We start from the raw sequence: 61927 nt of genomic DNA, 5'->3' as shown, positions 1-61927 counted from the left end.
AAGTAAAAAGGTATTCTAAAGGCAATATACCAAAAACATATAAACAGAGAACTTATGTACAATTTGAAGTAAGTATCAACTACACTTTTTACTTTGAAGCTTTAACGCAGATACCATCTGAAGATTAAAGCATCCAACGAATTGTTTAGAAAGAGGCAAAATGAAATTAAAATTATGGCAAAAATGCAAAATTGACCCTCTAACTTTCACTGTTTTTCATTTCAGTCCTCTAACTTTCAATTTTTGTCAATTCAAGGATCCGTTACTACTCAGTTAGTGTTGCCATTAGTTATGCTTGAAACGATGCCATTTTGCTCTTTATTTTATTTTATAAATTTAGAATTAAAAGAATATAAGAAGTCTCCTAAAAGAGATTTCTCTCTAAATATTGTATTTTCCTTTTAGTCCCTAGGCTCCTAAGGCGTTTATGCAAGTAAGTAGGTTGCTTGTAAGTTGTAATTGTTGCTCTATCATGTTTATAAAGTTCTATTAGCTTCATAGAAAGTCTTTAGTTGTTAGTTCAGTAGATTTTTAAAGCATCCTCGTCATTTTCAATTTGTCTCATTGATGTGCCCTGATAACATCATAGTTTGATCATGAATCAATTAACTATCCTACAAATTTGTAGTCCTATTAATCCTTTAGACTATAGCCTTTTATACTTCATCGTTAATTGTTACTTAGTGACGTCCTAGATAATCGACATAGCATGGTTCAGTAGTCTTAGGATTGATAACTCTGAAAATTAAAAGTCCTCTTAATTGAGGCACCAAACAACATTTTGAACGCATGGTCAAATTACAAAACCAATATCTTAGAAATGGTCGTTAACGCTTGAGAAAGTTCATAGATACATTTGCAATCGCATCAATCTGTTATAAAGTAAAAATCATCTCAAAAAATTATTATTATTATTATTTTAATTCTGCATTAAGTTTTTGGAGATCTAAAATTGGATTTTTTTTCAAAGAGCACTAAAGATTACAACAAAATGTCATATGAAATTGCTCAGAGCGCAGGTTCTGAAATTTGTATCTGAATATGGAGCTCTCAATTTTGTATCATGCATATTTTAAATCCTCATGCTTTCTAATTGTCTTTGGTTCAAAGGTGTTAAATATATATGCGGGTAAATATACCATTTACTCAAAGAGGTCTCAAAATGGTGTCTTTAGGCATCCCCTTTTCTAGTAGACTTGTTTGGTGCTGTTGCATTTGTTTTACCACTGGACAGATTTTCTGGAAAGCAAACCTAGAATCTTTTCTGATTGAAATTGTATATTTACAAGCAATGTTTATAAATTTGCTATGAGAATCAAAAGTTTCAACTAGAACTTCCTCTTTCAACAATAGATCTAACAAATTGCCTTAAATTGGACTTGACAATACAAAAATGTCTGACATGCAAAAGCATACATTATTACAGGATTATTGTCAATCCATTAAGCAACTCCATTGAATATTATTAGACTTGGAGAAATTCAAATCATTTCGCAAAAAGGGGAACAAAAATGTTGAATATAAGACTCTCCAAAAATTTTAAAGCTGTGTTTCTCATGTGTGTAGCTAATTATCCATTCATCTCAACTGACATTGTGGAATGAATCAATGATGGCATCCGCAAGGTACTCGCATTTGGCCAAAGATAATCCAGCCAATGATATCCTTCCATCTTTTGTCATGTACACATGCCACTTATTTGTCATATTGTCACTCTGATCAGGCAAGAAGATATAACATTAGAAATCCAAGAAACAGTTCTATGCATCATTGAAGTGCAATTTCAGATTACAAACACAGCCACCAATATACAGTTTCAAGGCATTGGATATTGTAGCTTATTTGAGATTGTGCAGACCAGTCTTAAACTCAAAAATAATGACTTGAAGCAATAATTTGGTCTTGGATTAGGAAAATATTCATGATTAACATGGAAGCAGAAGTGTTGAAAGGAAAATTTTGAAAAAGAGAAAACAATACGTTCATATGAAGGGAGAGGCAATGCATGTAAAAATGAAGCTGAAGAGGTACATCCCATAATTTGGGAAATATTCACAAATATTATTATATTTGACTAGCTTTCTACAAGTCCCTACGTACACAAGATAAGCTATCAATGTGTCAAATTGGGACAGATGAATCGCTATAATTCAAAAGTGAGATCTGGAAAAGAAGAAATTTTATGCATATGAAGTTTATAGGTTTTGATAGAAGTTGAGAAGACACAATTACCTGAGCTTTGTTCAAGCCTGTGAATGAGAACATGCCAATCTGCTTAAGTATAAACGACCAATCCTTTCCACTCTTATCTTTTGCAGTGAGGCTATCATATAGTTTCTGTCTCACGTTCTTTATCCTTCCAGCCATCATTTCCATTTCTGCTTTCCATTCGTTGAAGAGAGTTGGGTCCCCAACAACATTGGCAACAATTTTGGCCCCATGAATAGGAGGATTGGAGTACATCGGTCGAGCAAGCCTTTTCAGTTGGCTCTTTACCCTGAAAATATAAAAATATAACCATTAGGTGGTTCTTAACCAAAATTTGCCACTTGAAAGTAAGAAATCAACTGGAGCCATGCACCATGATATTTGGGCATGATTCATCTAAAGGAGCCAAGAGCAGATGTATTATTGAGGCAGTGAATCACAAAAGGGTTAACTTGATGATGTGAAAGACACAACTCCGTATCAGCTATTGGAGTGTCAAACAATTCTCAATAGGACAACTGCAACCACTTGATATTTAATTCTATGTTTGACATGATCCTACCTGAGTAATACTCAAGTGATGTGAAAGAGATGAGTGTATTATGATTTTCAATGAGAAACTTCCATTAATTACTCCATTACTTTTCTCTTTCTTCTTTGAAATGCAAGCACAATCTCAGGGAACTGTGCTCAACATGGTATGTTCATAAATTGTGCATGTCCCTATGCCTACACCTATTGATTCCTGGAGAGTTTTCAAGCTCGTCAATTCATGTCCATGTCAAAAGCAACATTCAACTTAATTTTCCGCAGCCAAGAGCCTTGTAGCTCAATGGCATTGCCAGCTCTCTCCTCCATGAGGAGAACCAGGCTTCAAATCCCCTCTCCCCCTTTGTTGTAACTATCAAATTATCCAAAAAGAAAAAAACGTTGTTTCCCAAAGAATATGGAGAAAACTTGAATAAATAAGACATCAATACGGACACAGATACTTTTGAGGGTGGGGTGGGCTGGGGGGGATTCAAGATTTTTAACACAGATATGTTATCCAAAAGGGGATCAAAATATAAACTACGCAGTTTTTAACCAGAAATATATCCAGCAGGCCGTGCAGTGATGTGGCAAAGATATAGAATATAAGCAGCCTAGAAGAGCTAGTTGTGCACTTGTTCATCTGATCATGCAAGCACTTTTTTTTGTGGGAGTGCTAATTTGCCATAGACCAGAAAATGAACAAAACATAGGACATTTTGTTCACAGCACCTTGCTGCTGCATCTGCTGATGTGCAGACAACATTGATTGCTCCAATCCTTTCTGCATAAAGACCCAAATTTTTACTGTATGACTGGGCAACCAGGAGTTCCATCCCACGCGCAGCAAACAATCTCACAGATCCTGCATCAGTATCAAGGCTTCCACTAGCAAATCCCTAAAGTACATTGATAAGTTAGATAAAAACATGATTATACAGAAATCTATCTTTCAAAGAATCTCAACGTTATGCTGTGGATATCAAACTATTTGAAATGCCAATGGAATTTTGAAAATTTTCATGCCAAAAATATCCATATCAAAATTCCCATTTTAGTGGGATGTAAGCCAATCATGGAATCATACCTGGTATGCAACATCAAAAAATGGTATATGGTTCTTCTCCTGAATGACATCAGCAATTTTCTCCCACTGTTCAGGTGTTGGATCAATGCCAGTTGGATTGTGAGCACAGCCATGAAGTAACACAAAAGATCCTTCTGGGGCAGCCTGATAATAGAACAAACAAATTATGGGTAAATTGGTCAAGGAAAGTAAATTTACACTGGCATTGAGACTGTATGGAAGATTAAACATAAGTAAAAAGTTTATTAGTTCAACATGTCCGAATTACTAAAGAATTATGCATGCAATACTTGTGTATCATTCTCGAATACTTTGAAAAACTATAAAATACCAGCTATTTCAGCCGGAAGTGCAAAGAGCCACCATTTATTAAGGTGAAAGCTGTCTAACAGTTTAACTGATAAAAGAAAAACGAGCATAACTAAGCCAGGGAGGAACCTTTATGTCAGCTATCATCCCATCAAAGTCCAAACCAACTGTTTTTGGATCATAGTATCGATATTCAGACCATGGAACTCTAGCATCATTGAAAATATTCTTGTGATTACCTGCAAGACAATTTTGTTTGCCATGAAAAGTGAGTACCCTTGAGACAAATCTCAAATACAAGTTCAAGTGAATGACAATACACACCCCAAGTTGGAGATGATATTAGAACCTTTGCTCCAGGAAAATATCGTTCAATCAGAGCTGCAGCTAGTCGAAGAGAACCAGTTCCTGAAAGACCTTGAACAGTAGCCACCTGAAAAACAGAAATATAAGTTCAATTTTTTGTTAATAAGAATCAAGAGAAAATACAATATTCTTTGAAAAAATTCAGGACCATTTACATTTCACGTACTCTTTGTTCCTTTATTACAGGGTTGCTGGCTCCAAATAACAACTCCGCAGTCACCTTATTAAATGCAGCCAAGCCTTCGATTGGGAGATACTAGACATTATCATCAGATTATTGTAAGTAATCATAATTGAGAATAATGACACCCATACATTTGAGTAAATAAAGATACCTCTTTGTTTTCTCCCCTTTCCACCATAAGATTCTCCGCCTAGAAAAAAACATTTTTCTAATATGATTAATTTAAACTGAATTTGATTGTCAAAGAAACCAGCACTCAGTTTTATCATTAAGAAGTGAAATTGAAAAGTATCTAACATAGACAACACAAAGAATTTCACTAATGAAACATTTACCATTTGATTGATAAAAAAAGTCTTACCTTCTTAACAACATTCAGCACATAAGGTTGTAGCTCCTCTGTTCGATAGGCCCCAACTCCAAGGTTGAGCTTCTTTTCATCGTTGTCTGCTTTAAAAGCTTCAGAAACTCCAAGAATTGGATCGGGAGGAGCCATCGTTACTCCTTCAAAACGAGAAACCTTAACTGCTGCAACCATAGATATCCGACTGAAAGACTGCATATCAGGAACGACCGATTCTCAGACCAACAACCAAACATATCAGATAAATTCCTGCCTAAGTGATAGTCAAGTTATACCAAACACAAAGCGAATGCCTTGATTAAAAAAAAAACGAAGACTAAATCCAATTTAAACACATAAAAGAAAGAAAAAACCTATGCTTAACAGGCTTCAATGGTTCAACCACCTAGTGAATTATTTAACTGTGGGCATGGATGATGGGACATGATACAAAAGTTGGAATCAATGTGATGCATTAGCATGACTAACAAAGCAGGACACACGCACAGAGCAACAATTTGAAATAAAGGGCTTAATTAATCCACAGCACACATCTAAAGAAGAGCCCTTTAAACTCGCATCTAGCTAGTAAAACCTACGGGCAACTGACCCCATCGGCCAGAATCAGTTGCCAAGTGATCTAAGGGCATTCACCCCTGAGGGGCTAACAAGTAGTTTATGCTCATGCCCAGGAGCATCCACAGCATATTCATAATCATATTGATATAGATATAGATATAGATATACCTTTGTGTTAATAAAGGGATTGGCTTTCTCCTTGTTGAAGCTCAAGCTACCACCTCCAAGCTTCAATCTTCCCTGCTCAAATCCACAACAAGGTATTGCATTTGATAAAATTTTGGTCCTTTAAAACTTTAATATAACTTGTAATAAATTTTGGGTGTTTCCAGAAAATTAAGGAGGAAGTATAAAAAAGAGAAATGGAAAATTAGATTATAAGTAGTACCTTCAGGTTTTCATGAACTGAAAGTGAGGCAGTTGGAGGGGCCGAAGCTAGAGAGAGCATCGTCGAAGTCGAAGTCATCTGAATCAACATTGATAAGATGATTAGATTAGACAATATATAGGAGAAGTCACTTCAAGATCCAAGCACTTTAACTGCGTAATCTATGAGAAAATTTTGAGATTAAAATGAAAGACGAAGAAGAAGAAGATGAAAATACGTGGATTTAATTAGAGAAATTTTGAGCGTGTGAATTCGAAGTTTGATGTGGAAGTGGAAGTGGAACTCACTCTCGGAGTTTAGAAGGATCGTTTCGTTTGTTTATAAAATTGCTGAATGCTGATGTAGTATTAGTTGGTTGAGATTTTTTAATATTTATAAAAGGGTACGATGGTCATTCTCTATCGTAAAGCTGTGGTCGCGTCGACTGTCCGTGCTGATTAGGGGGGAAGGGCTGCAATTTCAGTGGGGATGATGAGGCTGTAAAATCTGTACTTATCCTAAATAGATCAAAATCAGTTAGAGAATCCGCACATAGAATTGTAAATGCCATATCTAAGCTTGATTTAGCATTTTTTCTTCAAAAACCTTCCACATCCGGAATGCTATATACCAAGTACTGCAAAAAAATTTGCAATACTGCTACAGTGCAATTTTAAAGGTAGAATTGCACTATAGCAGTATTGTAAAAAAAAATAATAATAAAAAATTATTCTCACCTAATGCGAAATTTCTCTCTCCTTTCTCTTATTATTTCTGTTCTCTTCCTTCTCTCTTTCTCATCTGCTCTCTCCTCTCTTCAGACCCAAACACCATCCTCCTCCCAACATCAACATCACACATCACACATCACACGGCGTGGGTGATGGTGTGGGTGACAGCTGGGTTTCTAATGGCATCTGTTGTGAGGCTGTTTGTGGGTTGATGGTGGGTTTCTGTTGGCGAGGCTGTTGTGAGGCTGTTTGTGGGTTGATGGTTGGGTTTCTGTTGGTGAGTCCAGCGTTGGTTGTGGGTTGATGGTGGTGGTTTTGGTTGTCTTGATGGTGGTGGCTGGATGAGAGTTTTAATTTTGGTTGGGTTGATGTTGATGGTGGTGGTGGTGGTGGTGGGTTGGGTTGGGTTTGGCTTGGTGGTGGTGGCGACGGCTTGGTGGTGGTGGCAGTGGGCTATGTGGGTAATTTATTGGGTAGTATAAATTATATTATTTTATTGTGTAGAAATATTATTTTAATGAGTAGAATATGAAAATAAAAGTTGAGATATTGAGAGTGATGTAAAATGGTATGGTATAAATGATAAAGTAGGTTTTGAGATGGTAAAATAGAATAGTTTGAAGAAACCTGATGTGAATGCTCTTAGGACTTTGGACAGCGGATTCAAATTATTAATGTGTGAGTATATATACATGTGTGTATAATATTCAAATAATATTATTATTCTTACCAAAAAAATAATAATATCATTATTAAGAGGGGGAGGCTCAGCCTAAAGAGGGCAAAAATAACAAGGCACCGGAATTAAGGGTCTGTTTGGTAAGAGTGTCATAGTTTTGGTTTTCAAAATAATGTGAAAATTGTGATTTAAAACGTGTATTAAAATGTGTCTTTTGAGTACTTATAGTGCAAAAAAATGTGTTTGGTAAAATATTTTTGTAACATTCTTTTAAAATTGAAAACACAAAATTGGATGTTTGGTATGGGTATTTTTTTTTTCTATAGAAAAAGTGTGCAATGCACTGAAATGAGTGGTGTAAAATAATTTATTTTATTGAAGAGAGAGAAAACCCCCTCTTGAATACCAACTGCTACTGTAACTTTGTTCGTTCTCTCCTTCCTAGTTCCTACTTCCTCTCATCCCATTTTCCTTCCATCTCCTCACTATGTTCTCTCTTCATTACCGATATATAATATCTTAGGTACAGTGTCTTAGGTGTTGTTCCTTAATATCTTAGGTACAGTGTCTTAGGCAAATTTCAAAATCCAATGAATCTTGAGAGAGAGCTTTGAATTTAATTGATGAAGATGAGTCCAAGAAGGGGGAAAAAAAGCCGTTCTATGTGAGAGAGAGAGAGAGAGAGAGAGAGAGAGAGAGAGAGAGAGAGAGAGAGAGAAATCTTGTCTAACGCATGAAGAGAGAGAGAGAAATCTTGTCTAATGCATGAAGAGAGAGAGAGAGAAATCTTGTCTAACACATGAAGAGAGAGAGAAAAAAAGCAATTGTGTTTTGTCAAATCAATTGAATGTGTGTCAATCCCACAGTTTTCACAATATTTACGATTATATCATTCAAAACTGTAACTTAAGTATTCAATACACCTTTTTATGGGGTCTCTAAATACATGCTTTAAGCTACCTATATTGAGTATTGTAATCTATATACCCTTGTAAGAGTTCCCCTACCAAAGAACTCGCTCCAAAGTAAGCCCCACGATTTTAGCATTTAAATCACACAAGTCTTCAAATGACATTATCAAACGGGCCCTAACCCGTCAACTTTCTTAGAGCATCCGCACCTGGAATTGTAAATGCCATATGTAAGTTTTATTTAGCATTTTTCCCTCAAAAACCTCTCACATCCGGAATGCTATATACCAAGTATTGCAAAAAAATTTGCAATACTGCTATAGTGCAATTCTAAAGGTAGAATTGCACTGTAGCAGTATTGTAAAATACATATATATATATATATATATATTATGGAGGGTAAAAGACTAGGAGGTCCATGTCAATGTCTACATGGGGTCAAGGGCCCAGTCCAAGGAAAAACCCCTCCTCGGCCATGAGAAGAACCCTCATCGGCATGGATGTAGCCGAGGATAAAGGTGGCAACCTGCTACTGGTAGTGACACTCCAGATCATTCCACGGAACAGGAAAAGTATTAGAGCAGAAAAGGATAACGGAGAAAATGGAAATGTCTGAGGGAAATGCTGTCATTATTGCATTCAGTGCCTTATGCCTGACATAGCCATGTTTTTCTACCTTTACAACCACTTCCAACAACTAGAGGGAAGGGCTGATGGGACAAATACCTACCCTAGGAACCTCACTTAGGAGAAAGGAAACTACTATAAAAAGGGAGTGGAGGGAGACAGAAAGGGGGGCTGAGACCCCCCTCCAACACACCAGAGGCACCAGGAAAAACTCCTCAGACCGTGTCGAGGACCAATCCTCTTTGGTAAACTCAGTCCATCTCAGCTTGATCGTGAAGAACACCGTGTTAACCGTTGTCCATACACTAAAGCCTAACTCTTTGACACACTCTCTACAAATTCATTGTACTGGACTCGCTGGTCTAAGGTCCCATGCATCTTGGGCCTGGGCTAAAAAATGTGACCCTACAATTGGCGCCGTCTGTGGGAAGAACTTGTGCATTAGCGAATGCAACGGTTAATCACGGCGGGATCAAGCTCCTATCAGTAGGAGTCCCTCAAGGAGACCATTCTGGCGGTGGTACAAGTTACACGAAAGCCTCCTCATTGTTTCCAAGAACACACCGTCTTTGTCGCAACTTAGCTTCCACTTAGGTCTACGCTTCGAAACGTTGATTACGCGGGAAGGAGTGCTAAACGGAGTGCGGTTCTAGGGGCTTTTGGCATTAGATGTGTGCCCCGTGCACTTGTCAAGGGGCTAATTCTCACAGGCCTAGTAGCCCAGCTTGCTGAATTCCCTTCGGAGAAAGAAGCCGAGGGCTAAACCAGAATCTTTTGAAGCGGTTAAATAGAACCTTAGTTATGTCGGGTCCTCGGACCTCTGGCTTCGGGGAAATTAATGTGCACTGACAACTTTCTAAATGACCAAGTATTAGACAGAACCAAGGTCTTGCATGGTCCTCGGACTCAAACCTATCGGGAAACTAACTACTCCAAGAAAATCTAAGTACTAGACAGAACAAAGGTCTTATATGGTCCTCAGACTTAAACCTATGGGGAAACTAGTTACTTCAAAGAAGAATCTAAGTGCTAGACAGAACCAAAGTCTTGCATGGTCCTTGAACTTAAACCTATGGGGAAACTAGTTACTTCCAAGAAGAATCTAAGTGCTAGACAGAACCAAGGTCTTGCATGGTCTTCAGACTCAAACCTATGGGGAAACTAGTTACTTCCAAGAAGAATCTAAGTGCTAGACAGAACCAAGGTCTTGCATGGTCCTCAGACTCAAACCTATGAGGAAACTAGTTACTTCAAAGAAGAATCTAAGTGCTAGACAAAACCAAGGTCTTGCATGGTCCTCAGACTCAAATTTATGGGGAAACTAGTTACTTCCAAGAAAAATCTAAGTGCTAGACAGAATCAAGGTCTTGCATGGTCCTCAGACTCAAACTTATGGGAAAACTAGTTACTTCCAAGAAGAATCTAAGTGCTAGACAAAACCAAGGTCTTGCATGGTCCTCAGACTCAAACCTATAAGGAAACTAGTTACTTCCAAGAAGAACCTAAGTGCTAGACAGAATTAAGGTCTTGTATGGTCCTCGGACTCAAATCTATAGGGAAACTAGTTACTTCAAAGAAGACCCTAAGTGCTAGACAGAACGAAGGTCTTGCATGGTCCTCGGACTCAAACCTATAGGGAAATTAGTTACTTCAAAGAAGAATCTAAGTGCTAGACAGAACTAAGGTCTTGCATGACCCTTGGACTCAAACTTATGGAGAAACTAGTTACTTCTAAGAAGAATCTAAGTACTAGATAGAACCAAGGTCTTGCATGGTTCTCGGACTCAAACCTATGGGAAAACTAGTTACTCCAAGAAAATTCAAGTGCTAGACAGAATCAAGGTCTTGCATGGTCCTCGGACTCAAACCTATGGGGAAACTAACTACTTCAAAGAAGAATCTAAGTGCTAGACAGAATTAAGATCTTGCATGGTCCTCAGACTCAAACCTATGGGGAAACTAGTTACTTCAAAGAAAAATATAAGTGCTAGACAGAACCAAGGTCTTGTATGGTCCTCGGACTCAAACCTATGGGGAAACTAGTTATTAGACAGAACCAAGGTCTTGCATGGTTCTCGGACTCAAACTTATGGAGAAACTAGTTACTTCAAAGAAGAACCTAAGTGCTAGACAGAATCAAGGTCTTGCATGGTCCTTAAACTCAAACCTATGGGGAAACTAGTTATTTCAAAGAAAAACCTAAGTGCTAGACAGAACCAAGGTCTTGCATGGTTCTCAGACTCAAACCTATGGGGAAACTAGTTACTTCAAAGAAGAACCTAAGTGCTAGACAGAACCAAGGTCTTGCATGGTCCTCGGACTCAAACCTATGGGGAAACTAGTTACTTCAAAGAAAAACCTAAATGCTAGACAGAACCAAGGTCTTGCATGGTCCTCAGACTCAAACATATGGGGAAACTAGTTACTTCAAAGAAGAAACTAAGTGCTAGACAGAACCAAGGTCTTGCATAGTCCTCAGACTCAAACCTATGGGGAAACTAGCTACTTCAAAGAAAAACCTAAGTCCTAGACGGAATAAAGGTATTGCGTGGTCCTTAGACCTCCGGCTTTGTGGAAACTAACACGTGATGGTACCTTTATAAGCGTTTAAGCTAAGTTCAATCATGCCTTGGTCCTCGGACTAGATGCCTAAGGCAAGTTAAAGCTATAAATATCATCGGAAACGTGGAAAAGAATCCTAGTACCCAGCGATCCCCTTGGACAGTTTACTTTAGGTTACACGTCCTTAGGCGGTCACCCTGTTCGCAATGCAGAACATGCGGTTGTTTTCCTGGTTAGTCTTATATGGTTAACTTACTTAAAATCAGCATTGTTGTGCCCGTCAGTTTTGATAAGTTCAAGATGACAACTCTCTACCATCAATGACATCAGTTCTAAGTACTATTCAAAAGAAAAGATACCAGCACACCCATTCATAAAATAATCATCGCAGAAAAGAAAAGGTACGCAAAATGAAGTAAAATCGTCTTTTTATTAGATAAAGAAGAAGTACAATGTACATAAAAGGGCTTATACAAACCTATATCAGAAGCTAACTATAAAAAGCAGTACACGGGAACAATAAATCCTCAATCTTGCTCTAGCAACAATTGAGCAAGTATGGATGGCACCGGCGGTGGAAGAGGAGAAGAAGCAGAGATGCCCGATCCACGATCTTGCTCCAGCAGCAATCAAGCAAGTATGGATGGCACCGGCAGTGGAAGAGAAAAAGAAGCAGGAACACTAAATCCCCATACTTGCTCTAGTAGCAATCGAGCAAGTATGGATGGTACCGGCGATGAGAAATCCAAACCCGCACACGCGTGACATACGGTGTTGGATGAAAATCCAAATTTTGTCGCACCAAAAATCTGATGCGACCTAGACCTGCTTTGGATTTTGGCTGAAGGAAGAGAGACTTCTTTCTTGTCCAGTCAAAGGGGAGAAATATCTTTGGCCTCTGTCTCCTCTGCCCTGACTGGGTCATTCTGAATCTCGGAGACACCCGTGGCTTTTGAAGAGGGTTTGGTTCCTTCACCCTCATTCTTATCCTTGACCATTTCACTCCCTCAATCTCAATCACTATCATAGTGGGGACTTTGGGAACATTTGGAGAGTTAAAAGCTTGCAAAACTCAAGGGTCTACGAGTAAAGGAGGATGATCTCCCCCCATGTGTCTTATATAGGGCGCAAGCCTGGTGGCAATCAATTCGCCCAAATCTCCAAGAAGGAATTACAAGTGAGATAAATCTCGCTCAATTTCCAAAGCAGTCTTTAACCGTTGGATTTACGTTACCTCGTGAAGAGACCTTAATGAAAGCGCGCCTCGTGTACCGAAACGGCAAGAACGCGGCTTGGATAAACTAAAAGAATGTCTCACAGCTAGGAATGTGCCTCAGGCAAGTGAAGAGGCTCTGGCATTGATGGAGGACAAGATTTGGCAATCCTTGACAAAGGCTCGATGTCACCAAAACCCTCCTTTTTGTCCGAAGAGCCAGACAGCAAGATTTTGAGGAGCTATTGTGGGGGATAAAAGACCAGGAGGTCCATGTCAATGTCTATATGGGGCCAAGGGCGCAGTTCAAGGAAAAACCCCTCCTCGGCCATGGGAAGAACCCTCTTCGGCATGGATGTAGCCGAGGACAAAGGGGGCAACCTGATACTGGTAGTGACACTCCAGATCATTCCACGGAATAGGAAAAGTATTAAAGCAGAAAATGATAACGGAGAAAATGGAAATGTCTGAGGGAAAGGCTGCCATTATTGCATTCAGTACCTTGTGCCTACATAGCCATGTTTTTCTGCCTTTACAACCACTCCTAACAACTGGAGGGAAGGGCTGATGGGACAAGTACCTACCCTAGGAACCCTACTCAGGAGGAAGGAAACTACTATAAAAAGAGAGTGGAGGGAGACAGAAAGGGGGGCTGAGACCCCCCCTAACACACCAGAGGCACCAGAAAAAGCTCCTTAGACCGTGCCGAGGACCAATCCTCTCTGGTAAACTCAGTCCATCTTAGCTTGATCGTGAAGAACACCGTGTTAACCGTTGTCCATACACTAAAGCCTAGTTTTTTGACCCACTCTCTACAAATTCATTGTACCTGGCTCGCTGGTTTAAGATCCCATGCATCTTGGGGCTGGGCTGAAAAACGTGACCCTACATATATATATATATATATATATATTTTATTCTACTTTCCTCGAAATTTCTCTCCCCCCTCTCTTGTTATTTTTGTTCTCTTCTCTCTCTTCCTTCTCTCTTTCTCATCTACTCTCTTCTCTCTTCAGACCTAAACACCATCCTCCTCCCAACATCAACATCACATATTACAACGATTCATTTTTTCTAGTGGGCTGCGATCCGACGGGTTCTGTGGTGGTTGTTGTTGTTTTTATTTATTTATTTATTTATTTATTTTTACTGTGATCGGTGCTTAAAGGAAGAGGTGGCTATGGCTGAAGTGGGTTGTGGGTCACAGAGATCGGAGATCGCCAATGTTTGGGTCCGGTGTTGCTGGGTTTCTGAGTTACTAAGATTGGTGATGGGTTTGGTGGAGATTGGCGTGGGTCACGTCGAGGTCAATGTTTCTGGGTTTCTGTTGTGAGGCTGGGTTTCTGTTGGCGAGTCTGGTGTTGCTAGGTTTTTGTTGTGACGCTGGTTTTTTTTTTAATATGGGTTTTTGTTTCGGTGGGATTTTGGTGGGCAGTGGGCAGTGGTGGTGTGGTGGGCATGGTGGAGGCGCGATGGTGGTGACTGGGCAGTGGAGGCACGGTGATAAAGGTTGACGGAAGGTGGAGGAGAAAATTGGGAAAAAACTAAAAAGGAAAAATATATTTTATTGTGTAGATATATTATTTTAATGAGTAGAATAGGAAAATAAAAGTTGGGATACTGGATGTATTGTAAAATAGTATTGTATAATTGATAAAATGGCTTTTTGAGATAGTAAATTAGGATAGAGTAGAATTTCTTGATGCGAATGCTCTTATAAAAGACTCGCTGTAGGAGGGAAGAGATGAGTTGGGGTTCCCTAAATTGAAGAGAAAGATGCCTAATGGGCCAAAAAATGAGCAAGTATATTAGCACATATGTGAATCAATAGCTAACAGTGAAAGTTTAATATTCATTTTTAGTCTCTAAGAGCACTAGTAATAGTGCTGCTAAAAAACTATTTTTAGCACCACTACATATAAAAAAGAGTGTTGCAATAGTGGAGCTAAAGGTCAAATTTTTACCTTCATTGCTACAGTGCACATCTATATATGGTTGCGCACTGTAGCTGAGAGTTAAGAAAAAAAAAACATTTTTTATTCTCCATCCGCTTAAAATAATATATATATATATATATATATATATTTTCCCTCCAACCGTGCAAGCCTATGAAGACAAAACACTCTACTCCTTCAAACTCACTCTCAACTCCCTCAAACTCACTCTTTCAAACTCTCACCTCTCTGTCTCACCGCTGTCGGCCCGACTCGATCCTCAACATCACCGGGCCACTAAAGCTCGACGTCACTGACCCACCAGCTGACCCACTTCATTGAACTCCCAAGCCGATCCATGCCTCAAACCCACGCCTTCGATTCATCGCCGATCCACGCCTCCGACCCATCTCGGCCTTCTCTGATGCTTTCAACTCTCTCAAACTCTCACCTCCTTGTCCCGCTGCCGCCGCTGCCGATCCACTCCTGCGATCCACGCCTTCAACCCAACTCGCCTTCAAGTGAGTTGTCTCTGTCGTCTTCATCTACATGCTTGAGATTTTTGATTTGGGTAATTGGAATGATAAATTTATAATATTTGTTGAATCTAATGATAAATCGTTAAGGATTGGAATGTATTGGAAATTTTTTGTTTGCAGGAATTTATGTTTTTGTTTTTAAATGTTAGTTTGTGAATTTTTTGTGTGCAGGGAAGGCTACAATTTTTTTTGTTTTTGTTTTTGCGGTGGCGGCAGAGGTGGGGGTGGCGGCGACGACGGTGGAAGAGTCGGGTAGTGACAGCAGTAGCGGTTGTGATTGTTGTTTATTGTAGTGGATATAATATTTTATTGTAGTAGATATATTATTTTATTGTGATGTTTATATTATTTTATTGTATTGAAAGGTAAAATAGATTCACTGCTGGTGGTGTTTTGTAAAGTGAGTAAGTAAAATAGATAAATTAACTTTTTGTAGTGTCAAATAGCTAAATTTTTAGTTCCATTACTGTAGATGCTCTAACATTTGTGTCAAAATAACCTTCAATTTTTTAATATAAATTTTTTTTTTCCTTTCTAGTTTTTAAACGCCACACCAACACAGCAATTACACGGTGCAATTATTGCATCAGATTCAAATCCTTTTGGGTTGCAGGCGAATTCAGTGTTTGGCATCCATTTTCACACCAACCAATTGTTATATCTAGATAAGCATCACTTTGTTTACTTAATAGAGAAAAGAAAATGCGCGTTACACACATCAAAATTAGCATCACCATTATAAATCAATTTCTTGATTTTCACAACTTGTAATCTATAACATCAATTATATAACAATGTCAATGTCAATGTCAATGTCAATGTCAATGTATCGCTTCCCTGGTAGTTCGTCACATTTTTATCATTAATGGTAAAACTATAATAGAAATTGAGGAAAATGACACCTCTTCCTTCACCTTGTAGGTGAATTCAGTGTTTTGCATCAATTTTCACACCGACCGATTGTGATATCTAGATAAGCATCACTTTGTTTACTTAATAGAGAAAAGAAAATGCCGAATGCACTTTACACACATCAAAATTAGCACCACCATTATTAATCAGTTTCTTGATTTTCAAAACTTGTAATCTATAATATCAATTATATAACAACGTCAACGTCAATGTCAATGTATCGCTTCCCTTGTAGTTTGTCACATTTTTATCATTAATGGTAAAACTGTAATAGAAATTGAGGAAAATGACACCTCTTCCTTCACCTTCCCCCTTCGCACATATTTGCCCTGATACATTTTAGCCTATTAATCACCACATTCATAAATAATAAAGGAGTCTCTCTCCTTTTGTTACGACTCTCACTTTGCATTCCAACTCTAAGGCTTTGTTTGGGAGTTCGTGAAAGAATGGAATGGAATGGAATGATCATAAAGGAATTGAAATGAATGGAATAGAATCTTATTTTCTAGCCCATAAAAGGAGTACAATCTACTTATTCGCCTCTTAGGTTACTAGCACATTTGAAAAAGAAGACATGGAAGGAAGACAATAAGGTAGCCAAACTCAATGATCGCCTTCCATCAAGACTCACACTCCTTGGCAGAATGAAACTTAGTTGGAAAAATCGAAAACTAGGCTGTGGCCTTTAATTGCTCAGTTGCTTCAGATCAGATGGTCTAGCTCCTCAATCCATATTGATTTCTTTCATGACCAAACATTCTACCACCTGAGCCAACCTAAGAGCGGACTTAGGACGACTCAATAGAACTAGACTCACAAAATAAGTGGACTTAGGACTACTCAATAGAACTAGACTCAAAAAATAAGCCAACCGACCTTAAGCTAGAAGAGATTCTGTTTTCTTTGGACAAAACATTAACAAGCTTTGTCAATTGAAAGTAACAAAATATCATGTTAATTACATGATGGTCTTAATGTATATCCAATCTAATAAGGTTTGCTGTCCAAAACAGAGTGCAAAAAACCTATATTTGCAGATATTCTGATGGACCAGATAGACCATTAAAGTACTATTCACTGTGATTTACCAAACGCTCAAAATGCTAAATTGTATATTCAATAATTTACTGCTGCCGTATTAGTGCAAAACAGCTGCAACTGCAGATAAGCTCATGAACCATGTAGACCCTTAGAAAAACTATTCACTGTAATTTGCCTAAAGTCCGAAATATTAAAGCTTTTTTCACTTAAAAACACTTTATAACAAAAAGCACTGCAACTAAAGCTCTATAGATAAAAGGCTCTACTTCCTATAACAATACCAATCGGACACACAGTCATATATAGCGCACACAGAAATGAATTCTATAATTTCTATGAATTCTCTGACTGTGTTAGCACAAACTTCACCCCAAGTTCAGTAAACAAATTCACCAGTCAAACATGATAGTTCCAATTATATAGTAAAAACTCCAAATTCGAAATACTAAACTCTAGTAGATGTGCGTTTTGAAAGGCTCTAAATTGCAAACAAGAAAGAAGAAACTTGGGTATTGCTCACGTTGATCTTTTGTAAGTATTCTTCACGAAACTGTGACAGACACACCCTTTCAAAACTGAATAAAAAAGGAACCACACTCTAGTCTCAATTCAAATACGTAGACAAAGAGAAACCGCATAAACAGACCTTATAAGTAGCTAGGAAAGAGAAACACATAGAAATACATAATTAAGCTCTTCATCAATAATCAATCCAAGAAAATACTTTAATCATATGAAGAAATTAAGATTAACCCACAATTCAATATTAGTCAAAAACAGTAAATAAACGTCTGGGAAGGGACTCGTATGAGTTCCATACAAAATTGGGTTCTTAAGGAAATGGAAAACACGAAAGCTCTAAGGCAAATACATTGTTTTGAAACTTTGCTAAAGAAGCAATGACAATAAAGCAACAAAAACACCTCAGAATCCAAGCTTGGTGCGACGCCAGTGCCTGCGCTTTGCATTGTACCTTAAATTACACAAAACCAATAGAAAAAATTAGCATTAAGCAGAGAACCAAAGACAGAAATATAGAAACAAAAAGAACTATGGAACAAAGAAGTGGGAAATAGAGAGAACCTGATGGTGTTGTCAGTCCTCATGCGGATCCAGTGAGGGATAGGCCTATTCTGCCTCATCTTCTTCGCCAACTTCTTCTTAATCATGAAGGTCTTGTGGGACGGCTAAGCATACAATAATAATAATTAACACACAATATTCATTCAGACCCATATCATAAAAGTTACTCAGTTTTCAAAAATGGTGACCAACAACTGAGAGAGAGAGAGAGAGAGAGAGAGAGAGAGAGTACCATTTTTGCTGTTGGAGGTCGCCGCTACAAAACCTGGGGAAGAGAGGAAACCTGAATTTAGAAGAAGATGATGCAACCCTAGGGTTGGACCTTTTATAGGACACGTGGGATGTATTTCTGGGCCAGACAAAACTTCTAGGTCAGTTGCGCAATATTTGAATTGGGCCTAAACGAATCCACTTATAATTGCTCAACATTGTTCAGGTCCAAAATTTTGTTTCATATGATTAAAAAAGCCCAAGATGGAAACAACACAAATAGAATCAAGGATTTGTAGGAGATGATATGGACGAGCGGGGCAGCCACCCAAGTTGGAAAGGACATCATATGGGCCTTGATCACCAAACCAAAACTGGCACATGGACCAAGTTTATGGGTAAATTTTGGGAAAAAAATTTAGCATATCTTATTAAAATTTCAGCCTTTTCCCAACGGCTCCAAATGACAAAATGCATTTGAATCACAAAACATTGAATACAACTTATTTTGTTGAAAATTAGAAATTTATTACTGAAAATATTGTAATAAAATATTTTTTAAAAGCCAAAACACATTGAGGAACTTGTGAATTGAGACTCAATTGGTTGTGAATTGAGGAACTTGTGTCTAGCATGTTTTATTGAAGTTAGTCTTGTGAGTCTTTTGAGCCTTATTTGAAAACCTATCAAAGTGGACTTTATGCGTGATGTCAAATGTGGCTATGAGGCAAATTTAAAGCCTTCACCATTCCAGTTTCCAACCTATGAGTACAGACTACTGAGTGCAAATAGAAAAGACATTTTGTGGTATTTCTATTGCCAAAATACATATCAAAGCTAAAATCACAGAGACAGGTGTGTCACTGCGGTCAATCAAATATTCAAGAGATTTTTGAAGTTGGCTGGAGATTTTTGGAGTGAAGCGTAAGTGCATCATCCATGAAGGGGTTCATATAAGGAAGAGTTAGAGGTTCTAAACTATAAAAGGTTTTAGCAATAAGTTAATCTACCGAGCAGAATTTACGTACAAAGATTTATACTAGATTATCAAACTTCTCTTATTATAGTGGATTGTATTTCTCAGGAAAGTTTCCCTCGTATTGGCTTTTCCTTTGCTCCATGTGTTTTAGCACTTTGTCACCATATGACATATGCTTGTGTTGTTTACTTTATTATTATTATTATTTTTTTTTTTGATAAGTTGTTTACTTTATTATTATTGCTTTACATATGGTGATTATTAATCTATGGTAATTAGCATATACTAATATATATTCATAGTTAGTTAAATTAAATAGCTGATTAATTTTTCTGTAAAATTAACCAAGGGGTTTAAATGGTTACTTTTCATATTTCCATCCGAACTAGTTTTAAATTTAACATTTTCATAAATTGCAATTTAACTAAATTTGAATAAACTAAAATCAGTTTGGTTCAACTTGTATCAGATCTGAACCAGTTTCGTGGTTTGTTCTGCCTGTTAGTCTTTACAATTCACTGCCACGACCATCTACTTAATAGGAATCCATGCGGACCAAAGATCAAAAGATATTGTAATCTTCATATAGTATAAAATTTATGTTCTGTTTATTTCGACACTAAAATTTTGTTGAAAAATGAGTCATTTAAAAAAAAAGTATTTTCTTAATAAGTTTTTCATTGATTAAAGATAGTTTTCTTTTTATTTATTTTTTCTGATACTACCAAATATAGGAAGATGTAGAAAACTATTTTCACATGAAATTTTTTATTGAAATAAATGGATAACATAGATTTAAATGTTTTCCTATACTTCTAAAAAAAGAAAAAGAAAAAAAAGGATGTTTGCCTATGACATGTCTTTATTCGAATAGGTCACAACATAACCAAAAAACTTGGGGAAAAAAAAAACCAAATCTGAAAATGTCATTTGCAGGAAGACCGATTAGGCAGATATTGTTGCCTAGTAACTCTCCAAATCGCTCCCAAGTTGGACAAATCTGAAAATGTGAAAATGTGGCATTACTTTTGTTTTAGCAAGTGACCCTTAATTTTCTTCTCAGCGTACAAAAGGAATGAGGAAGTACTCGGCATAGAACAACTGCAGAAACATCACTAATCAGTATGGATTTAAAGAATAAAACTTGCTTGCTTTTAAAATCAAACTTGCACATGAACTCTGATCTTATGTATGAGAAAAAGTTAAGCAACTGGTCTTGTGTTCAGAGAGAGAGAAGTTGGATAACCCCTAGAAGTAAAATCATTGCATTTGACTGCAACTTTAATAAAAATAAAATAGAAAAAGGTTTTTTAATTTTTGGTGTGTGTGTGTAAATTGCAATCTTGTTTTTATATAATTTTTGTTATGAAAAAGTGTTAGAACCAACAAAAATTTTGTTTACCTTCCTTGTTTGAATTCGTTCCAACTGTAAACCAGCCTTTAATTTTGTTTTAGTACAAGAGCTAGTAGCCTAGTACGTTATGTAGGATTCCAAATTTTACTTGAAGTCGATTTTAAATAAAAATGCTTATTGTACTAGGAAGCTATAGGCTTGCAATGTTGACCTTGACCTATCACTCTACTATTGGGGGGCTTTGGATGTCTCGCACAAATAAACTAGTCCACTACATTTCCAATAAGTACACAAGCATGCTTTGATTGGTGAGTAATAATAAAAGGTATCACCGAAGGACCCAAGTGAAAATGATGTTATTACAATCGCAACATACTGTGTCCACCATTGTGAAAAAATGTTCTCCCTAACTCCCTATTACTCATTACTCACAGCATTGGAATTTGGATGAGTCAACTTCACCTTAACTAACAAATTTCTCAAATAAAGAAAAGGCATGGAGGTGAATATAATTGCGATGAGCCAATGACTTTGAAATGAAGAATTTACTTTGCAGTTGTCATTACTGCCATTTAAATGTATTTAACCAAAACAAAAGATTGCAGTACTTACCAAAAACGGAAACTGATATATAATCACTCACCTTCCATATGAACATGTAAAAAGAAGTCACTGAGGCTTTACTGGCAAGATCAACTGATTGAGCTTGAACCAAGAGGGAAGAAGCAAGTGCCAAGTGTCCTAATATCTGCATCAACAAATGTTAATAAATGGACATACAACTGCAAAATTAGTTGCCAAGGTACACTTACATACCGTAACTAGCTTGCTTGGAAGGAATGAAGAAGAAGCACCTATCACCACAGCAGCCCCATATGCCAATGTTAACATATTAACACAAAGCCAAAATACCTATCAGGAATATCACAGTACATATAAGGCAATATTTCAAATCTTGCTTTTGAAACACCATAATTAGTTGGGTTGCATGCTTGTTAACATAGCAAAAATCTTTTGTCTTCTACATCCTCTGCTAGGCAACCAAACAAAGTAAGGAAAATACTTTAAGCAATATTGATATACAGACCCTTTCTTGACCAAGTCTAACGCTGAATGATTGAATTCCAAACTCTTTATCACCATCCACATCAGGTATGTCCTGTTAGAATGACAATAAGATGTGAATTAATAACCATTAAATATATGCAGCATGATGACATGCACAAGTGATTTGAAATTTCTAGAAAAAAAAAAAAAAAAAAAACTGCAGCAAAATGGATAAATGAACTGTGGACGGTTAAAGATTCAGGAAAATAGGATAATTCCATTTTATATTCTATGACATTTGAAGGCACAATTCCATGCCCTTTAGTGGAGCCATTCATCACTGAATTTGCATACATCATTGCAAATTACTGTACGAATCAGGAACTGCATCTCATGTAATTGTGTCAATGATCCCTTGTAATTTATATTCTTCCTTTTTGCACTAGGTACGATGACCTTAATTTTCCTCTAGCATCCAATGGATAAGCATTACTTGGCTTTCAAACCATAAATGTTTTGGAATATTTTGACTTTATACTCCTATCATCAGGTACATAAATGGTCTATATTATGTAATGCCTTTTCAAGCTCTCCAAATCAACACTTCACTATTAGGAGCAATACTTAAAGCAACTAAAACTGTAAATAAATTACCTGGTTAAATTACAGTTCTTACCTTGAATAATGCAATGACAGCAGAGAAGAAGCACATGAAAGCCGCAGCAAATACCAATGATTTTGTTATCATGACTGGTCTACCAAGCACATAGTTCTTCAGTTATAGTCACCATTTTTGTAGAAAGCAGAAAATGAGGAACACCAAATTAGAATGTAAAATAAAAGTCTCTTCATCAAATGTAGTAAGAGTGCTATTTGTCTTGCATACCAAGTCCCCTACAAATTTTAGGAGTTGTATATACCTGCGTGTGTAAAAAGTAAGCGAGTTGAACAACAACAGCCCTCACAATGAGGATGCAAGTTGCGGCAAGAACTGCGTTTCTCTTCCACCTGAGAAAGGGTAGCTATAACACAGACAGAGACAAACTTTAATCAAATTATCCACTACTGCAATACACAAGTTACAGTTGCACACACTTACACACGCTTATATTAAAAGGGTAATTTTGCCCAAACAAATAAACAATCCAATGTTGTGTAAGGTCAACAATGCTAAACCATGTATTTTAGGATATGAATTTTGGACACATTTGGCATTCCAACATTAAGGCAATATAGCTGCAATCAAACTTCAAGTGAAAAATGTTCAAAAGTAGCACAACTATGAACAATATGACACTGAATTGCCAGCCACAAAGCTGTTGAGAGAGAGAGAGAGAGAGAGAGGTTTGCCAAAAGGGGGACTAATAGGTTTAAGAATTCATAAGGCCTACATTGCATATTCTTCCGATGTGCCAAAATTTGTTTTCAGTTCAATTTACAAATAGCACTTAGATACTAATTTTTGTTTTCTTTTAAAGTGTCTTCTAGACTTCCAGTTATATTGGAAGATTAGGTTATTGATTATATTAATTACTTTTCTTTTCTTGAACTAATGTCAACAAACACAGAATACATAAGCATTAGGAAACTTACATCAATGGAATATGCACTTCCAAGCAGAAAACCCACTAGAAGTGAAGCAAAAAGTGGTGGTGATTTAAAAATGATTCCCATAGCAAAACTCTGTAAAATAACACCAGAAAGATTGATGTGAGAAAATTTTGGAAGGCATATATAATCTACACTACTACTGGTACCTGTGAAGAGGATATTTGTGTCAGTTTGAACATCAATTGCCTACGAAATTGGAAAATTCAGCCAGACAAAAATAACCTTCAACATAATTTACAAAAGGTAAAATATGTACAAATTTGAAAAATGTAGTTTTAGTTTATTTCTCAAAAGACTGATTGAAAATGTTCTAGTTTGCGTCCTCCCAAACTGGAATAAAAAATTTGAAAGAGCATAATTTTGCAACTTCCAAACAGTTCAATAATCTATCTGTCAGTATAATCAGAACATGAAGGATCATGCCTCCCAACTTACCATCAATAAAGATGCAGTAACAATTGTGATTCCAGTACTCATTGAGAAGGCACCAGAAGCCACAGGGAGATCAGGTTTGTTAACCTGTAAGCATGTACAACAACAAGCTTTAATCCCAAGTATATGAAGTGCATTTCAATGGGGCAATCATGCATTGTATCTAAGAAATTGAAATATGATACATATCTTGTACATTTTAAAATTTACTCTAAAGTATATAATGATTTACCTTGTCTATTTCAACATCGAACAATTGATTCAAACCGACAATGTAAATGTTCATCAATATGGAGGGTACCAATGCCTGACAATAGGAAAACAAAATTGTTAATTTAGTACTAGTATGCAAGTTCATCTCTACCTGACCAAAATTTACCTTCAATAAACCCATAAAAAATGTAGGAGTCAGATCAGCAACGGTTTCTACTGGAAGAAGAGAAACTGATACTATCCCTATAACCTGATTAAAAGAAGTAACACAAAATATATCATAGTCAAATTCATGTTATCTCTCAGCCAAAAGAAAGATGCTGTCAAATTGTTTTTTCTCAGGTAACTAAAGATATGTAACTCACGGTGCCAATTACAGTGTGAGGACGTGAAAACAAGTAGAAAGCTTCTAATTGCTTAGATAGAACATTAAGAAAGCTCGTCGAATAATCATCCTCAGGTTTAGATGCATATTCATGTTTATATGTGGCACCAAGTTGGTATTTCTTGGTTATGACATGACTTCTGATGGTTGTTATACTCTCATGGTTTTTACTATCATCTGTCAAAGAAGAAAATCTTGTGGAAGAACATCTGAAACATTTCTTCTGTTGGCATATGATGGATTTGCTTCTTAGTTGCTTCACTGATACCACCTGAAGAGGAATAACACAACCTGAACAAGTTTTAAGACAATTAAGATCATTAACATAAATAGTATTCACTTCTGGAATATTACAAATTCTGGTATGTGTTGTTTGGACTTCGTACACCAGTAAATTGGCAAAGCAAATGGATGTGTTCAGAATCACCTTGCCTACTTGATTAAATAATATATATTTTTAATTATTATCAAACTTGTTTCTCAATTTCTGACTTATCATGAGGATATCGCTACGGAAAAGTAATTTCAAATAGCTAATCTAAATAAAAGAATAAACATAAATATTTAATGCGCTTAAAACTAAATAAATATTTACATAAATCTCATGTGTATAAAAACCTATGAAGCGGGTGCATTTCTGGATTCGGGTGCGGGTGCGGGACTCGGCAATTTTTGAAAAAGTAGGGTGCGGTGCGGCGATTAAAAAATTATTAAAATTTTTTTTATATAGTAAATTTAATATTTTTTATATAAAAAAATTCAAATAAAGGGTAGAGTTTATTATTAAAAAACAATAATTTATGATTTGTTTTTAATAAAATCAATATTTTTGGTAATTGTAAACAAAAAACCACTTTTCAAGAAGGTTCCTTTACTCATTTTCCAATTCTTAAGCCCATCCGCATGAAACAATTGATTATCCCACCTACTTAATTTATATTCTTTTGTTATATACATTTATTCTTCGTCCAACCATTTTTTTTTTTTTTTTTTTTTTTTTTGTGTCTTCTCATCTTCTTCTTCCTTCTCATTGTTTTTTTTTTTTTTTTTCCTTTCACAAGGCCACATGAAGCAGAAGAATGGCGGCCAGTTGCCCATTTCAGCCTATTTCGGCAGCCGTATCGGCCGGAATTGGATCGATTTTGCCGTTTCGGCTCCCATTTCCGCCAAAATCAAGCCAAATCGGCACTAATTGAAAAAAAAAAAAAAGGGGGCAAGTCAGATGTCGGATGCCGCGTCGGGACGAGTCCAGTGCGAGTGTGGCGACCTTGGAGCTGCACCCGTGCTTTCTTGATAAAAACTCTTATGCTCATCTCATTAACTAATTATATTTTAGTTTTCTTGGAAATAATTTTACGCATCCTTATACACCCTTGACTTTTTTCCCCATTGAAATAATTTGAAAACTTCTATGTTCCCAAACGTATTGAATTCTCCAATTTAAACAAATTAAATCACTTGATATCAATTTAGTGTTTGATTGGATACCCGCAATTTTTGGTAACTTATTTACATAATATTAATAAAATAAAATAAAACAAATTTTGGTAATTTTTATATTAAATGTATGACAAAAAGCCAAAAATAAAAAGCTTTTTAGACACATTTGGGACATTCTCACTCCCTTTATTTTATCATTAAAATTTCATATGAGTGAATTTTACATTTTTACTTAATTATCTCCCTTCATACACACTCTTTTAAAGTATTAATGTCATTTTTTTTAAGGAAAATTATATTTTACCACCCTAAATTATACCCCAGATTACACTTTACACTCTAAAATTTTCGAATGCACATTTTGCACCATAAACTACGATCCATATTACACTTTGTACTCCGACATTAAGTTTGCTGTTAATGTTAACTTGGATAGAAAAATATGACATCACGTGAAAAGACTTAATTCCTCCTATTCTCAATACTTTAAAAACAAAAAATAAATTATACTTTACCACCTTAAATTATATTCCTGATTACACTTTGTCCCTTAAATTTTGAATTTCCATCCAAGCTAACAGCAAACTTAATGTTAGGGTATAAAATGTAATAAGGGTCATAATTTAGGGTGCAAAACGTGCATTCAAAAAGTTTAGGATGGTAAAATGTAAATTTTTTTATTTTATAATATTCACCTCCTTTTTTCATACATAACTCAAAGATTTTATTAGCATTTAAAAGTATGTTCATAAAAGAATATATATATATATATATATATATTTCTTGAGAATCAAAGAATATATAAATAAGCGAATCATTTTCTTAAAGGTTCTTTTTCTTTTCCCAAAAAAAAAAAAAAAAAAACTCATTTTTATTTGCATTTAGAGAGTTAGGGATGTGGGATGCAAGAAATTATTATTTTTTCGCTAGAATAGAAGATGCTGAGATTTTTATGGTTAAAAATTTGGGACATGTTCTGCTTTTTCATCCATAAATTTTTTTTTTCTCTCCTCTATATATATCTATTACATTGCACATAAGAATGACATTTATCATTTAATTTATCTAAATTTTTTTTTAATTTATATACCTATTTATTCTTTTTTAAAAACTATTGCTATACTTAAATGTGTATTCTTTAATTTATTTGAAAATTTTTTTTTAAAAATTTAAAAACTATTAATTATAATTAATATAATTTAAAGGATAATTACACATGATTTAATGAAAGAAAATGTTTTCCTTGAATTACATAAAATTGATTTGATAAAAAATTATATACATGAAACTAATATATATATATATATATATATGTAAAATAAATCATATTGAAGTCTTTTTTAAAAAAAATATAAATTCTATATATAATGTAAATATAAAAAATTATCTATACTATTGATAGCAGGATTCCGTGTTTGGTTTTCAACATTTTGGCTACTAAAATACCCTCACACAAATTTTTAAACTCTTTAAAATACCCCTATCTTTAAGTTAACTAATTTTAAATTAAAAAACAAAAACGGGTTAAAAGAGTGATTTACAGTTCCTAAGTTTTAGGATTTTTCCTTTATCTTCTCCCTTCGGCCTAAAACTTAGGACATTATCTTTATTTTATTTTTAAATATTATTCTACGTTATCTTACCTCTTTCGTTAAAAAAAAAAAAAAAATACACACGATTATTTATATATTACTTTTAAATATTATAACACTAAACCAAAAAAGCAAAAAAAAAAAAAAAAAAAAAGTATCATTGCACGTGTCTAGTATTATATAATGTGTTTTGTGGATTTAAACATTATTTATATATATAGTTTAGGCCCCTTAGAAAAATTCAGACTTGCCATTACAGCATTACCTAGCTATTACAAAATATGAATGACACTATGGAACTCAATGCAAGCCTACTATGTTCTGCTCATTTATTATTAGAATTTAATATACATGCATTAAAGAAATGTACCAACCAGCTTGATCATGTTCACTTTTGGCCTGGGTCTCTAATTATAAACTATATATATATATATATATATATTTATATATCCACCTGAAGAAAAGATTTACTTTTAAAGTTGTCAATTTGTTATTTGAATGGATTACTGAACTACTAACTGACCCTAAAAATATTCAACCACTAGAATTTGGCTGGATGTTTTTTAAATTACAGCTGGCGTATGTTAGTAATATCAGGAGATTTGAGGGCGTAAATCCTGCAACTATGGAAAATCGTTCAAAAAAATCAAAACTACTTTGCCAATAAAAAGTACCAAAAAGAAAAAAAGAAAAAAAAAAAGGAAGTAAAAAGTAAAAACTCTCCCCTTAAAAACCTTGGTTCATACTTTACATCCTTTGAGTATTATTTGTTAGAATAATTAAATGATTAAATGTAAAGAAAAATGTTAAAATAATGGTTAAATGATTGGATTTTACTATTCTTAATTCAATACCACTGCACACTTTTGGTGCGATGATCACTTCACAAGTATAAATGCTTATTCGGGGAGGGGGGAAGGGCTGAGGTTCAAGTATTTAAGAAGAAGTTTTACACATATATACACTTATATTAGACTAGAATAAAATTTCTATCTTATATTAAAAAAAAAAATTCAATGAAAAATATTTCCTAATAGCCTTTTGACATTAAATAATTGTTAATTAGCTTATAGAATAAATTTGAGATCGGCTTCTAGCCTTTGGCATACAACATAAAAATAAATCTCTTTAGAAAGGACATTAAGTATTGTTAAGTAGCTTAAATAGCATAAATTTGATATCAAATTATGACAAAATTACGACAATAGATTGAAACATAAGAAATGATTACATATATAATAAAAAAAAGATTCTCATCACATAGATAGTTCGACGAAATAAGTGAGGAAGAATGTTAGAATAAAGACTACATAATTAATCTCATCAAAAAAAAAAAAAAAAAAAAAGACTACATAATTAAAAGTGTAAGACAAAGTCCAAGAATTAGTTCAAGTCAAGTTTGGAATCTCGACTACATCTCAATCAACTTTCAATCAATTGAAATCTAGTTGTTGATCGACTTTTGACCGAATCTTGATCGATCGAGAATTGGGGTTTATTTCTATTGTAAACTTCAATTGCAAATAGTGTTTGGTGCATGCACTTAAAAACTGAAAACATATGTTTGAGTGAGTGTAACAAACGGGGTTGAAATTTTCCATGGTAGGTGATATCCTTAGGTGTTTTTTTTTTTCATTTGAACGTGTCTATAGGTTTTTCACTTTGTTAATAAATCACTGTATTCTTTACATTATATTACTTTGTGATTTGTTGTTGCGGCATTTTAGTTGGAAACCCATTGACCATTATAAATGGTCAACTTAATAAGTTGAATTATTTTTGTTAAAATAAAACAATGGGGCTAAACTTCTAAGTCTCTAACTTAAAAAAAAAAAAAAAGGATTAATTTATTTCTTTATTTTCATATCATTACTAGAACTGGCTAATCTGAATTCGAGAATAATCCTCTCCAATCATCTTATGTTTGGAACAAAGAGATTAAGGAAAAGAAGATCAGCATAGAGGGGAAGGTAACTAAAATGGTATTAAATTTAGTTCATTTCGGTCACCTTTCCTTCTCCTCTCTACTCATCTCCAAATTAAACTACAAATTCAACCTGAGATTAACTAAACGTTACCCAAAAGAAGAAGAAAAAAAAAAAAAAAAAAAATTCTCCCACTATGAGGATAAGCACTGATCAACTGAAAATCTTTCAAAAATTCAAAATTTGACTGAGTGAAAAAGTAATAGTTTGCTTACCTCTTGTTTGGGTTTTCGAGGACCATATTTTTCTCTGCAGCACATCTGTTAAAATTAAGTATAACGCAACTTGAATTTGGCTATTCCCTTGAAGAAAATAACAAATGAGAATGAATATTCACGGAAAGAAGAGAACATATCTACCTTGTTCTAAAATTGGGTATTGCGAAGCAGTGAAACAAGAAGATGCATTAGTGCCAATCATGCTTCTCTCTCTCTCTCTCTCTCCAATGGGATCACCAAAAACTTCTCGAGCCAATTGCGTTTATAACTGAAAGATGCTAAGCAGGTGGCAATGAAGGATGAGTTTCCTTGGTTACCAATGGTTTGAGGACATATTCAACTCTGGCTAAATTCTTTACCAGAAAGGAAATAGCTTAGCTATATACTGAAATTGCATTAAAACTTGTTTAAAAATACAGATGCTTCACATGGAAATAGAGTTAGCTGTTTTCTTTACCATATTGATGTCATAATAGCAATTTTTAAGAGTTGGCTTAATAGTTTGTTTTTTTTTTTTTGTTTTTTTTTTATTTTTTTTTTTTATACAAGATAGAATTCTACTCTAGCCTAATCTAAGGCTCCGCTTGGGAGAAGAGAATAGAATGGAATGGAAATGAATGAAAAGAATCATTTTAGAATATTCTTCCCTTCCCTTATTTGGGAGTTTTAATGGAGGAAATGGAAAGCTCATTCCTTTGTTTGGAAGTTTAAGTAGGAAGGAATGGAATGGGTAGGAGGGAATACTCATTCCTCTCTATTCCCTTGAAATCTCAAATTTTCATTTCCCCCGAAATTGGGAGGAATGGGAGGGAATGAAATTAGATTTAATGATTTTTTTACTAAAACTCCCAAAATACCCCTGTATATTCAATTCTTTATTTTAAAATAGGGGTCTAATAGTAATATTGTCATAAAATGATTCCATTCCCTCCATGTTGCTCCCAAATAAGATTACTTACATTTCATTCATTTTCATTCCTTTCCATTCATTTATTTTAAAACATCCAATCAAGGTTACTTTAATTCTATTCCATTCTTTTCCCTTACTTAAAGACATTCCATTCCATTCCATTCCATTCTCTTATGATCATTCCATTCCCTTCCCTTATGAACTCCCAAGCGGAGCCTAAGTGTATATGTGTGTGAAGCTCCTTCCTAGAGACTTGAACCTCGGCCCTTCCCCCCATACCCCATAAACATTTATACTTGTGGAGTAATCATCGCACTAAGGGTGTGCAGTGGTGACTTAGTAGTTTCTAAAATCTTATAATAGGTTCAAAACCTCTTACCGAGATCTTGGAGCCATTCTCAGGATATTTTTCTCTATAATAACTTTTTTTTTTTTTTTTGTGAGAAAATTTTCTATAATAACCTAATGAGTGTATGATGGGGAAATACATATATTTGAAATGCTTGTAGATTTCTGAACATAGACGTTTCTAACAAAAAATCTTAATAAGCGGCTATTATTATTATTATTATTATTGTAAATTTGTAACAATGAAAAGAGAGATTTGAATCTTGACACTCAGACAATATCACTTGACTACACTTTGTATTGATTATGTGAAAGAATATATACAAAAATAAAATAGGCTTACATAATCTGAAAATTTTGAAGTGCACATCTCAAGCAAATAGACATTGAATTAAGAAGATGGACTCTTTTATATATATATATATATATATATATATATATGTATGTATATGATTTAAATTTGTATCGTTCAATTCATAATGATTACTTTTCATTATTTGTTGATGTAATATTTTATTTTTAATATTATTATTTTTTGTGTAGGAGAGGTTCCATCAAACTTCCTTATTGGACAACAATTTTTATTTATTTATTTATTTATAATTTGACCAGACAAAAAATCACAATAACATTGACATAATCTAAAAAAGAAATCCTACAAATAATGCTTCAATTTTTATTCTAGTCTAGGGAATGTTAATAACAAGGCTGTGAATTCATTTGGCCTATTTGGTATTTCGAAGACCAAAAGGTCGAAAAACATACTGTCCATATAGCTACATGATCAGTTTTTTTTTTTTTTTTTTTTTTTTTTTTTTTTTTTTTTGAGAAACTACATGATAGTTAGATTGTATTACCACATTGGTAATACTCTAGTTATGTAATGTATTATAAACCCGGTTTAAAACACTATTATTATTATCATTATTATTATTATTATTATTTTCGTGTGCGTTCTAATAAGTATTACTGTTTACTCAAAAAAGAAAAAAGAAAAAGAAAATAGAGATGTTTATCCCACATTGGTTGTTGTGTCTAGTGTCCGCTGTTTATAACCACAGTGTACAACTAGAAATGTTAGGCCGGGTTATGTAATGTATTATAAACCTGGTTTAAAATACTATTATTATTATTATTATTATTTTCATGTATGTTTTAATAAGTATTACTGTTTATTAAAAAAATAAAAAAATAAAAAAAAAGAAAAAGAAAGAAAGAGGGGGTTAGATTGTCTTACCAAGAATCGACATATTTTCAGATCGAGCTTATGATCCATAACGCTTGATCTTCTCACAGGATGGCCTATAGCTCATGTCTTCTTTACCGCGCATAACAAGTTCATAGCTCATAAAATGGACTTAAAACCAAAATAGTGTTACTTCACGAGATGGGCTTGAAGCTCAAATCTTGGCACTACATAAATTGGGCTCACAACCCACGATGTTACCCACATTACATGTTCAACTCATTTCTCTCTTATCTTATGAATTGGGCTTAAAGCACGTCTTTCTCCTTGGTTCTATGATGGACTCCCTATAAAACACATTTTTTTTTTTTATACACAAAATGAGTCTTATTCTTCATTTGTTTTGACAAAAAGAACCTTTCTTAATAATAGTTCTTTGAGCTTTCTAGTGTTTTGTAGCATTAAAAAAATATGGGTCATAGGAAACTAAAAATTGGTCAACGACAAAACCTCAATAAATTTTTTTCTTATTTTCAAGAGGTGGTTTTCTGCTTTTATTTTTTAAAAAACGATGTTATTCTCATAATTTCCTTTCATGTTTTGAAATATACAAGAAATGTTAATTTGTTGCTTGTATCAAACATCATAAGACATTTTCATTTTCATTTTGTAGGTCGCTATGAGACACACAAAAAATGAGATAGTTTCCAAAAAAAAATGTTTTTAGGATACTCATTTTCCAGAATATGTTTGCCTTAGAAATTGTGAAACTCATACATTTATCTTGAAGACCCAAAGCCTTAGTTCCATTTGAATAAAAGGGTGGCCCAACTCCTGAAACCCAACTTAGTTATTAGCATTATAAAAGAAAGAAAGAAAGAAGAAATGACATTTCTTAATTTTTCTTTGCACAATTGAGTATTGACACGAAGGGGATCTATAATCTATTCTATATTTAGTTCCCGGCAATGTATAAGAAGATGTCAAATCACTGCATAATTTTCCATATGGTTGTTCAATGTTTAAGCTATTGAACCACATGCGTGACTGCTTTATTAATACTCCCTCAATGCATGCAATTCTCACAAGTTAACTAAACATGTGCTTTAGCTTGACTTTTGCGGGGGTCAATTATGTATACTTAATTAGTTTTTGCTTCAAAAACAGAGAGTCTCTTTTTGAAGTTGGTAAAGTGCGAAGTTAAATTCATACTATTACCAACTTCAGAAGTAAAAAATAACAAATGAAGCTCTACAGTCTACACTCTATGTACACAGAGGTTTAGCCTTCAATTTTTTTTTTTTTTAAGGAAAATTCTATGTTTACATTAATACTTGCAAATTGCAATGTAAATTTACATTGTAAACATACAAAAAGTGGCAAATATTATATACAAATTTGCCAAAAAAAAAAGTACAATTCTTACCATTTTTTGCAAATGTATACAACAATTGTTACTTTTTGCAAATGTCTTTTTTTTTTTTTTTTCCTTTTAAATTCTAGTATGTGGATTTTTGTTATTTATTTTTTGAGAAGATAGTATGTGGATTAATTCCTAATTTTTCTGCACTTTCCTTGCCCTAAATTATCTCTAGAAATTTCGCTTTCTCTTCGCAAAGGTCTAACTTTATACTATTTTTCTTATGTCTTATGCGAGACAAAACAGGGACATGCACATGGAGACGTATACATCATTTCCTTTTCATGTCAATTTCTTGTGTCTATGTTCAAAATTCAAAGGAACAGCCTGGGCAAAATCCCACGGACTGCGGGGTGACTTGGAGTACAGACATTTCCATCACATCAAACTAAAATACAAAATTTTTCTTGCTTAGCAGCGAAACCGCGTAAAGAAAAATGAAGTGTGTTAAGAATTAAAAATCTCTCCATGGTAAGATAATACAAATTGAAGAAGAAAAACGGAGAAAGAAAAGAATAAATAAATGAGTCGAATCCACCAGTGGTGCTTTATTTTGTCCAAGTTTAGCTTGTTAAAAAATTATACTAGATTGAGACAGAATTGACTGCATTTCGAACGTTAAAACTTGAGTTTGAGCTTGACATGGTCTAAGTTAATTGAGTGGCAGCCTACGAGTGCTTAATGAAAAACAATTATGAGATAAACACCTATCACATCAGTAGTTTGTAAAAAAGTTTTTTGGTTTAGCATTTTTAATAGTATTATACTAATAGACTATACAAACTAACTTCTACGTATTCTAACCAACTGTAACTATCTAAGTAATTCTAACTATATTGGATTTAATCACCAATGTTGTGACTTGTGAGGTGGGCATTTGTTTCGATAGTAAGAACTAAGAAGAGAAATTGTGAGGAAGATAAGCCTTTGGTAAAAATCTTTACTAACTAATCAGAAGTAGAGACAAACTAACTTTCAAATCTTTGTAGGGGACACATTCTCGAACAAAATGAAAATAAACTTCAATATGTTTGATGTGAGTATGAAAGACAGAATTAGAGGCAATGTCAAGAGCCAAATATTGTCACACCAAATTTGAGGCATATGATGAAGGAAAACACCCAAATCTTTAAGAATGATGCAAAACCAATAAAGTTTAGCTACAGTAGAAGCTAAGGAATGATACTCAGCATCATTAAAAAAGCGAGAGACAGTAGATTTTTTCTTGGCTAACCAAGTGATATGGTTGGACTTGGATCCAAGGAAGACAATAAAACCAGATGTAGAGTTGCTATCAAAGAGGTCACCAATCCAATCAGCATCTGCATAGGCAGACAAATAAGTGATAGGACCAGGCTTGAAGAGAACCAGAATACCATAATCAATGGACCCCTCAAGGTAATGCAAAATCAGTTTGACAATAGCAAAATGAATATCATTTGGGGGCATACATAAACTAATAGATCCGATTAACAGAAAATGCAATATCAAATTTGGTAAAGGTGAGGTATATTGTAGGGCTCCAACAAGGCTGTGATAGGAGGAGGGATCAGATAAAAGGGTACCATCTTGCTTCATGCTTATTAAGGCATTATGTGGGGTGCAAAGAGTCTTGTAAGGCTTGCACTCAAGCAAATATATGATGAACGAAGAAATAAATTAGAGTCATATTTGGACTAATGAGCAAACAGAGCAGAGGTTGTGAATCTAGCTAGGAGCTGAAGAAGCAATAAAAGAATCCAATATCCTTAAGCTCATATGCATTGAATCGAGGAAGGAGGGATTATTGTTAGTTAGAGTAATGTATCATCAACATAGAGAAGCAGTAAAATAACAAAGGAGCAATTACAATAGAAAAAAGAAGAAGAGATAAATCAACATATTGGATGCAAAAAACCAATCTTTCAACTAATCAACCAAGTGACAAAGGCACAATTTTATTTTGGAATTCAAGGAGGAAATTTATGGATAATTTGAGGAGATGAGCTGAAGTACCCTAGGAATGAAGGCTCAAATGCAAAGGCCCTCCACCAGTGTCATTTTGGCAAGAGACGTGCAGGCATGGTTGTCAAAATCGCGATTTGGATTGTAGAATCGTATGATTTTATGATCCCACCTCACCAAAATGTTTAGGATCGCACTAGGATCGTATGTAGGATTGTATAGGATCATATAGGATCTGACCGATCCTACCAAAAACATAAATTTTTGGTTTTTTATTTTTATTTTTGTATGGAATAAATTTTTTGTTTTGATGAAGTTTCAAGGGTTTTTATTTTTTTTCTTATTGTGATGGTATGGCTTTTTATTTTTTATTTTATAAAATTATGTTAACTTAAGAAAATGTTTTCTAGTTTCTAGTTCACTTGTAATCAAAATGAAGGAATACTTCATCCTTTCTAAATGAAGAATTTGATGTTGGGTTTGCTGCCTTTTAAGTTATAATGTTGTTAAATTTGTTTGATCAATATGCTAATTTGTGTTCTAATATTACTAAAATATTTTTTTTATATATAGTTTTAGCAGTTATGCTTGTATTTGTATATTGATTGATTGATTTTTTTGAGCATGCTCTCTAATTGTTGTTAAGCGGTATAACTTGAATAGTTGAGTATGAAATTGTATTTTGATGTCTTTTGCAGCTCTAGTATACAAATATATAATATTTACATAGATGATGAAATGGATGATGATGATTAGAAATTTAGGACGGTGGTTATAAGAATCTTAGAATGAGAATAATTAAATGTTCACTTCACCTTAATATTCATCTTACTTTTGGATTTCATATTGTAGTTAGCTAATTTCCATTTGCTAACTTATTTTGGATTTCAAACTTGGAACTTAGAACTTGGAAAATATTTTCCATATGTTTTGATAAATATTTTGGTATTTGGTTGCTAATTAAACATGTATTGCAATACATTGGGTCAAAACTTAAATATATTTGCTTCTTTAGTATAGACTTAGTGATGTATGACATGCAAATATCATTATATGATGCAAATCTAAGTTTTTTTATGGATGAATTTATAATTTACATGATTATTCAACATACAAAGCCATTATCAACTTTTTTTTTTGAATTAAATCTGAAAATATGTAGAATCTTACGATTCACGATCCGATCCTACAATTTACTATCTCACCTACCTTCAACGATCCTACGTAGGATCCCGATTTTGACAACTTTATGTATAGGTAGTTATAACATTAAAAACCCTAATTTAATTTTCCACACTTTATTGCATTAGATTTATCTATCATGAGGTGGTACAATGACATGGGATAGAATGAATGGTGAAAATGTGTCCTTAGACTAGGGCTCAAATCTGTCAACATGTTGTTCATAAAAATCTAATTCGAATGATGTATATGATAATTAAAATTTTATTTGATTTATGATAATGTGAAATGATGGATAATAAAAATCTTTTTTTTTTGGGGTATTCAAATACTGACATGCTTGATCAAATACACATATGTTATAATCTAAAATTTAAGTGATTAATGCACATGAAATTATAGAGTCATCATACGCTAAAATATGATTTTTTGTTGAATGATGACATGACATAACAAATTTGATTTTTGCATGTTTATACGATTATATGTTGATTTTTGTGAACCTTATCATGTTCATATGCTTAAACCCATGATCACATTTGACTAATTTTATGCTTAAATTTAAAACATCACATGTTTGGACTGCTATAACACGTTTGATTGCTTGAAAGTTACATGACATGAATATTGGACATTATCTCCTAGAAGACCAATTTAGGTCGAGTGGAATGAGTGCCTAATATATTTCCATTTTGTAACTTAGCCCCGAATTACTTGGATCATTGGTTCTTTATAGTAACTTATCCAATATAGTTTTGCATCTTCTAGAATGTAACTAGGAACCAAAGTTGTGTACTTTTCTTAAATTATAACAAGAAACTAAAGTTTTATAACTTCTATTTGTCATTAAAATCATGTAATTTGAATAATTTTCAATGAGATAAAGATATAATTCATTACTCTTTTTTTTGTTTGTTTGTTTTCGACCATAAATAAATTATTCATGACTCCAATAATGTAAAAATATCGATCTAGGAGGTACAATATGATTGGTTGGGTGATCACCTTGAGAATCAACATAAACCCCCGTCCCCTATACCTTGCTCAAGTCGTGGTTTCTCACAACACAACTTACTATAGAACAAACCTTACCAAATTTATAAAAAGCTGGTACAGCCCAAACGGACCTATGCTAATGCTTTAGAGACCTATTGTAGTGTTTCTGAAATGCTAGTGTAAATCTTCTTCTTTTTTTTGGTAGTGAAGAGGCATTAAGAACAACATGTCACAATAAAATAATAACACTAAACCAACAAAACCTAGCGTTGAAAGAGAATTACAAGTGTCGACATATTTTGTTTAAGTGTTTGTACAACAAGAAGAATATACTATAGAGCCTACATAACAAGGTGATATATTTGAACCATGTGTAGTAAATTTAATTCAACCTGTTGAAGACAAAAATATGTTGCTTGTCATGAAGAAGAAAGATTTCTAACTACATGATGAGGATAAAGTTCAACAGAAAAGAAAAAATTGAGGATATACCTGATGTGAAAAGTGAATTTGATGCTTATGGCACTTGTCAAACTTCTATGGTGCATGATTTGACAAATACCATATTTGGATGGGACTACACCCCCTTCACCACAAGCCACCACTGTTGCAACAGATAGTGATACCTAGATTCTCCAAAATCCAGAGTTCCACCACAAGCATCTACAGGATTAGATGATTCTTAGTGCAATCCTCATCTCTATTTGAGAAAATCCTTGCTCATGTGGTTAAATATCTCACTTCCCTTGATGTTTGGTAGGCTTTGGAATGCATGTTTACCTCACAATCTCATGCTCGAACAATGCATATTTACTATTAGCTCACCACATTAAAGAAAGGCAACTCTTCAAATGCTAATTACTTTCAACAGTTTACTAATCTAGTTGATACTCTCGTGTAGACAGCACATTTTGTACCCCTTTCGACTCAGGCCCCTATTCCCCAATGATGTTGGAACTTTAAGGCCCAAGGTTGGTTTAGAGCCCAATTAGATGAAAATTGACTTAAGGAAAGTGTTTATGGAAAATATAATAATTTTTTGGAACATAAAATTATTTTTGGAAAGAAAGGCAACAAAAATCCAAAGGCGTGCCACACATACATGCATATGCGTATGCACACTCAAGCTCTACGTATGCATGCTCATTGCATGTGTGCGCATACACAGGCATGTGCACGCATGTTAGAGTTTTAGAAACTATGAAAGACAAATTTTTTGCATTAAAACTTGGTTTGGAATGAATCCCACATTATTTGGGAGTCACCCCAAACTCCTATTTTTCAACTATATAAAGCCATAATAGTTACTTTTCAAGGAGGACGAATTCTAGCGGTAAAACACATAAGATTCGTTAGAAAATAGTGAATTCAAGAGGGTATTTTTTACAAAACATCCTCAAGTCAAATTTTGCTTGATTGGGACCTTTTCTGGTCTTTATCTTTGAGTTCTAAGTTTACTAACTCACTTATGATTTGGTTGAGAATAGATTGATTAAGGATAATGGTCAAAATCAAGTTTTAGAGAGTTCTAGTGTTGAGGTAAAGTTTCTAACTTTGGCTGTTCACTTTCCTTGCTTTTCCTTTGTTTTTATGTTTATATACATATATGTTTGAAGTGCTTTGATATGTTTGTTTAGCTTAGGTTCTTTTCGTGTTTATATTAGAAGCATGCTAGATTTTTAGTTTCCTTGTTTTTTGCTTTGTTTCCTTTGTTTTCTTTTTTGCTTTTCTAGGTTTAGGGTTTTGGGTGTGTATACGTGTGCAGACATACTCGAAGTATGCATACGCATGCCCTATGTATGCACTCGCATACTCTTGCTCAAAAGCCTTAATTTATTTTCTGTTTGTCTTTCCTTTGTTTTATGTATATGCTTAGGCTCTGTTTAACCTAGTTTACACATTTGTAAACATCTGTTTATATCATTTTGTTTTGTTTTATCCCTTTTATGTTTATTAGGGTTTTACTTGTTTGCATGCTATAAACATGTATATGAATATGATCATGCATTGATGCATAAGTACTTGAAGGGTGGGGTTGGGTCCCCCTTCCTATCCTCATACCTAAACTCCGAACACATGCTCTAGTCAAGATCAGTCCTTGAAGGGCATTATATTTGTGGTTCCTAGACCTAAACTAGGCGGTGACTCCATTTACACCCTCCGCCATGGTCCACTTTAGGCCAAGGCGTATTCATCTAAAGGGAGGATGACTCGTTGCTGGCACTTGCACCCACCCCTTGCAGCCATCGACCAACGATTGAATGATTTTGAGCTTGTCTCCTTCCTTTTGGCTAGTCTTGTGTCTAACTATGATTCTTTTGTTACTTATGTGACTACACGTGTTAACCCACTCTTTCTTGAGGATTTATATGGGCACTTACTAGCCTATGAAATGCATGTTGAACAAAACTAACCTAATGTGGATCTCTCTCTTGCTGGGGCAAATTTTGTAAATACAGGAAACTCCTCATGTGGTGGAAATGGTGGTCACCATAACTTTCACCTTAATCTAGTCATGGTTCTCCATCCATAAATCAGAAAAATTATAGAGGCAAGGAGCGTGGTCGTGGCTCCATAAAATCTTCCTCCAACAATTGTTCATTATGCCAAGTCTGCAACAAACCTAGTCATGTAGCTCTCTCTTGCTACCATTGTTTGACAATTCTTATTCTACTAAATTGAATTCAAATATGCAAGCTCATCTCACCATTCATCATGGACCTTCTAATCTCAATTGTTATCCAAATTCTGGAACTACTCACCATCTCACTATTGATCTCGCCAATTTGAATGTGTGAGTTGAGGACTATCTTGGCTCCAACCAAATTTGCATTGGCAATGGTATTGGACTATCAGTGAAACATATTTTCTCTACCAAACTTTCTACCCTTTCATCATCCTTTGTTCTAAATAATGATTTACATGTTCATAAAATTACCAAAAATTTAATTTATGCCCATAAGTTTACCCATGAGAGAGAGAGAGAGAGAGAGAGAGAGAGAGAGAGAGAGACATAAATAGGAAGAGAGAGAGAGAAAAGAGAGACAATAATAAATTATTTTAAAAAATACAATCTTGCAACAATAATTCTTACATTTAAGCGTAAAGCTCAATTTGAGCATGTGTAATTGTAAAATAGCAATTTGTAGGGGGGGGGGGGGGGGTTACACCCCCAATGCTAATGCTCTTAGGGCATCCTACATTTAATATTGTTTCTCATGTTATTTCTAGATTTTGTATACCTATAATTGTAAATAATAGTGAATTAATTTCCTGCTTGTTTTAGTACTAAAATGGTCATAAATATTATGTTTCATTTTTAGATGCCTTTAATTGATCTACCTGGCTTTATCCAATAACTTGTAAAAATGATGCACTCCCAATTTTCATTAAATTTCAGAAGTATGTTGAATGCAATTTTAATCTCAAAATTGTGGTTGCTCAATCTAATTGGGGTGGTGATCAATATTGCTCTCTTTTCAATTTTTTTTTTTTTTTTTTTGAAAATTGTGGGATTTTTCATCGTGTTTCTTGTCTCCATACCCATCAACAAAATGAGACTATTTAGAGAAAACATCGTCATTTAGTGAAAACTAGCCTTGCCTTACTTTATTATGCCCGCGTTCCTTTTCATTGTTGGGGCTTTGTATTCCTACGAAGAAAAGTTTATAATGAATATAATTTCAATTGAATTTTTTTCTTCTTCTATGGCTTGGTTTTGTCTCCATCCTATGTTAATTCTTAAGTTTTGTTCTCTCTTTTATTAGGATCAAGTTTCTTTTTTTTAGAAAGATTGTTTTCATCTTCATCTTCTTGTTTAATGATTGTGGGTACAACGTGTGGTCGGTGCTGCTTTTGGGGAGTACGCCTTGGCCAAGTGGAGTGGGGCAGAGAAAAAGGAGTCACCACCTAGTTTTATGGTCTAGGAACCATGAATGTAGCGCCCTTATGTGGAAGGACTGATCTTACTACCAAAGTATGGGTTTGGAGTTTAGGTATGATTTTGAGAAGGTGTTAGGCACAAAAAATGGCTCGACCCGTGGGCCAGCTTCCACTCATTATATCTTACGTCTTAATCTTATTAAAGGAATGTTCAACATTGTATTCTATACTCTCTCTCTCTCTCTTTCACACACACACACGCACGCACAAACATGCATCTAACAATCAACACGACATCAAATGTACCACAACCTTAACATACATCTACATCTCATATTAAACCTAGCATACATCTATCCAAAGCATCAAAAAAACATGGCAGAAAATAGGCTTGGCAGCAAGATATTGACATCAAACGTAACCCAAACATATAAGCATAGTATCCAAACAACAAACAAACATATTTGTTATGTTCATCACCCAAAATGTATGTTCATGTGAATGCATAACTTACCTTACTTATCTTACTGCATCACAGCACCTATGACATCAATACATGATTATATTAATGCATGTTCATGGTATCAAAGTAAGAAATAAAGAGGAAACCCTAATCTAGTATGTTAAATGCAAACAAATAATCAAACAGAGAAATCGGGACTTAAAGACATAAAAGGGGTCAAAATAGAGGCATATTATGTAAAAGAAATAAAGAAATAGAAGCAAAAAATTTAGATTTAGGGTTTCTGGACACGAGTATGCATGCACATACATAGGCCTGTATATGTAGGCCAGTAACATGTGTGCGCATACTTTGAGCCTGCATACGTATGCAGGAAGCATGCACACACAAACACATTTTAAACCCTAACTCAGAAACATAGAAACGCGGAAAAACAGAGTAGAACTTAAATTTAACAACCTAACATGCATAAAATCATAAAGCAAAGAAAACCTAAGCTAAACAAACATGTTATAATATGAAGAAACAATAGAAACAAGGAAAACAGAAAGATTAAAGCAAGAAAAAGTAAAGAAATGAACAAGAAATGCTTAGAACTCAATACCTCAAACAAGAAGCTTTTGAAACTTGATTTTGACTGTTCCTATTAGTCAATCTATTCACAATCAAACAAAGAAGTGACTAGTAATCTTAAAACTCAAAGATCAAGGCCAGAAAAGACCCTAATCAGAAAATATTGACTTGAGGATGTTTTGTGAAAAACTCCTTTGATTTACTATTTCTAGTGAATCTTAGGTTTTCCCTTAGGATTTGTTTTTGAAATATACCATGTAAGGCTTTATATAGTTGAAAAATGGGGGTTTGGAACTGTGAGCACAACGCGCGGTGTGAGTCGTTTTGGGAAGTACGCCTCAGCTGAATGGACTGAGGCAGAGGAAAAATAAGGAGTTGCCACCTAATTTTATGGTTTAGGAACCATAAATATAGCGTGCTTACATGGGAGGACTAGTCTTACTGCTAGAGTCTGAGTTCGGAGTTTAGGTATGGTTTTGAGAAAGTGTTAGGCACCCAAAACCGCCTGATCCATGGGTCGGCTTCCACTCATTGTATCCTATGTCTTAATCTTAGTAAAGACATATTTAACATTGCATCTAAACACACACAAACACACACTAGCGTACATCTAAGCATATAACATGGCATTTCATCCCAAACCTAACATTCTTCTATCATGCTTATCAATCAACTCTAGCATTCATCTATCATGACATCTCATGTTATCTCATCTAAGGCAGCAAACAAATTATGGCAAAAAGGTAGGCATGGCAACAAAGTGCTAAGCATCAAATATATATATATAAATCAAACTTTTAGATATGAAAAAAACCATCAAGCAAGCATATTTATCACTAAAATACATGTTCATACTAATGCATGTCTTACCTTACTTACCTCACTGCATCACAGCACCTATGACACTAATGCATGGACATGTAAATGCATATTCATGGTGTCAAAGCAAGGAGAAGAAAAAAAAAACCCTAATCTAGCATGTTAAAGCAAACAAACATACAAACAAAGAAATAGAGGCTGGAAAACATATGAGAATGTCAACATAGAGGCATATTATGTAAAAGAAACAAAGAAACAAAAGCAGAAATACTTAGATTAGGGTTTCTGGGCACGAGTATACGTGTGCATACATATGCTTGCATATGCAGGCCAGTTGTATGCGTACGCATACTTTGAGCCTGCGTACGCATGCAGAAGCATGCGCACGCAGACATGCCCTGAGGAACCCTAACCCAGAAAACAAGAACATAACAATAAAAAACAACAAATCTAGCAACCTAGCATGCTTTAAAACAGAAAACAACTAAAACCTAAACTTAAACAAACATGTTAACACACAAACAAAACAAAGAAACAGGAATAAAAGCAATATTAAAAGAAAAAATGAAAGAAAAGAGGTTAGAACATATACCTAAAAAACAAAAGCACTTTTAACTTGATTTTGACTATTCCTCTCTGTCAAATCTATTCACAACCAAACAAAATGATTAGTAAATTTCAAAACTCGAGGATCAAGACCAGAAAAGGTCCCAATCAAAATAAAATTGATTTTATGGATGTGTTGTGAAAAACTCTCTCTTTAATTCACTATTTCTAGTGAATCTTAGGTTTTTTCTTAGGATTTTCTGTTTGTTTTGAAAATGTGCCATGTATGGCTTTATATAGTAAGAAAATAGGGGTTTGGAATGGCTCTCAGACGATGTGGGATTTGTTCCAAACCTCAACATTAATGCAGAAAACTTGCATTTTATAGGATTATAAAACCCTAGTTGCGTGTTCCTGCGTGCGTGCGCATCGGACCTGCGTACACAGGTTCTAACCTGCATACGCAGTGCAAGGGTTTTCTTGGCCTTTTCTTTTTCAAAAATAGATTTATTTGCTCATAAGAAGTTATATTTTCCATTTTAACATTTTTCAAGTTAATTTAGAATCTGATTGACCCTAAACCAACCTTAAGTTTTAGAATTTCAGCATCATTGGAGAACAGGAACTCGAATTGTAAAGGGTACAAAAAGCGGTGCCTACAGGAACAACTCCCAGATGATGTGGAATTCATTACAAACCTTAGTCTTTAATACATAAAATTTGACCTTCATAGGTTTCTGGAACCTTAGGTGCGAGGTTCATGCCTGCGTACGCATGCATCAGACTTGCGTACGCAGGCCGAGGGTTTATTGACCTTTATTTTCCAAAAAATAAATTTATTTGCTCATAAAAAGTTATAATTTCTATTTTAACATTTTTCAAGTCAATTTGGAATCTGATTGGGCCTTAAACCAACCTTAGGTTTTAAAATTTCAGTATTATTGAAAAACGAGAACTCGAGTCGTAAGGGGTACAAAATACGGTGTCTACAATGATTTTTCCAAAACTCATCTATATCTTGTTTAGTATCATGGATTTGACTTGGGGAATACCGTTCGTCTTCAAAACAATTCTCAAATGGAGTGTTAATTGTTAATGCATTGTATGAGGAAGAACCAAAATCGAGAGAACGTGCACAATGTCGTGTGTTGACAAGGATATCCCATGTTCTTATCCCTGAACACCATTCCAATCCTCTATCGTTATTCGTTAAATGCATTGTATTGGTTTCTCAAAAAAAAATGCATTGTATTGCTATATTAAAAAAACAAAAACAAAAATCCAAAGTATTGCGTTTGCATGTGACTTTAGAACGTGTAGTGGGCACGAAACCATGGGAGGTTTCATACAGTTGCACATAAACCGGACAGTTTGCTATCATCACCCATGTTAGATTTTGGGACCCACTTCACGCGTTCTATGTGGGCCCTATGCATTAGATTATGTACTGGACATTAGATTATCTTCTTTTTGACCTTCCTGTTGATTTCAGGCTATTTGGTTAGCTGTAATCCAAAAATGTGACAAAAGAACTCTCAATCTTTCCATTAAATGCTGTTTGTTCGATTGTCCATTTGTCCTCTTTTTCTCCTTCCATCTTACTCTCTAGTTTCAAATTATATATAGTTTAATCGTAATTTTTTATGATGAAATTCATCATAAACTTTTTCTTCGTTAAGCTTCCACATTTTGATATTTTGGATTCTTTGGGCTGGTTTTGTATGATTGTATATTGGGGTTCAATGCCCCTCCCTTTTAGGAATAAAATAGGCGTTTGTTAAAAATTAAAAAGGACAAATTACATTTTTCCACCTTAATTTTTCACCCCTCCTTTAATGTTTGTCATGCCTGTCTGTTTTGGTATTAAGCATGACAATTCCTTTCTCAAACACATATACAAAATAGGTAAATTAGTCTTTCAATGTTAAATTTAGTCCGACTAAACAATAAAATAGACATAAAAGATTAAGGGGATGTTCGGTACATGTATTTGAAAACATGTGTTTTGTTGTTTGAAAACATGTGTGGAAATATGTATGGGTGAAAAAGTGTGTAAAAATGCATGTAATGTTATTTAAAAACTGAAAACATGTGTTTAAACAAGTCTACCAAATAGACCCTAAGTATAACATATTTTTAAAACTGAGGGGTTCATTTTGCATTTCAATAATTCAGATAGTTAAGTGTAATCAAAGTGATAGTTTAAAGTAAAAAAGTATAATTTATTACAATGAAAGAAAAAGAAAAGAAAAGTTATTCTTAAACCTGTTCAATCTTTTATTGTCTGCAATCTTCTAGTTTTTTTGTCCTGATTGTCAAATCCAAGATTGTTAGTTCGACTGAGCATATAACATGTCTTGAGTCTTGACTATTTTAGGGTGAAAAGTTTCTTGGCTCTTTTCCTTGCACCGTAGACATGGCATGCACGAAAGAGATCTAATTGATATTCAATTACGAGGAACCCGGATCCTCCGTTAGTTTATGTTGAACTGGTAGTTGCCGTAAGTAAGACTATGAGATGAGAGCGTTCAACGAAAGAGAGTACAAAGTGTTTATCATGCTCATGTTGGAGTTTGACACAGTCAGAAATAGCTGCTGAATAATTAAAGGCTATGCTTATCTCTCACCACACACCATATGATTGTGTTTAAAAACAAACTTGTACTGAGGAAGACACAGAAATTTGTTTCGCTGTCTCTCTCTCTCTCTCTCTCTCAATATGGGGCGTCATTCTAGGCACGTGGGTGAACAATGAATCTATGGTGGTGCATTGCATAAACCATCCAAATTTAAACATGAAAGTGTGGAACACAGCTTCTCTGTCCTCTTCTACGTACTATGTAGCATATGACTACATATGCTAATGTTTCCAATTTTTAACTCCATGCTATGACTATGAGCTTTTAGACACTTGGTTCACAACAAAATCTACAATACAAACAAAAACCCTCACTGCATTATATGGCATCAGTTATCTTATAGAAGTTGCATGAAAATGAAAGCTCCAAAACAAATATCACCTTGCAAGCTAGCCCACCTTTTTTGTTTTTTTTTGGAAGAAAGATCTAGCCTACCATGTAGCTTCATCAGCATATTTTTTCAATTTATGAAAAATAATTCTCATTTATAAATAAATAAAAAATAAAAAAACACTACCCTCCAATTGATATATATATATACATATATATATATATATATATATGAAAAACATCAGGACATTGTTGCTCGTGAGTGCAGATTGATCCTATAATAGTACAAAAGGTATGATCAAATGATTTGAATTGTTAGGATAATTATTACGGTCCAAGAATCTTTTAATCAATGTGTCCCAACGCAAAATTGACTCAATCATGTTGGTAACAGTTGATGCATAGAGCTCTCGCTCCCTAGGGACCATATTATAACGTATAATAATTCATCACTCAACTCATAAAAAACAAAAAAAACAAAATATTATTATTATTCATCCTTCCAATATGCAATATGTTATCTTAATTTTGGTATTTTGGTCGTCTAGTATGATATGTTCAAAGATTTTTTATTGATCAGCTAGAAGCAAAAATAAAAATATTTTATTCTCCTTATTTTTTTTTATTATCTTTAATAATAATGAACTTGATTGAGTCATTGTATTTGTCTATTCTAAAATGAACCAAACTCACATGAGAAGAATCTATGAGACTATGACCTTAGATTTCCTTGAAGAAAGAATGGGCAAAAGCCAAAAAGGCAAGAGAACAGTAGCATGATATTTTCGATATAATAGCTTGTTTCATAAAAGGAAAAAAGAAATCATGTGAACTGAATTTGGTCACAGTTTGAAATTCTCCACCTATTTATTCAATAATCGTTGCCACAGACCAACTGGTAACTAATAGACACAGAAAAAAGAAGTTTAGACCTCAAAAGCTCCAGTGGGACCCAATTCCCCAAATTGGTTGCCAGAGAAGCCTTAGAAAAAGAGCCTCCAGTTGCATCTATATCTGTCAACAAACCCAACTACAAAAACCCCCCTCTCCCCCTCCCTCACTTGGCACAACTTTCCTACCTCATTTCTCTCATTCAGGCATTTTCACAAACACCTTCTCAAGAAACGTTTCTTTTTCTTCATAATGGCCCGACCGCAACAGCGATACAGAGGCGTCCGGCAGAGGCATTGGGGCTCTTGGGTCTCCGAAATTCGCCACCCTATATTGTACGTTGACCTAATTAGTTACTGAAACCTAAATACGTTTTTTTTTTTTTTTTTTTTTTTTTTCATGGAGTTTGTTTTCCTTGGTTGCGTACTAAACGAAACGTTTCAATTGCAGGAAGACTAGAATTTGGCTGGGAACATTTGAAACGGCTGAAGACGCGGCACGAGCCTATGATGAAGCAGCAAGGCTTATGTGTGGTCCAAGAGCTAGAACCAACTTCCCTTACAACCCAAATGCATCTCAGTCATCTTCATCCAAGCTTCTTTCAGCAACTTTGACAGCTAAACTCCACAAATGCTACATGGCTTCACTGCAAATGACCAAACCATTAGCTCCAGAGCCTAAAAAAGAACCATCACCACATCTCATTGCCTCCAATGCCTTTGCTGGAAAAACTTTTGAAATGGGTATGTGGTTCCCAGAAAAAGGACCAGAACTAGAGCCCAATTGGGTTGTGAAGAAAGTTAAAGTGGAAAGCAGCCAGCAACAGTTCAAGCCTCTTGAGGATGATCATATTGAGCAAATGATAGAGGAACTGCTTCACTATGGATCTGTTGAGCTTTGCTCTGTTGTACCACCTCAGGCTCTTTAATGTTGTCAGCTTCAAACATCATCCTAAACAACCTTAATTAATTCTTTCTCTACCTATAATCTGGTATATGTATATCATTTCTGCTAATGCCACTCATTCAGCTAATGTTTTAGACTTCTTTTTAATCAGCCTACCCAATGCCTTCTATTTCTTGGACCTAATAGTTCAGTCCTGTCCATAGTTTTCTCCATGTAACCATTTGAATGCTCCCATATGCCATATGCGACATCAAACATTTTATAATTGTAATAATTCTCCTGATATCAGTTTATGCACTAGTTTTGACTTTTGAGCATCAATTATGTGCAAGAATTACGTTTTTTTTATTCAAGTTTCTTTTGTAGTAACTGGTAACTGGTAAGCATGTTTGGAATTTGGCTAACGGTAAAAAATTACTTGGACCATACCTCATTGAAGAACGGCTCTAGCACAGTACTTTTATTCTTCTTTTTTTTCTTATATGAAATAACTAAAATTTATATAAAATACTATCAGGGAAAATTTTTAATTTACATTGTACTAGTAATATATCTTTTACATGGTAAACTAAACAGATGTATACAAAGTTGTATACATTTGCAAAAAATATATATTATAAAAATATCTATTAATCAGCATAAGTTCAGCCATATAACTCTTTCCTCTTATTTTCTTCTAACTTTTCTTGTATTCATGTTAATGGATTTGTGGAAATCCAAATTCAACATTGATATTAAGAAGTAACGAAGAAATATCATATTATTGTACCCGAAAAATAAGTTATAATTTCCAGTTACTTTTATTTTTTTCCCATATAAAATAACTAAAATTTAATAAGAATACAATCTATTCAACAACGTAGCCCCCGCCCCCGCCCCCGCACCCCTCATTTTTTCAACTTTTGTGGTATCCATGTCAATAATATTTTGAAAAACCTAAATCCAATATTGAAATTACTAAGAAATGACAAAGAAATACCATATTATTGTACTTCGAAAGTAAATGGTAATTTTGCCTGATATGACAATGCAATTGATCTTGCTTACAAAGGGAAAGTATGTTCCCTCCAATTTGAGCGTTAATCACGGGCAAAATGGGAATGTGCTAGACCTAAAAGATATACAAAATTACAAATATTAGCCCTCCTTGGACATGGTCATATCTCTGGCTTGTGTTTATGATTGGTATAAATTCCAGCCAGTCATTTTGCGCCACCTCATGTAATTGAAAACGGAAGCGTTTGTTTAAACTCTAAAGTAAAAAGACAAATACCATATAGAATCTGATTTTTTCCCCTTTTAGAAACAGAATATTCTGTTTTCATTAGAAAAAGAAAAATAAGAAAAACAAAATGGAAGAAGAAAGGAAGAAATGTGTTCAAAAAAAGAAGAAGTTTTATATAAAGCAATTATATAGTCTCGTAGCATTCCTTAAAGTATTGGCATCAAATATACTAAATGCTAAAATTTTAATATTTAACACACCAATCACCAAAATTTAACCTTATTAAATGTGCTAATTTTTTTATAAAAAAAAATTAACACAGCTAAAATGCATTTCTACTTTCTAAAACTCTAAATCTTAAATAAAAATAAAAATAAAAATCATAGTCTAATCACCCCAAACCCATGTCATCGCATTAATTAAAAAAAAAACAATTAAAATAAAATAAGATTCACTCAAAAATCAATCTATATTAGATTCACTTAACATATTTGAGGCAACCAAGATCTTTTTGGCCTCATTTACTTATAACTGTTCTTGTCCAGCCTTGGAAAAGTGTGCTGTCACTGGATTTTGGCTAAATCTAGTTGCAAAGCAAAGATCAAGATTTTTGTTTGTTTATGACTCCTTCCCATTTTTTCTGCCTTCTGATTAGATTGAATCCTCCCCTATATGTATCCAACCCATTATTTCAAGATTTGATATCAATTGTACTTATAATTCTAAGGGCTTTGTTAGGAATTTGAGAGATTTTAACGTTAGTATTAGCTTTTAGGTTTCATTTGATTGCGGTTTTTGAATGTCGGTTCTAAATTCTTTAAATTGATCGTACAAACATTTAATTAAAACCGCTGATTGACGATTTAAATGCCTAATATGATGAGAGTATTATCCTTGAAGGATTTATTAAGTTTTTATATTTTTAGGGTTATGGTTTACGCACAAATTAGGTATTTTTGTATTTTGGATATTAACCCGTGAAATCGAATGTTTAAGAAAGAAATTAAGATTCTAATTAAAATTAAAAACTCCGAAGTAGGTGTTAAGGTGCTATAACAGGAGTGGTTCTTCTGGTATCATATTTATAACAACTTTTCAATCTAGTACTAGCACTGTTATAACCAAATAGGCTACAATAATATGTAATTGGATCATCTAATTCGGTTTTTGTTAGTTTAATTGAGTGAAACTATAATAGACCTACGAGTAATAGGACTTAGGCTAGATTTGAGGCTTTTGATGATTCAAGAACAAAAATGGGCTTTTGCCCCTTTCGCCTAAAATATGATGCAAAATGCCCCATGTTTTGAAACTATCTAGCAAAATACCCTTATTTTGAAACTCGATTTTTAGAAAATTGAGTTATAGGCAATCAAACTTAAAATAATAAAATAAAATTATGGAACTCGAGTTCATGGAACTTGAGTTCCATGTGAATTTTTCCAAATAATTTGATTTTCATTAAATCCAGTTTTACATTGAAACTTGATTTTCATTAAATGGAGTTTCAAAATAGGGGCATTTTGCTACATCTTTTGGGCGAAATAGGCAAATGCCCATTTTGGCCATGATTCAAGTGTTTTGATCTCAAAATGAAGATTTCTACATGAAACTAAGGTACCCGATTACTGGTTTGATTGTTTAATTTGGTGGTCAAAAAATTGTGATTGATTAATGATGATGTGTAAATCATCAGTCCTATAGGTTCGTCTAAATGGAGCTGAATCCTCATCAAAATTCCTGCAAATGTAGAACAAAGGCTCTCCTAAGTTGGTCACTGGTGTGGTGCCTGCCACAACAACTCCGATGCCAAAGTTAGCATATAGAAGCTTTTCGAGAAAAATAAGAAAGTTTTGAATATCAGAGTTATTTGTATAAGAGTATATTTAGGTGAAAATTATGTACCTTCTTTGCCTCTGATGAGTGTGTATATATAGCTTCATAGTTTCTAGCTATTGGGGCCTTAAATTTGGTTTTAGTGCTCTTCTTGTAACGCCTTAGGGCTTATTAATACGAGTTTTGATGAGGCTCCAACGGTTTGATAGCTAATTGATAACTATCTGAGATATTGAATCATCTTATTAATGACTTGCCTACCTTCGTCCATGCCATGTTGAGGTGGACGAATGTATTTAATGAGATCGTCCAAGGAAAGAGGGCTCGTCAGTCCCATCAGCTGCCCCCCTAGGTTCTGTGGTTGTCGTGGTGTGTCAAGACGATCATCGGAAGATGAAAGGTTTTCTAACTAGACATGGCTCTTGGGGTTTTGTTCCACATTTAATGCGTAGTGGCGATGCCATACACATCGTGGCCACGTGGCGTGTTCTAACTAGTGGAGTTAATGCTCCATTTGTGTGACTCTTGGGTTTCCCACTGAATTTCAGTTTTTTGTGCCTAGTTTTTAAACTTCCTTTCTTTCCTCTTTCCCCTTCACTTTTTCCAACTCTCAATCATTGCTCTGTGCTTCTTCTTCTCCAATCTGTTCTTGCGATTTTCTTCAAGCTCTCGCATTTTGTGGTTGAGCTTTTGCATTCTGTGGTTGCTTCCTTTGAGGTGTGTCTCTCTTTCCCCTTTTTCTTCGCTTTTTTATGGCATAGATAGATTGTGCTTGGTTTTTGATTTCTTTTCTATTTTGGGGCTTTTAGAATTATCTTCTCTCTTCCTCTGTTTTTTGGTTTTCCATGGTTAGTAGCACTAAAGTTAGGATAGCATGCCCCTCAATTTTATTCCTCTTTGCGCGTTTGGGGGCTTCTATAGGTGTTTCTCATACCTTTCTCCCTTTAGTTGAAAACTTTGTCTTTGAGGGTAGTAGTTTAGGCGTTGTGTTGGCTGATTTGGTCCTCTTGCTCTATCAGTCAATTGATTGGTTTAAGGGTTTAGTGAGTGAGTGAGGAGCAACGTTTGAGGTGAGATCGAGTGAGCTTGAGACCGAGATGTCGTTTAGCGACGACCCTGTGGAGGTGGAGGAAGACACCGCAGTCTCCGTCCTTCAGGAGGTTAGGGCTTTCCATGCCCTTAGGGAGTTGTGTAGTCTAGACGATGAGACGCTCTCCAGGTTCAAGGGTAGGTTCCAATTTCCTGATAAGGTTAGGGTTTGTCTTCCTTATGGGGAAGAACGAGCTTGTCACTTCTAGCCTAGGGAGGTATGCTTCTACGAGGCTACTTTCCTAAACGAGCTTAGATTCCCCGTCCACCCTTTTATTATGGAGCTTCTAGGCCATTTCGACATTGCTCCCGGGCAATTTATGCCCAATTCGTGGAGGATAGTGGTCAACTGTATAGAGATATGGCTGGCTGCTACTGAAGGAGATATGATTAAGATGAACGAGCTTGTTTATTTGTATCGTTTAAAGGAGTCCAAGGAACATGGGTACTACGAATTGGTGCCTTGGGAGAGGAAGACTAGGATTGTCCGGGACCTACCCTCGTCATTCAAATGCTAGAAGTCCCGATTCATTTTTGTGTTCGGGGATGACTGGGAGACTCCCTCTGACGAGGTTTTGGGTGATCTCCCTAGGTTGCTTTGTCGGTGGAGAACCCCGAGTCTAGGTGCGTCGTTATTTCTACCAGTCCTTTGTCCTTCATTCTTTTCGTGTTCATTCTATCATTACTAATTCTTCTGTTCTCTGTCTCGTGTAGTTAAGAGACGACCCAAACTTAAGAGCAGGTACAAGCAACGTGTTGAGGCTGCTATTGAGTACGTGAAGTCAATTGACGACTTTGACGATTTGGTCGATCCTCGCACTTTGGCTTTTATCAGCATTGGCTCGAAGCCTTCCACTTTCGTCCTGCACACTAATGAGATTGAAGAGAAGAAAAGTAAGTATTTTATTTAGTTCGTCATTGATTCTGTCTTCTTCTTCTTCTTCTTTTTTATTTATTTATTTATTTATTTTTTATTTTATCAAGTGTTTCCTTTTTGCAGGAATGATGACTAAATTTAACCAGGACATGTATGTGAAAATAAGGTCCAAGAAAAAAGAGCCATTGTCCAATCTTGGGAAGAGGATAGTGCGTGTTGTAGAGAAGGGAGTCTCTGTCACTCTAGCTGCCCCTGGCACTGAGACGACGAGGACAGCTTCTCCGGCTACCTCGGTTGAAGAGATTACTCCCATCTAGAAGAAGCCACGTGTGGTCAATAAGGGGAAGGAGAAGGCTGATTCCCGCTCGACCAGTGTTTGGGACGACGCTGGACTCGTAGTGGCGAGGGCACATGAGGTCATCACTGCTGAGGAATTGAAGGTCTTCTCTGGTATGCCCTCCAACAAGGTTGTGGGTCGTCATATCCACAAACTCGTCTAGGTTATGTACTTGTGCGATTTCATCCTTTTCTTTCTCTTCTTTTTGCCTCATCCTGAAAACTTTAATTTTCTTTTCAGGTGCTGGGGGAGAGTCTTCATATCACCTCAGAGTATCTTACTCAGGAGGCAGAGGTCCCATCTGCGATGTCTAGGATGGAGGCTCTGGGGGTGGAGAACTCCAAACTAAAGAAGGACCTGATTGTTGCCATGGACGAGGCCAACACCATCAAGGAAAAGGCTAAAACCTTGGGGACGACCTCAGAGCTGAGCGGCAACTGACTCTAGAAAAGGACAAGCAACTTCTAGCTGCGAAGGAGAAAATCAAGATTGTTGATGCCAAGGCCGTTGAAGCTTTCCAGTAGACTGAGGAGTACAACACAATGCTCTTCAATTGGTACTATAAAATATTTGAGCTTCTAAGGCAATACTTCTTCAAGCACCCTACCGGAGTGGATCTAGAGAACTTGGATCTGGAAGAGGTGGACAAAGAAATGGCAGCTGACGAAGCCTCCCAGTCCACAACTCCTAAGGGTGATGCTCTTGAGAGTGCTCTTCCGCCTCTCGCTGGTGGTGACGCAGCTGCTGATGCTTGAACTTGCTTATGTCTATCTACTTTTTCTTTGTAATCTCCCTTTTTTTTTTGGGTGCCCAGTGTGTTTTGGGCTTTTTGATTCTACTTTTAGAACAATGTTTTTACTCTAATTTTAGAACATTGTTTTTAGCCCAGTGTTTATGGGCTTTTAATTATAATGTTGAAACAATGTTGTTTGCTCGTTCTTTTTGGGCCTTCAATTATAATAGTAATTTTATACTTACTTGTTTATTTTCCTGCCTTGCATGATACTCTATGATTGCATATAATCCCTGTTTGCTTTGTTTGTTTGTTTGTTTGTTTGTTTTTTTTTTTTTTTTTTTTTTTTTTTTTTTTTTTTTTTTTTTTTCGTCAGTAACTTGGATTCGTCTATGCGAGTTGTTGTTACTAAGTCAAAAGTTTTTTTGTGACTCATACCCATTAAAGGAATCTTGTCATCCTTGGATTCGTCAGTAACTTACATCCGTCTAGGCAGAATCTTATTACTTAGCTAATTTGTGTGACTTGCACCCATTAAAGAAGTCTTGTCATCTTTGGCTTCATCAGTAACTGACATCTGTCTAGGTAGAATCTTGTTACTTAGTCAATTTTTATGACTTACACCCATTGAAGGGATTTTGTCATTTTTAACTTTGTCAGTAACTTACATCCATCTAGGCAAAATCTTGTTACTTAGCCAATTTTTATGACTTACACCCATTGAAGGGATCTTGTCATTTTTGGTTTCCTCAGTAACTTACATCCGTTTAGGCGAAATCTTGTTACTTAGCCAATTTTTATGACTTACACCCATTGAAGGGATCTTGTCATTTTTGGCTTTGTTAGCAACTTACATTTGTCTAGGCAGAATCTTGTTACTTAGCCATTTTTTTTTTTTTTACATGCATCACACTGGCTGAATAGTTCTTTTATTGCTTTATTTCAAACATGAATACATTTGTCCACTACATCTACTGATGGTATTGCTTCAAATGCTCAATATTCCACGGTCGTGGTAGTTTCCTCCCGTCTAATGTCTCCATGTGATAGTTGCCTTGTCGGGAATAATGGGTGACTCTATAGGGACCTTCCCAGGTTGGACCGAGCTTCCCCTGGGTTGGGTTCTTGGTGGTAGGCGTGACCTTGCATAGGATGAGGTCTCCAATATTAAGTCGCCTGAGCTTTACCCTTCTATTGTAGTACTCGGACATCTTCTGCTGGTATTTCGCCATCTTGCGGGATGTTCTGTCTCTGGATTTGTCCAAGCAATCCAGGTTATCTCTCAGTTGATCATCATTGCTGCCTTCATGGAAAGCTTCTTGTCTCAGGTTAGTGATTCCTACCTCGATTGGAATTACTGCTTCGATGCCATAGGTGAGATTGAAGGGGGTATCTCTTGTTGGGGTTCTCGTTGTAGTCCTATATGCCCATAGAACATTGGGCAGTTCTTCGACCATGCGCCCTTTACCTCTTCCAGTTGAGATTTGATGATCTTAAGTAGGGTCTGATTTGTCACTTCCGTCTAGCTGTTAGCTTGGGGGTGACCAGGGGATGAGAATTGGTTCTTGATTCCTAGCCTTGAGCAGAATTCCCTGAAACCTTGACTATCAAACTACCACCCGTTGTTTGATATGATCATCTGTGGTATCCCGAATTGGCAGACTATGTTCTTCCACACAAAGTTCTGGACTTTCGCCTCCGTTATGGTTGACTGCTTTAACCCATTTTGTGAAATAATCAATGGCAACTAGTTAAAATCTTACCTGTCTTTTACCTTGGGGCAATGGGCCGACGATATCAAGTCCCTACTGAGCAAACGACCATGGTGAGGATATTATCATCAATTTTTCGGATGGGATGCGTTGGACCTTTTCAAACCTCTGGCATTTATCGCACCTCTTGACGAACTCCTTTGCATCCTTCTGCGGGGTAGGCTAAAAGTAACCCGTTCGGATAACTTTGCTAATCAGGGATCTCGGGCCTGCATGATCTCCACAAATTCCTTCGTGGATCTCCTCTAAAACATATTTGGCTTCCTCCTCGCTGACACACCTTAAGTAGGTCATGGAAAAGCCTCTCTTGTACAAGGTATCATTCAAGATCGTGAACCTTGCTGCCCTCTTCTTGACCTTCCTTACTTCTTCAACATCCTGTAGGAGCTGTTCGTCTTGAAGGAAGGATAAGATTGGGGTCATCCAGTTTCTTTCGCTCTGGATTGTGAAGGTGTGGCCTTCTTCAATGTCAGGGCATCTATGGACTTCAATCTCTAGGTCTTCACTTGTTGGTCCTGCTTCTGATGATGATTGTTTTACCAACTCGTCTACCCCCATATTCTAGCTTCTAGGGATCTATGTGAACTCTACCTGATCAAACTCTTGTGTCAAAAGTTTCGTCAACTTTAGGTATTTTTGCATCCTTTCCTCCTTTGCTTCGAATTCCCCCTTTATTTGGCCTATGACGAGCTTTGAATCGCTCTGGAGGAGCAAGCTCTTGATTCCTAGTGCTTTACCGACCCTTAGTCCTGTCAGTACTCCTTCGTATTCAGCTTCATTGTTTGTGACTGGGAATGCTAGCTGAACTCCGTATTTGAGCATCTCTCTTTCGAGGCTAATGATAATGACGCCTACTCCGCCCCTCTTTTGGACTGACGAACCGTCAGTCTAAATTTTCCATCTTTCTGCCTTGTCTGTATCTCCCTCCTCGTTGGGGATTGTAAATTCAGCGATGAAATTTACCAGCACCTGTGCCTTAATAGCTATCCTAGGGTGGTATTCTATGTTGAATTGGCTGAGCTCAATAGCCCACTGGATCATCCTTCCTGCAGCCTCAGGCTTGTTCATTGTATTTTTTATAGGTTGGTCTGTCATTACCAAGATAGGATTCGCTTAGAAATAAGGGCACAACTTGCGTGAAGCGACAATCAAAGTGAATGCAATCTTCTCTATCCGTGGGTATTTGGCTTCTACCCCTTGGAAGGCCTGGCTGACATAGTAGATTGGGAGTTGTCTTCTGTCTCTTCTCGAATCAATATAGCACTCACAACTGTAGCTGACACTACCAAGTATAAATACAAGTTTTCTCCTTCCTTGGACAGACTCAGGAGGGGTGGATTGCTCAAGTACTGCTTGAGTTCTTGGAAGGCTTTCTCATATTCGTCTGTCCAAACGAAGGCTTGCTTTAGTGTCTTGAAGAAGGGCAGGCATTTGTCCATTGCTTTCGAGACGAACTTGTTAAGCGCAGCTATCCTACCTGTGAGCTTCTGGACTTCCTTCACGGTCTTGGGTGACGCCATCTCTACTATGGCTCGTACCTTCTCTAGGTTTGCTTCTATTTCCCTCTGGGACACCATGAACCTTAAGAACTTCCCTAACGCCACCCCAAAGGCGCACTTGCTGGGGTTTAACTTCATTTGATATCGTCTAAGAGTTGTGAACGTCTCTTGGAGGTCGTCCATGTACACTTTCATGTTCCTCCCGATCTATTTACTGAACATCTTGTTTACTAACCTCTGGTAGGTTGCTCTTGCATTTTTTAGCCCGAAGGGCATCACCTGTAGAAGTAGAGCCCTTGACTTGTGATGAAGGCAGCTTTCTCTTGGTCCTCCTCTGCCAGCGTTATCTAGTTGTACTCGAAGAATGTGTCCATAAAAGTCAGGAGCTTGTGCCCTACTGTGGAGTCCACCATTTGATCTATCCTTGGTAGGGGGAAGCTATCCTTTGGGCAGACCTTGTTCAAGTCTGTGAAGTCCGTGCACATCCTCCATTTTCCGTTAGCTTTCTTTACGAGGACGACGTTGGCCAGTTAGTCTGGGTAGTAGACTTCACGGATGAAGGCTACTGCCAGTAGTTTATTTACTTCCTCTATGATCGCCTGGTTTCATTCTCAAGCAAACACTCATCATTTCTGCTGGACGGGCTTTTTCTTTGGATCCATATCTAACTTGTGTTGGATAATCTCCGGGGATATGCCTGGCATGTCTTCGTGGCTCCAAGCGAAATTGTTCAGGTTCTCCTTGAGGAATTGGACTAGCTTCTTCTTCGTGTCTGAATTCATGGTTGTCCCTACTCTGGTAGTCTTCATTGGCTCCTCGTCTACTAGCTCCACAGTTTCCAAGGCTTCCACCTTCTCCTCGTCTTTTTCCTCGATCATCCACGTATGGTTTTTCTTGGCTACCAAAACTGCTTGGTAGCACTCCCTAGCCAGCACTTGATCTCCTTTTACTTCACCTACATCGCTTTCTGTTGGGACTTTCACCTTCAAGCAATAAGTGGATGTGGTTGCTTTCCAGCGGTTGAGTGTGGGCCTCCCGATGATCACATTGTATGAAGAGGGACAATCTACCACCAGGAAATCCAATTGACGAGTTAGCTGCCGCGGATAAGATCCTATTGTGACTGTTAACGTCACTATGCCTTTAGGATACATCCTGTCCCCACTGAAGCTAACAAGGGGGGACTCAAAAGGGCGCAGTCTTCCTGGGTCTAGCTTCAACTGTTGGAAAGCGGAGAGATAGATGATGTCCACAGAGCTTTCATTATCCACGAGGATTCTCCTGGAGTTGAATCCTTCTATCGTGAGCATTATGACCAAGAGGTCATCATGAGGTTGATTCACTCCTCTAGCATCTTTTTCGGAGAAAAACATGTCCCTGTCCGTTCGTTTCTGCTTCAAGGGGGGTATTCTGTGGACACTGTTCACCTGCCTTCAGTATGATTTCTTGAGGGATCTAAACGACCCTCCTATGGATGGCCTACCTGTGATCGTCTTTATATCTCCGATCACGCTTGGCAGATATTGGGATATGTGGTCCTCGTCCTTTGGTAAGGCTTCATGCTTGTCCTTGTCATCGTCCTTGGACCTACTAGGTTCTCCCTTCTTCACAAACCTCTACAGTTTCCCTTTTTGTATGATTTCCTTTTTTTCTCCTTTAGGTTTCTACAATCCTTTGTGTAATGGCCATGATCCTTGAGGAAACGGCAATACTTTTTCTTATCACTCACGTTGGGTGACGAATGTAATGGCCTAAGCCATTTGAGGTAGTGCTCATCTTTAATCTACGCCAAAATTTTGTCAACATGCATAACTAAAAGAGTGAATTTTTTTCGTTCGAGAAGCTTTTTCGTCTTTCCTTTTACCTCTATCGTTAGTTTGACAATCCGAGCGCTCCCTTTTTGTCCTCTCTGGTTATCTTCTTTCCTTCCATTTTCATTGGTTTTCTCTACGTCTTTTATCGCGATTAAGGCGTCTTCAGCGTTCATGTACTTTTGTGCCTTCAGGAGCATCTCTGCGATTGTTTTTAGAGGATTCTTCGCGAGTGAGACCATGAACTCCTTGGACTTCAATCCAGCTTTAAAGGTTTTTAGCTGCACCTTGTCATTAGCTTCGTCTACCTCTAAAGTTTTCCAAGTGAAACACTTCACGTACGACCTCAGGGTCTCCTTCTCTCCTTGTTTGACGGTGAGTAGGTGGTCTATTGGCCTCCTCGGGTGCTTTCCTCCGACGAAGTGATGTAGAAAAGAACTGCTCAACTGCTTGAAGCTGTCGATGAACGATGTTGGTAACTTCGTGAACCATTCCCTTATAGCTCTTTTAAGAGTGGTGGGGAAAGAGTGACACAGTATTTCGTCAGGGGGCTATTGGAGACCTAGTGTCGTCTTGAAAATGTTGAGGTGGTCCAAGGGATCCTTAAGTTCGTCAAACGGTTCAAGTTGGGGCAGGTGAAACTTTGACGGCACTGGGCATTCCAAAACTACCGTTGTAAAGGGGGAATCCGTCATCCTGACCATTCTATCCAGGTTTCGATCTATTTTCCCTTTAATGGCGTTCCTTAGTTCGTCCATCTCCTTTTTTATTTCCCAAAGAAGATCTGTTTTCCCTTTGACTACCTCTCTCGTCTTCCTGATTGATCCTGAACCGGTTCCCCTCTTGTTGAAGTCTCAACCTCATCTCCTAGTTCTGTTTGGTGAGTTCTTCCACACTAGCTGTAAATGTCTGGATTTGCAGGGCTAATGTTGCGGAATCTTGGTTGGACTCCATCTGAATTTGGGAATTGATTGGAACTATGCTTTTGAACCTAAGTGCGAAAATGTTGTTCCCACAGATGGCGCCAAACTGATGATGTGTAAATCGTCAGTCTTGTAAGTTTATCCAGATGGAGCTAAATCCTCGTCACAATTCCTGCAAATGTAGAACAAAGGCTCTCCTAAGGTGGTCACCGGTATGGTGCCCTCCACAACGTCTCTGATGCCAAAGTTAGCGTATAGAAGCTTTTCGAGAGAAATAAGAAAGTTCTAAATATCAGAGTTATCTGTATAAGAGTATATTTGGGTGAAAATCATTTACCTTCTTTGCCTCTAATGAGTGTGTATATATAGCTTTATAGTTTCTAGCTGTTAAGGCCTTAAATGTGGTTTTAGTGCTCTTCATGTAACGCCTTAGGGCTTATAAATATGAGTTTTGATGAGGCTCCAACGGTCTGACATCTAGTTGGTAATTGTCCGAGGTATTGAATCCTCTTATTAATGACTTGCCTGCCTTCGTCCATGTCGTGTCAAGGTGGACGAATGTATTTGATAAGGCCGTCCAAGGAAAAAGGGCTCGTCAGTCCCATTAATTAAATTTTAGGTTTGCAATTAAAAAAAAAAAAAGGTTTTCTTTTAAATTGGAATTTTTGTATATCTACGCTTGATTTCAAAATGAACCTTGATGGCCCTAGTTGACTTTAGGCATATTGAATTATCGCTGGATAAAATTTATGTTAGGTTTAATTTAAAATTCTTAGTAGTTGATAGTAGAAAAAAATTATAATATTGTGGGATTTTGGAGTTAGAGACATTTTCACGTAAAGTGATAGTGTAGGTGTGAGATTAAACATATTTTTATTCAAATATTATATTTATTTGGAGGGCAAGACTTAGGTACAGTGCCTTAGATACTGTTCTTTAGGTTCCTATCTTAAAATTTAGCCATGTAGCAACTTAACTAAAAAATATACTTCCATCCCATAAGAAAACATCCACATAACAAAATCCTAAAAGAGGAATCTAAAGAATAGCACCTAAGTACTGTACCTAAGTTTTGCTCTTATTTGGTTGCTCTTATTTGGTGAAGGCTCCATGAA

At 35.8% G+C, this 61927-nt stretch overlaps 5 protein-coding genes across 6 annotated transcripts; 1 reads left to right on the top strand and 4 right to left on the bottom strand.

Annotated features, from left to right (window-relative positions):
• Positions 1-1341: 1341 nt before the first annotated feature.
• LOC126712861 (aspartate aminotransferase, chloroplastic) lies at positions 1342-6407 on the bottom strand. Of its 2 annotated transcripts, none has more exons than XM_050412353.1 (12): positions 6283-6407; positions 5996-6073; positions 5776-5847; positions 5047-5241; positions 4837-4875; positions 4668-4757; positions 4460-4568; positions 4265-4374; positions 3827-3970; positions 3472-3638; positions 2233-2497; positions 1342-1715 (listed from the first exon to the last, which is right to left on the bottom strand). In XM_050412353.1, exons 2-12 carry the CDS (start codon positions 6071-6073, stop codon positions 1584-1586), a joined length of 1401 nt encoding a protein of 466 aa, XP_050268310.1. In that variant the 5' UTR covers positions 6283-6407; the 3' UTR covers positions 1342-1583. The 2 variants fall into 2 exon arrangements, with proteins under 2 accessions (XP_050268310.1, XP_050268309.1); XM_050412352.1 differs by having other exon boundaries at positions 6213-6353.
• An 11440-nt stretch (positions 6408-17847) lies between these two features.
• On the bottom strand, positions 17848-18601 carry LOC126712859 (60S ribosomal protein L39-3). The gene is made up of 3 exons (XM_050412351.1): positions 18442-18601; positions 18210-18313; positions 17848-18099 (listed from the first exon to the last, which is right to left on the bottom strand). The coding sequence occupies exons 1-3, from the start codon at positions 18442-18444 to the stop codon at positions 18051-18053; spliced, it is 156 nt and encodes a 51-aa protein (XP_050268308.1). The 5' UTR covers positions 18445-18601; the 3' UTR covers positions 17848-18050.
• A 1856-nt stretch (positions 18602-20457) lies between these two features.
• Positions 20458-35117, bottom strand: LOC126696115 (homogentisate phytyltransferase 1, chloroplastic-like). Its single transcript, XM_050392903.1, has 12 exons — positions 34817-35117; positions 24421-24731; positions 24222-24305; positions 24075-24149; positions 23846-23929; positions 23393-23482; positions 22720-22821; positions 22476-22571; positions 21840-21911; positions 21569-21664; positions 21396-21500; positions 20458-20499 (listed from the first exon to the last, which is right to left on the bottom strand). The coding sequence occupies exons 1-12, from the start codon at positions 35115-35117 to the stop codon at positions 20458-20460; spliced, it is 1458 nt and encodes a 485-aa protein (XP_050248860.1).
• A 12698-nt stretch (positions 35118-47815) lies between these two features.
• Positions 47816-49031, top strand: LOC126712858 (ethylene-responsive transcription factor ERF003-like). Its single transcript, XM_050412350.1, has 2 exons — positions 47816-48139; positions 48255-49031. Exons 1-2 carry the CDS (start codon positions 48057-48059, stop codon positions 48730-48732), a joined length of 561 nt encoding a protein of 186 aa, XP_050268307.1. The 5' UTR covers positions 47816-48056; the 3' UTR covers positions 48733-49031.
• A 7710-nt stretch (positions 49032-56741) lies between these two features.
• Positions 56742-57137, bottom strand: LOC126696109 (uncharacterized). The gene has a single exon (XM_050392896.1). The coding sequence runs from the start codon at positions 57135-57137 to the stop codon at positions 56742-56744; it is 396 nt and encodes a 131-aa protein (XP_050248853.1).
• Between the last annotated feature and the right edge of the window lie 4790 nt (positions 57138-61927).

The sequence above is a fragment of the Quercus robur genome, chromosome 2 (genome assembly GCF_932294415.1).
Source record: "Quercus robur chromosome 2, dhQueRobu3.1, whole genome shotgun sequence".
Classification (NCBI taxonomy): domain Eukaryota; kingdom Viridiplantae; phylum Streptophyta; class Magnoliopsida; order Fagales; family Fagaceae; genus Quercus; species Quercus robur.
Note: the sequence above shows the minus strand (reverse complement) of the source record. Positions and strands in the feature narration are given on the sequence as shown.

Excerpts from the sequence above, each read along its gene's own strand:
- LOC126696109 (XM_050392896.1), bottom strand. The coding sequence starts at position 57,137 with ATGGGGGTAGACGAGTTGGTAAAACAATCATCATCAGAAGCAGGACCA.
- LOC126696115 (XM_050392903.1), bottom strand. The coding sequence starts at position 35,117 with ATGAAGCAAGATGGTACCCTTTTATCTGATCCCTCCTCCTATCACAGC. Across the intron at positions 23,483-23,845 it reads TTACTGCATCTTTATTGATG|AGTTTTGCTATGGGAATCAT; the intron begins GTAAGTTGGGAG and ends GTTATTTTACAG. Across the intron at positions 21,912-22,475 it reads CTGTCATTGCATTATTCAAG|GACATACCTGATGTGGATGG; the intron begins GTAAGAACTGTA and ends TCATTCTAACAG.
- LOC126712859 (XM_050412351.1), bottom strand. Across the intron at positions 18,100-18,209 it reads AGGACTGACAACACCATCAG|GTACAATGCAAAGCGCAGGC; the intron begins GTTCTCTCTATT and ends GTGTAATTTAAG.
- LOC126712858 (XM_050412350.1), top strand. The coding sequence starts at position 48,057 with ATGGCCCGACCGCAACAGCGATACAGAGGCGTCCGGCAGAGGCATTGG. Across the intron at positions 48,140-48,254 it reads GAAATTCGCCACCCTATATT|GAAGACTAGAATTTGGCTGG; the intron begins GTACGTTGACCT and ends TTTCAATTGCAG.
- LOC126712861 (XM_050412353.1), bottom strand. The coding sequence starts at position 6,073 with ATGACTTCGACTTCGACGATGCTCTCTCTAGCTTCGGCCCCTCCAACT. Across the intron at positions 5,848-5,995 it reads CAGTTCATGAAAACCTGAAG|GGAAGATTGAAGCTTGGAGG; the intron begins GTACTACTTATA and ends GGATTTGAGCAG. Across the intron at positions 1,716-2,232 it reads CAGGCTTGAACAAAGCTCAG|AGTGACAATATGACAAATAA; the intron begins GTAATTGTGTCT and ends TTGCCTGATCAG.